Below are 72,089 nucleotides of genomic sequence, written 5' to 3' on the forward strand. Positions count from 1 at the left end.
GGTGAGGTGGGAAACCAGGAAAATCAAGAGAATGTCTGTAACTACTGAAGCTCTCTCAAGGGCTAAATGGGTGACTAAATCTCAACTGTCTTTGCTGATGTCTTCATATCTCATCAAAACCTTGTCATTTGGAATCAAGCCCTTTAGATCTGATCTTTTAAAATAGAGTCCTCTGCCTTTAAAACCTAATATTTTTTTTTAATTTTCTTTAAACTATTACTAATATACAAAAGGATAATTTTGAAATTCACCCCAGAATATCCAGCATACACCAAAAAAACTGCAATGAGGGCTACTCTCCGTGATCCAGCTTTTTTTATTTAAAGAGGATTTTAAAAGGTGCATTTCTCATAACCTATATATTGGTTTCATGGAGCATAGAACCTGGGGTTTGTTGACCTAGGACATAATAGGTGCAAAGCAGGCAAAATGATCATATTAATTTGGAATTTTCAGCTGATATCTATATTCCCACAAATACTGTTATTGTAAGTGTGATGGTAACAATCTAAAAACTTATTTTGGCAAAAAACTGTAGAAATGCGATGACTATGATATTGAGCCTGGGAAGTACCAAGGACTCAGGAGGTTTCCGAATGAGACGAGGAAGATCACTCAGAAAAACAAAGCAAGCACAAGATGCCTGTGATGCTATGCAGTACATGAGTGGTTGTTTTGATACACCTTTCTCTAGAAGAGACTGATTGTGAATGGTTGAAGCTTTACTTTCTTATTTGTTCCTTTTCTTTAACTGCTTTTCCCATATATTTATTTTTTTTAACATTCTTTTATATTTATTTATGTTCAACTTTAATTGTTTCTCTCTTGATCATTTCACTATTTTCTATGATTTTCAATGATTTTCTTTATTACAAAAAAAGCATTAAGTGGAAAACAAGAACTCAATTTCTTTTAATGCAATCTTTTAGCTAAGTGATAACATGACAGATTTTTCATTTTTGTAGAAGGCATATTCAGTAAGGATCATATTCTTCCATTCTTAGTTAAGGTTAATGTAAACCTTTTTTTACACATAATTTAATTCATGTCAGTGGAGATGTTAATGAAATTTTGCTCAGTTGCATAAAGAGCTACATCTTTTGCTGATTCTATTTCAAAAAACACTAAAAAAAAGCATTAGACCAAATACAAATTGGCATAAAGGAAGACATGCACACATACACAAAGGAAAAAAAAAAAGTAGAAATCATTGTTAAAAACAGACAGCTCCACAATCTACAAATTCTCTAAGTAAAGATCATCAATTATCTTTACTTGGCAAATGCAAGGCAATAACAGTAAAATGTGCATGAGCACCAACTGTGATGTGAAATTTAAGGCTCTAAAACTTCATTAAAATTAGACTGGTAATGATGTACCATATGCACTGGGCTGTGTTTGCCTGAAGATCTCCAACCTGTGGCTCATTTCTTCTGTCACACCACCTCTTTATAAGAATGACTCAGAGTGCGTTGTTGAAGTGCTTAGGGGCTGACAAGCAGGGTAGGTGTTTCAGAAATAATAGTTTGCTTCATTATACCCTTATGGATTATAGACATTTTCTGTTTATAGGAGAATCATAGGCTTTCATTTCTGAAGTTAACTGAAGACATGAAACAAGGCTGTTAACAAGTATTCTGACAATTTATCCTTTTTGAATAGACAAGTGATTTTTTTTTTAATAGCCTTTTCTAGAAATAACTGATAATGAATTTGGATAGTACATTTCAGAGGGATTACTGAAATATATTAACCAGGTAAGATAGAAGGGTAAATATCGTAGGTGAAGGCTGCATATTTCATTACCAGCTCTTGAGCAATTTAGTCCTCATGTGCTTATTTTATTATTCTGGTACTTTAGTCACTTATTTGTAGCTCACCTTTATAAATTATTCAGGGCCTTTTCCCTTTCAATACTTCCATATATAGCTCCCACTAATGCTATATGTGGACAGTAAAATAAGGGCTTTCATATGAACCTTCAGGTTGTTATGATTAAAGATAAAAGAAAGTCCATGCCAAAGCAACATTAAGCTAAATTCTTTATATGTTAGGAAATATTAAAAGGTGATACCTGAGAGATATGAATTAAGCTGAAATTCATTTGATACCTAGTCATATCCTATACATTAAAAATTAAAATTCCAAATGCACGTGGAAGCACTTCTAAACACTGACATTTAGCAGAGGTGTCCAAGTTTTCACAAGAGACAGTCTCATGGGGATGTCTTCAGCATCTCTGGCAGTCATAGACTGCAGACAAAAGAAAGCAGTAGCGGTTACTGGGTTCTCTGGCTGGTTCATTTGCTTTCAATATAAGAAACTTGCTGACCAGGCTAATTACCCAGAGTAGGAAAGCCTGTGTTTAACTCAATTTTCTGAACATGAAAGTGTCTTACCCCCCCCACTAGAAAAACCTGGGAAGGGTACATGCTACTGGCCTCGTAGTGCAGTGAGATAAAAAAAGTGACCTTAATTAACAGCTACTGTGCTCACTTAGGAACCATAAAGCCGTATTAGACATAGAACCATCTATAAGATCACCTTTCCTTTTCATGTAAGAAGATGATTAGTGGATACATTTTATTGTTGCAGAAGTATTTACCCATGTTTCAAGTATTTTGAATATTATAAAAAGGATTTAAACATACTTTTCACAAGTTTTTTCAAGTTGTCTGCTGTACCATATCAACAAACAAAATTTAAAATTTTAATGAAAGAATTAATTTCAGATTAAGTTTTAAAAATTTTGTGATCACATAAAAGGGACACCACAGGTAAATAATAACTCAATGTACGGTATAGTATTATTGGTGTCTGACCTTGTACTTTGAACTGACTAACTAGTGGTAAAAAATGCTTTTACTATAGGATGACAGTAAAGAATAATTTGAATATTTTCCCGTTATAATTTTTCAGACTTCTAGAAAAATCTTTACTAGAAGGGGATTATTAAAAATCAATATTTTTTCATTCTGAAATAGTTTCATTAAACCTTTGTGTAGCTTTGTACTTTGTTATACCTTTCCACATCAGTTCATAGTTTAAAGAAAATAATGAAGGAGTGCAAAACATTCATACTTTATTAAGAAGTGCATGCAAGCAATGGTGGAATGCCTTTTGCATTTGACTTTACTGGCTAGTTAAAAGTGAACAAGCTGGTCAAACTAAAGAAGTCAGTAACGACTATTTGTATTTCAGCTACATTCACAAAACTTTTAGAAAACAATGAAATTAAACAAATTCTATTCAGGAAAATCAAATTTTAATTACAGTCCATACCTGTTTTGTGATTGCTGCTATGGAGTTTAGCATTACCCAGCTGGCTAGAAATGCAGTCAAGTAGAAATCTGGGGCTCACACTGAGGAACCTCTATTCTCAGTACAGTTAGGTTGGATACTGAAAGACTGCATTTCTGTACTTGCTGTGTAAACACAGAATTATGCCAAAATGGAGTTCAGTTAAAACAGGAAGAGAAGCTGTTCCTAAAAGGTGAAGGTATATGGTGAGTGAAAAATAAATATAATACAATTCTTGATAGCTAATAATATAGTAAAAAGGTAGAAGTACACTCATAACTGAAGTATTTAATTTCTGTGCTCAGAATATCCAAGACACTAGTTTAAATAGTTGAGAAATTAATAACCATCATAATCTAGTTTTAGATTATTTGACTGCAAAAATGTAAAGTATGGTGAAATTCTAGTTCCACTAGCAGTTACCAGCTGAGCTCTAGGTGTAGGAAGAAACCACTGTAGTTGTAAATGTACTATGGATTAATATTTGCGTAGCAGAAGGTTAAATGTTCAGGTAGTTGACCTGAGTGAGACCACCTTCCTCAGTGCTGCCACTTGAGTTCCCTGGATTAAGATAATGTAAATTGATGACTGGTTAGTTTCAAGATGTAGTAATGTTTATAGACTGGTTTTATATACTTTAGAAAGCGAAGTAGGTGTCATTTGTTTTCCAGTATACTAAAGGCTGAAGAAGAGAATATTCCCTATTTGTTTGATGCTCCGTTTTTATCCGAAACAGTCTTTTTAAACTTTCTTTCTATGAAATGTAAAGTTTCATATTAAGTCATATGAAATAAAGAATAGTGCTTTTCTTTTAAATCAAGATTATCCAACTATAGCCTCACCTTTGCTCTGTTGTGTATTCCAAACTAAAGAAAAAAAAAAAAAAAGAATAAAGAATTCTTACACTTTTTTCCCTCCAGTGTTGATTCCACAATACAAGTAAGCATTTGGCACTGGGTTCTGTTGGAGAAAGGATATGGTAAAATCTGGACCTACAGTTTGGTCCAGAGTTATGAATATTTTGTTTCCTGGGCTCTTAGACTATCAGTATGAGTAAATGCAAGTCAACATTATATACAGCTGCACCTCTGGGAATATTAGTAAAAATCTTGTGTATGACATTATTTCAAATAGAAAAAAAAAAAGGTTGAAATAGTTAAAATGAGAATGAAGATACAATGTTTACATAAATACCTTCATTTAATTGCTATTCCCTTTCTTAATGACTTTAATAGGATTGCTCAGTGATAAAGAAAAAAATAATTCTAAAAATGTTATTTTCTTAATGAATTAGTAACATTGTTCAGTTGCTAACAGACAGGATCATGACACTGCTTCTATATATATGAAAAGCTCTGATACTGTACATTTTTACTGCATACTTGTAATGGCTTAAATGACAATATCTTAAATAGAAAATTACTGGAGGCAACTTTTAACAACACCTCATGGCAGGGTTTCTATTGCTTATAGTATATCCATCATTTAACAAAGTACATAGGAAATGCTCATTAATTCTTTGGCTAATTGATTGATTAACTTTCAAACATAGGATCCATTTCTGAGCAGCTACACACTATAAAAGTATTGATCCCATGACTAAAACAATTCCACTTGAAGCAAATATTCTTGAAATAGAATCACTGTATTTTTTTTTTCTTCTGACATTAATCTATGATCTCAGGCAAAAATACATTTACTTGCGTATCTGCTGTAACCAGCTGTTTAAGTTTTTGTCATGAATTTCAAATGCTGAAGAAGTTTAAGGACTGAACAGGTATGTAATCAAATAACATCATTTTGGGGCTGCAGTCATTCTGTGAAGTCTTCTGTCTTATTAATAAAAAAATGTAAGTTAATTCTTCATGAGTATATCATTAAATGCCCTGGTAGTATTTTAAGTAGTAAATTGTTGAAATTTCAGTATGTAGGCCAACATACAGTTGAGATTGGGAAGCTGCTCCACCTGAGTTGGCATGTGGTAATATCTTTCCTGGGAGAAACCCTGGCTAGCAAAGAACAGCGAGTTTTTCAACTCATCTCATATATAATTTTGACAATAAACACTACAGGTTGTCTCAAGTTGCAAAATTCACTATCTGGAACTACCTCTCATCAGTTTTGAAAAACTCATATTGCTAACTTTTTTCCTCCTTATAAATAGAAGCACAAGGTTTATATAAAATATAGTTTGTATTAGATGACCAAATTATGGCGCTCTTTAGTTTAACTTTTTTTGTTCATTCACTTCTGAAATATAAAATCAACAACAACTATCCCTGTGAATGAATGTAACATCAGAATGTAGTACAAATCATTGATCCTTATCCATTGCCTTATGGGCCATATTTTTATGTCTTGGGGGCAGGGGGCAGCACAAATCAGAATTGCTTTTATCTAGGATGTGAAAGATGACTTACACTGTGTTTCACCAATCCAGAAAGAAAAAAAAAAAAAAAAAAAGGATAGTTTGATGAGCTGAGGGAAAATATATTTTTCTAGTAGATATAACTTCATAGGCAGATCTTCAATGATAACTACTTTAGAATGTGGAGCCAAGGAATATATGTCCCCAAACAGTCAGATGTCAAGAGAAAGCAGTAGATTTGATTTCACCTCTTGTAGATAACAGGCCATCCAGTTTTACCTGGTTGTGCCTGCAGTATAAGAGCTTTTGTTGGATAAAAACTCCTCCCGCAGTCTGGTTCCTGATCCAAATGGAACACATCATGGTACAGAGGATCCTCTTTTTCCGAGTACTGTTTTTTTCAAGTATTAAATTATTCTTACTGTTCTCTCTCAATATTTAGATAGAAAATAATGTCATAAAATTCTGGCTTATTTCTAGCAGGAATTCTTTTAGGTCTGCCCCTGGACACTATTTTGGTTTTTAAACTGTATTTTCTTTGCTAGACCAAGAAACAATTAGAATCCACGAGCTTTTTTCTGCAACTGTCCTTACTCAGGATAGTCAGTTCATGTGTCATTATTTCAGGTAATGTAAGTATGTTGACTTCTCTTAAGCTTATTATGGTATGGTAAGGTATCATCTCCAGCCCCTGAAATGTTTTGCGTACTTCTTTCACAGACCCTGGGATTTCGATATTTCTTATCAAAAGTAAATATCAAGACTGGATGTTATTCTCTCATTAACATTACCAGTGTCAAAAACAGACAAAAATTTGATCTCTCAGTTCTATATCCCTGTTGTGTCTCGTTCTACCCCTTCTTGTGACAGTACTACGCTGGAAGTTAATACTTGCTTATTTGTTACAACTTCCAAACCAAAAGAAAAAAAAAAAAGACATGAAGTGGAACTGTGTCTTGGAACAACCTCATCAGCTGATCTGCATCCTCAGCATTTTCTCTGATGAATTAGAAAATAACTTTATATATTGGTCTACCTAACTTACTAAAGCTTTCCCAGTATGCCAGCTGCTATTACATGTATTTGCAGTTGTTGCTTGTATCAGAGTTGGGTGAGTCATAGGTAGCTCTGGAGCAGCACAAACGTGGCAAGAAATATGACAGCTCTCTTCAACCAGGCAAAGGTCAGCTCAGCTTACTAGATCTTTGAATGATGTCAGCACTGTACACAGTTAAACAAGAAACAGCAAAATCTTGTAATTTTACAGGCATTCATTGTTCTTTTCACCTTCTTGTAACAGCTCTGATCAGTTTAACACAGTAAAAGGAAAGAGGCTTAGAGGAGCAATTTCTTCAGAAAGCAGTGAATATTATTCTTGGGGAATAAAACCCCAAAGATAAATGTTTATATCTGCCACATTTTTGTGTTTATTTTGGCATCAATATGGCACAAAACTCCCCATTTTCTCCTTCTCTCTGAAGCAAATTTGGGCACACCTACTTTTTCTCCCAGGATCCACTGCACACTTACACACTGCACACTGCACACAGGTGCATCCAATTTGCTTTTGAAAAGACTGATGCACACTGTTATTAATAATGCTTCATTGTATCACAAGCAATCTGTAACCTGTTTATAGGATTTTCATAACATGACTTTCTGACTTTTGGTTTCTCCATGCAGTTATCCTAAAATTCACCCAAATAGCAAATCGTACTTAGGCAACTAGAAGATTCATAGGAAAAAACCACAAATAAACAAACCAACCAACCAAAAAAAACCAAGCTAAAACAACATAAAAACCCACAAAAACAAAACAAAAAAAACACCACTTAGATTTTACAGCTTAGATTTTTTTTTTTTTCTTCAGAAACATACAAATGAAAACTTTTGTAGACTAGATTTTTCAGGTACAATCTGAATGACAGTTTCAAAAATATTCTTAAAAGCTCTGTTTTTTTGTGTATCTAGGCTGTCTCTAAATGGGACTGAAATGTACTTCATAGCAATGGTAATCTGGATTTGACTGGTCATTTCAATGTGGATAAATACTAGAGATAATACAGAGAATGAGAGCAACGTGGGGCAGTAAAATTGTTCATTTATCATCAAAACAAAATTCATTATATACCATTCCATCCTTTGGATGAATTCACACATTGGATTTCATTGTACTAAATTATCTGAACATTATACAGTAAACTAACTAGCCCACATAGACACCCACAAGCAAGATTAATAATATCTGCCTTAAGCTTCCTGCCTTCCCTTTCTGAGAAAATCTAAAAAAAATCCTAACATTTCTTCACTGCTGATTTGAGAGCCTCACAGAAATAATACAGTCTGAGAGAGGGTGGAGAAGCAGGTGAAGACTAAATTGCTACATTCTCAGTTGCCAGGGTCCTCTAAAGAACAAAGTATTTTTCCATGGGCACAGATGTTTGGCCATCAAGTCTTACTGCCTCCCCTTGCCAACTCCAGCCTCCTGAGTCTTGTCCAGTCGTTACATGAACATGATGTAGGTCTTGGGAAACCAGCAGTGTGGCTCCTGCAACCAGAATGTTTTCCTGCAGTGCAGCTGTGAAGCACACAGCTAAAGGGCCTAGTGAAACCCTGATAACCAAACCCGTCGGTTTCGTATTGTATTTGCACAATTCATGTGATTGGTGAACAAAGAAGTGGGACTATTTAACACACACATTTACACAGGTGTTCATGTGGGCATTACTAAGTATGTTCTGATGAAGGAGACGTCAGACCTCTGGCTGATTACAGAACTAACAACTATAGAACAAGATAGAAGATGAACTAAAAGTCAGAATACAATTTCTGTATGACTCCTGGTTTAATCCATTTCACTTTGTATGTATCTATATATTGTTTATCTTTTAGGCAGCTCTAAGTAGTCATATTATTTACATTTTGGTCTAATTTCTATGTGCTCACCTAAGCTGATTGAATTAATTGACTTTTTTAAAGAAAACTTTACAGATGATACCTTCAACTAAAAATCTAAGATTCAGCTCCATAGCACTGTAGTAAACAGATTTAATTATTCCTGTCATTAGGGAGAAGAGGTACCAGTTTTAGAGGGGAAGAAGCAATTTGGAGAGCTCTTAGATATTGGAAATATTAAGTCAATTGTCACTGTGGCATGTCAGAGTTAATTAAGGGACATGTGAGGGCAGGAGCTGTAAATTAGAGGCAAGAATGAACTCAAATCCACAGTACAAATCTCGTAGTTGACAAAAATTAGTGTGCTCTAAGCTGTAATAGCCCATGCTGATCCCAGTACTTTTTGTTTTCTTGGAAAGAAAGGTACTGTACCTTTAATGGGAAGGTGATCCTGTTCCTGAAGAGATTTACCCATGTGCCCGCTAGTGAGTATATGAGGAGTCTATGATCCTAGGCCCCATAGACAAGATGATGATTTTAAATCACCTATTAATATATGAAAGGATTTATTTAATTCAGTTAGACACAATGCATATTCTAGGTTTACGGAAAAGGAGCTAGCTACCTAAGATGGCATGCCAAAATAAAAAATAAACCAGTTTATTTTATCTTTGTCATGGAAATAAAAATGCACAGTATGCAGTGCAATGGCTAATGTCGATGGAGGGGGGCATAGGTAGGTCCTCCAGGAAATGGTAGCTGATATCCTTTGCTCTTCCACACATGTCCAACATCAAGCCTATTCTTCGTGGATCTCCACAATGCTTTCTCTGGTCTTTTTGTTCTAATTCTAGTCTTTTTGCTTTTCCATGGTAGCAGAAGACCAACTTTTGATCCTTGTCCAAGGGAAGGTAAAATTAGTCCATCTGGCTAGGAAGTCTCTGGCCAGCCCTGCTGAAAGTTGCATGTTCTATGACAGTTCGACATAAACCCACCATGCCTCATTTTCTCATATGCTACTTTTGTGTTTTCTCATCTGACCCTATGGAAATATTTTCTTGAAATCCCATGAAAAATGAGTAAATAAAATTGGTACAGAAACTGATCATACTGTGAGTAGCCAAGCGTAATTTGCTTTTATATCATTTTATAACATAATTTTGCTTTATAACAGAGAAGAGTTTGCTGTGTTTCACCAAAGCAAGGATTCAGATTAAAAGGAGGATAGAATAGCATCTATGCTTACACTAGGCTGGATGAAATTTGAGGGTTATCAGACTTGCTTCTGGGAGATATACAGTGATAATCAGCTAACATCAAGCACAGATGCTGAAACAAAGAATCATACATTTGCAATATCAGAGATATTGTGCATCCATGGTGCACAGAAATGTACACTGAAAGCACATGAGCTCATATACACACCAAATACACTTTATGGAGAAGTATTTTACCCAGGCCTCTCTAAGGGAGAGAGAATCAGCTTATAAAGAGCACACTGGTACATACTGTGCCTTCATATTTCAGGAGTTAAGTTCCCTTTATAATGCAGTGATTTCTCACTCTCTTTTTATTCAGAAATGCTGGCTGAAAGTTGCTGCAGGCGTGAGACTTAACAGGCTGTTCATAATGACTGGCAAGTTCCAGCTGGAACACAGAAAAAGGTAATGAAACACAAACATAATAAGCCTTAAGTAAAGAAATAACTTCCCTTTATTGAGATTAGAGTGGGTGAGGTGGTTAGTCCTTTGGAAATGAAATAGTTAATGTAAAATAGAGTCTTACTATATTTTTATTTTGTTTTTCATTACAAGATAGAAAAGGCAATGAACATATCCATATGAATCTGTTATTTGGTCACTAGCAACTAAATAAAAATTTTTAACTTTAAAGGAAAAGGAATGTACATTTCTGTCAAGGGTAACTTCCATCAAAATTAGTTCTTTCAGTCTTAAGTTTGTATCTCTTCCTTAGTAAATGTAACTTCACCTTTACTCTATGATATTTTTTCATGAAAAGTCATTTCTTATATTTACAGTCCTTTGCAAACAAAAGAGCTTTCAGCTCTTATAAATCTGATGACTGCTTTTATCCTCTTCATCCAGATTTTTCTGAAGGAAGTTAATAGAGGTCATCTAGATAAATTATTACCCTGCAGAACTGGTGGACCTTTTGAACAGTAAAGAAAGCTGCAGAGAGAGAGATGTTATGGGGAATTCTAGCCAGCTATGGAACTGTCTTATCAGGAATTAACATCCTGTGTGGATCAGGTTTGAACCATTGCTTTATTGCAAACTTTGTGTAAAAAAATATGCATAGATTAACTACTCCAGGAGCTCATCATGGCACATAATTGCTGCAATATAGATAAAAGTCACACAACGTATAATTTATTTGTAGGGTTTTTTTGAATTAGTTATGGTAGTAACTAGAAACCAAAACCCCATTCTACTAAACCCTGTAAGAAGTTACGACTGAAGAACCTATTAGTATGATTCTGACCAGTCTCAAAAGAAGATATGGGCCTTAATGAGAAATATATTTAGAAAAGGATTGAAAAAAAGTTATACACAGTGTGAAAGACTATATAGTTTTTCCTTCCACATAACTAATTAATTTCAAAATATTAGTAATTCCCTATAAAACCTTTTTGTTTGTTAACAAATCGTTGTATTTTTCTAATTCTTCTGCTTCAAATGACACTTTTGTCATTATGGGACCAAACATACGCTTCTTAACTTTAAAGACCATTTACTGACTAGTTGGTATGTCCTAACCAATATAAAAAAGTCATCATCTCCATAAAATCCAATGGTGACAACCATCTTTATTCATAAACAAGATTGCAAAGCCTGAGCCTTCATGTTTTCTCCATCAGCACCTAAATGGTTCCCTCCCAGATCTTTTTTGCCTGAGTTACTTCATGCTATATTGCCTATTTGGCCTTTGGTAGGTGTGCTACATTTGAGATTGAGTTCACAGCTTTACTAGTAATCCTCTACTTGAATGATCTTAGACTATCAGCTCTTTGATAGACTCTCTATGTTCTGCAGTTGTACAATATTATAATAAAATAGAAAAGAAGAAAACTAATGGAGATACCACAAATATGTCCAGTGGAGTAAGTCAGGACAACAGAGCTTCCAGAGACATTTTACATAACATAAACGATACAATGTGCAGTTTGTCAAGATCAAAGGAGGAAAAACATCAATAGTCAAGATACCTGACAATGTACAGCATTTTATGATTCGTTTGGAAAGTACCACTTCACTTTTTAACATTTTGATTACTTCTACAAGCCAGCACACACACGAATGTGTGCTTCTTTTCTTCATGCCTGCTCTTGCTATGTACACTGTATGCCCTGTGAACAGGGAGGTGTCTGAATGCTTCAGTCTGCAGAAGTCTCTGTGTGTTTTACATTTGAACCATAGCTTTGCTACAAACTCTGTGTAAGAACAATGCATAGAGGAACTACTTGAGGAATACATAACAGATTGAGCTGAAACTACAAGAGGTATCTAGTTTCTTTTAGCCAGAAAGAAAATATCTTCCAGCTGCATATTTACAATTGAACATGCTTTCAAAATGAGAATGCAGATCACTCCTAGTTTCTTTGCCAGAATCTTACCAATTGCTTTTTCAAAAGCAAGATATTCAGATCATGCTGGTTAGGAAACAAACAAACTAACAAACAAAAAGAAAAGCAAAAATACCTTTGTTGGTTGATTGGTTGGTTGTTAAAGAAGAAAAATTGAAGCAAATATTTTCAGTAAGGTCTGAAGCAAGCCTTTATTGAACTTCTCTGAAAGTTTGCATACAGAATGTGTGAACAATTATCATACCATGTACATGAGGCAGAAAAGAGAAAGAGTAGATAACTCAAACTAAAATATTAGTCAGGTACAAGATACGTTATTAGAAAATGCTTAGACACAGTCATTTGTGAAGGCGGCACACATTAAGACACCTTTTGTATGAAGTTGAACCAAACATTATTATAGGACAGCTGTATGCAGGGAGCTAACGAAGTGGGTTAAAAATTTCCATCTTGGCTTGTGTGTTCAGTCACTAATAAAGTCCCAATCAAGCGTTCAAAGTGTTTCATGCACTGTGAATAATATTTTGTAAGAGCTAGCCCTGATGAAATCCCATTAATTTTGAAGGTACTGCTTACTAGAGCTATGTGTTATGTCCTGAATGTATATACTCTGTAAAGCAGGTTTAGGATCATTTGTCTAGTATTTTATAGAGAAAGACAGGCATCTCAAGTTATAAGGATGAGAAAGACAGTTATTTCAGTTACCTGGGAAAATAATGCATTCTCTTCTTGCCATTCCAATACAAGAAGTTGTGAAGACAGTGGTAGAATTTCAGAGGAAAAGAAATATGACTAAGGAGTTTTGTAATTTCCAGTGAGGAATCTTGTGGAACTTTTGTCTTCTACAAGTAGAGTTTTAGCTGCCCTTCTAGAGCAGAGCTTTAGTTAAAGCCAAGAATATGCAGTACTGGAAAATATAGCCATCTCATGGAACATGTTGCTGGGTAGCAATACTTGAATGTTAGGATCAGTCTGGTTGCAGTAACAATGGTCCCTGTGAGGGAAAATTTATTCTGCAGATAAAAGAACTATTATAGGGAGCCTCACCATCATTGCAAGCTTCAGATAGCTGAGCTAGCTAGGTATGATTAAACTAAATCTGTGCTTGAATGAAAAGTTGGAATATTCTTCATTCCTTGAGGGAGATATTGAAGAACATTTTCGTTGTCATTTCACAACAGGAATGACTTGCTTGGGTTGTATTTTTTGGAAAAGAAATGAAAAGCTTCAGATCTGTGGTATTGATTAATTTCCTTCCTTTGAAATACAAACTGATGAAATGGGGTAAAAGGTACCTTAATATGCTGATTTTTGCCCTTTTTTGAAGCATATAAAATAGGCAGCAAGATTCAATTTGTATTCAGATATTGATAAGTTTGGTAGCAGTGTGAGAACATAACTGTACTAATTAGAATTTCCTGTGCCTAATTACCTTCTGTTCTTCTTCTTACAGTCTTGATATGTGAAAACAAAACAAAACAACACAACACAATCTAAGTATTTCACACAGAATGATGGATAATTATATCATTATCATTCATTGTATTGATTATTTCATTTTTGTTTCTATATTCTAATTAATTTATTTTTGAACTTTGTAATTTATAGGCATTACAAACTTTCTATAAGTCTACAAAATTTGGTAAGAAAAAATAGTTTATTAAAATTAAGTTATTTATATATATATGCTCTTTAACACTATTCAGTATTGTTTTCAGAATAAATAGCATGTGTTTTAGAGCATCAAGAGATTATTTCTGTTAAACTTACATTTATAACAAAATGTATTAATTTTTTTGTCTTCAAAAACTATATCAATGGTTTCTAAGGAGAAGAGAAAAATTCATGTATATTATATCAAATTAACTTCAGTTTACCAAAAGTTCTGCAACTGATGCCCTAAAATACATCTAAAAATCTTTGTATTACTGATTTCTTGTTTCTTAGACAAATTTGCCACAGCAGTAAATTAAGCATAACAGGCTTTATGACATACTTGCTGTTTGTTTTTCATATAAATAGAAAACTGGCCAGCTTGCGGCTAGTCTGCATGGAGATGATATGAAACATTAATGTGAAGCAGCAAAAGGCATGATGATACAGTCTGTAAGTTAGTTAGGTTAATGCTATCACTTCCAACCACATGAGTGCTTTTAGTTAGAAATAGTCATATAAAAGTGCTATAATTTAATTACTCCCCTCTGTTTATGTGTGGGGAGGGTGTACAGAGAGTTTTAAACTAATTTCCGAGAACATTCTATTCCATTTAATTTCCATGCACAGGCAAATCCTAAATTCCTTAAGAAAACCAAGGCAGGTCTATTTTGTCACATTTAAAATTTTCTGTTTGCAAAAGCAACCGTCACTGGCAGAGAACAGATTAAAATTCTATCCATCACAGCTGGTTTATGACTGGAATATAAATGTGTTTCTTATGTGTGTTCCTTGCTATCCATTGAAGATGTAAAAGCTACTGTCATTTCTGGGCTGTATTATAAAGGTTCATTTTCAAACTTATAGACATCCTCTGTAAAAATATTTTTCCAGTAAATTTGCACTTACAAGTAAACAAATAAAGTAATTGCAAATGTTACATGACTAAAATATTTTTTTTATTTCTCTGTTTTATGTTTCTTATATTTAAAATGCAAAGTAAAACATAGCAGATTAAGTCTTTATTGAATTTGGAAAACTCTGACAGTGACCTCCCACCTTATGATTTAGAGAAAAGTGGCCGTCTGACAATTGTTTTCTAATGCAATCTTGTTTATGTAGTAAATTGAAAATAAACACATAATAAAAAAGGTGGATGAACATGACAACTGAAGTTGAAGTATGAATATATGCACATATTAAGGTAGGGTAAATTGTTTTACTTGTAGACATAAAAGTAGTATGTATAACAAAATGAGGAATTTATTAGTTAAATGTCTGGATATGTTGTTCATTGTTATCAATTTCTATGCAAATTCTTCCACAGAAACAAGAATAAGTAAGGTATTTGGGGATCAATCTTACTTTCACTGCATTTCATAACAAAACTAACATTAATTTCTGATGAATGCAAGATCAGACACTGGAAAGACACCAGTAAAGCATGCAACATGACCAGCCAGACAAAGTTTAGTAAGACGAAGGGGAGCCTGAATGTTTCTAAGAAGTCCAGATATGAGGGTATATATCTTACAGGTTCCAAAACTTGTAGTCTGACCCATCTTCTCTCTAAACACCTTACCAGATGGTATTACCAAAGCTTTCTTAGTATCTGCTCATGTCATGCAAACCATTCACAGAGATAGGAATGACAGGGGAGGGAGAGAGCTAGCAACAGTCCTGTGAGGGACTAGTGGACAGGGTTGGTGAGGAAAGGGCCAAAGTAGAGCTTCAGCAGGGTCATCTCAAACATTTGCATGTAAGGAAGGAAGTGCCTACTAGGCACCATTATGAAAAAAAAGCTCAGCCCTGCTGACAGAAGACATTGAAAAGGCTGAGATGCTGAATTTCTTCTCCACCTCTATCTTTTCTAGTAGGATCAGCCTTCAGAAATCCAAGGATGCAGAAGCTGCAGAGAAAATCTGGAGCAAGACATACTATTGCAAGAAAATCAGGTCAGATGATATTTAAGCAAACTTGTCATACTTGTCTATGGGCCCTCATAGGATGCACCCATAAGTGCTGAAGAAGCTGGTTGATGTCATTGTGTGGCTACTCCTGATAATCTTTGAATGAGCAAGGTGTTAGGAAGAGGTGTCTGAAAACAGGAGGAACGCAGATGTCACTCCTATCCTCAAAAAGGGCAAGAGGGAAGACAAAAGGAACCACAGCCCAGTCAGCCTCACCTCAATCCCTGCAAAGGCAACAGAGCACCAAATCTTGGAAACCATTGCTAGGTACATGAAGGACAAGAGGGTGATCAAGAGTAGTCAGAGAGGATTCGCAAAGGGGAAGCCGTGTTTGATCAGCCTGATAAGCTTCTATGATGAAATGACTGGCCTGGTAGATGAGGGAAGAACAGTGGATGTTGTCTACCTTGAATTCAGTAAGGCTTTTAACACTGTCTCCCTTAAGATCATAGAAAAGTTGTTGAAGAATGTGCTGGATGAACAGACACTGAATTGGGTTGAAAATTGGCTGAAAAGCCAGCCCCAGAGTGTGGGGGTTATGAAGTCTTACTGGCGGCCAATAACTAGTAGTCTTAGCCAGGAGCTTATACTGGGTCCAAACCTCTACTAATTATCTGGAAGCTGGGCTGATACATCAGAGGATTGTTCTGTCATCCAGAGGGATTTCTTTAGGCTGGAGAAACGGGATGACAGGAACCTCACATAGTTCAACAAAGGGAAGCGCAAAGTCCTGCAACCAGACAGAACCAATCCCATGTACCAGTTTATGTTGGGGGCAGCCCAGCTGGAAAACAGCTTTGCAGAAAAGGCCATGAAGGCCTGGGTGGACATGGAATTGAATATGAGTCAGCAATGTGCCCTTGCAGTAAAGAAGGCATCTTCGGCTGCATTAGGAGCAATGTTGCCAGCAGATCAAGGGAAGTGGTCCTGCCCCTCTACTCAACACTTGGTGTGGCCACAGTGGAGTAAAAAAAAAAAAACGAAAAACAACAACAACAACAAAAAAAACTTTTTCAAATACATAGCAGATAAAACTGATACCAGAGGCAATGTAGGCCCACTGATGAATGGGGTGGGTGCCCTGGTGGCAGAAGATACAGAGAAGGCAGAATTACTGAATGCCTTCTTTGTCTCTGTCTACTCTGCCGGAGGCTGTCCTGGGGAGCCCTGTACCCCTGAGACCCCGGATGAAGCCAGGTCAATGGAGGAGTTTGCTTTAGTCGATGAGGACTGGGTTAGGGAGCAATTAAATAGCCTGGACATCCATAAATCCATGGGTCCAGATGGGATGCATCCACGGGTGCTGAGGGAGCTGGCTGAAGTCATTGCTGGACCACTCTCCATCACCTTTGCCATGTCTTGGGAAACGGGAGAGGTACCCGAGGACTGGAGGAAAGCAAATGTCACTTCAGTCTTCAAAAAGGGCAAGAAGGAGGACCCGGGTAATTATAGACCAGTCAGCCTCACCTCTGTCCCTGGGAAAGTAATGGAACAGCTTGTCCTTGGTGCCATCTCAAGGCATATCAAGGATAAGAGGGTTATTAGGGGCAGTCAGCATGGCTTTACCAAGGGTAGGTCATGCTTGACCAACCTCATAGCCTTTTATGAGAATGTAACAAGGTAGATGGATGATGGCAGAGCAGTGGATGTGGTCTACCTTGACTTCAGTAAAGCCTTTGACACAGTCTCCCACAGCATCCTCATAGCTAAGTTGAGGAGGTGTGGTCTAGACAATAGAGTAGTGAGGTGGGTTGCAAACTGGCTTAGGGAGAGAAGCCAGAGAGTGGTAGTCAATGGTGCGGAGTCTAGTTGGAGGCCAGTATCTAGTGGAGTGCCTCAGAGGTCAGTGCTGGGGCCAATATTATTCAATATATTCATTAACGATTTAGACAAGGGAATTGAGTGTACTATCACCAAGTTTGCTGATGACACTAAGCTGGGAGGAGTGGCTGACACGCCAGAAGGCTGTGCTGCCATCCAGCGGGACCTGGACAGGCTGGAGAGTTGGGCAGGGAATAACCTAATGAAATTTAACAAGGGCAAGTGTAGAGTCCTGCATCTGGGCAGGAACAACCCCAGGTTCCAGTATAGGTTGGGAGATTACATATTAGAGAGCAGTGTAGGGGAAAGGGACCTGGGGGTCCTGGTGGACAACAGGATGACCATGAGCCAGCACTGTGCCCTTGTGGCCAGGAAGGCCAATGGCATCCTGGGGTGTATTAGAAGGGGGGTGGTTAGTAGATCGAGAGAGGTCTTCCTTCCCCTCTACTCCGCCCTGGTGAGACCACATCTGGAATATTGTGTCCAGTTCTGGGCCCCTCAGTTCCAGAAGGACAGGGAACTGCTGGAGAGGGTCCAGCGTAGGGCAACCAAGATGATTAAGGGAGTGGAGCACCTCCCTTATGAAGAAAGGCTGAGGGAGCTGGGTCTCTTTAGTTTGGAGAAGAGGAGACTAAGGGGGGACCTTATTAATGTTTATAAATATATAAAGGGTGAGTGCCATGAGGATGGAGCCAGGCTCTTCTCGGTGCCAAACAATGATAGGACAAGGGGTAATGGGATCAAGCTGGAACACAAAAGGTTCCACTTAAATTTGAGAAGAAACTTCTTCTCAGTAAGGGTGACAGAGCACTGGAACAGGCTGCCCAGGGAAGTTGTGGAGTCTCCTTCTCTGGAGACATTCAAAACCCGCCTGGACATGTTCCTGTGCGACCTCACCTAGGTGTTCCTGCTCCAGCAGGGGGATTGGACTAGATGATCTTTTGAGGTCCCTTCCAATCCCAAACATACTGTGATACTGTGATACTGTGATACTGTGATACTGTGATACATGAACATCAGGAAACCCTTTTTGACTGTGAGGGTGACTGAGTGGGTGACTGAGGACTCTTACAGATTTCCCGGAGACCTTATGGAGTCTCCATCTTTGGAGCTACTCAAAAGCTGTCTGGACATAGACTTGTGCAACTGGCTCTATGTGGCCCTGCTTGACTGACGGGGGTTGGATTACATGAGCTCCGGAGGTGCCTCCCAACATTAATTTTTCTATGATTCTGTCATGACAGTCATGAGCATCTCTGCAGAGATACAGGCACAGTCCTAATGAAGCACAGAGTAGGTGTGGCACTGGCTATTTGTTGAGAGATTTATTAAAAAATGATTAGTCGGAAAAGTCAATGAAATATTTAGAAAAAAAATTGTGTCAGCCGAATCTACAGAATAGTTACACAGTACGTTAGTCATATTAGGATATATAAAGTAAGTAAAGTATGTAAAGTGAACAAAGCACTGATGAGACAAGCAGACTACCTGAAAAGACTAGTAAATCAAAGATAAAACCAAGCTTTTAATCATCACTAAAATATGATATAAGAATTTTTTTTAAAAACATCAACACATGACTGAAAGAAATTTTGGAAAAAGAGTTGGATTGTAGAATGAAATGGTACAGAAAATAGAAGGCAAATTGAAAGGAACAGATACAAGGCAGCTACCAAGATGTGCAAACATATTAAGTAATACATGCAATACAGAAGGATTAGAATATGCCAGATAATGGAATCAAAGGAAGTGAGAAAATATTGTCTATACATATTTAGAAGAAAAACAGCATTGTGAAGAGACAGAAATGCTAGACGAATGCAGTAGGTAAGAAGTAAATAAAAAAACTCACAAGACTGAATTTTTAAATAGATATTTTACTTGTTTTTCTCTTTAAAAATGAAGAAGAAATAAGAGAATATGATGCAAGAATCAGAAACAGTGCTTAATGATAATAGCTGTAGAGACTGACACCAAAGAGTAAACAGAGTATCTGACCACATGCTGTTTGAACAGTGAATAATTCATAGAGAACAATCAGGATCTCACTGCTCTAAAAATTATTTTAGAATCCACCTCTTTCAGTAGGATATTGCCCCAGTAGCTAATTTTTGAAGTTAACAATTCTCTTGGACAGAAGAAATGTGAGAAACTGTGTAAAAGCAATGCAGTGCGTTATAAAATTACAGGAGCTGTAGGATCGAGCAGTGTAAATTACCCTGGTCTGCACTCCTTTCAGACTGAGAACTCTGAAAAATAAGCCAGGTATGTTAAATGACAGCTCTTAGCTATTCAGATAGTTTTTGAAGTTTCTTTTAGTTGCAAAATTATTGTGCTTTAATCAGGCAGGCAGCTAAACACTACACAGCAGTTTGCTCATTCTCCCTCACAACGGCATGGGGGACACAACTGGAAAAAAGAAAAAAAAGGTAAAACTTGTGGTTTGAGATAAAGACGGTTTAATAGGACAAAAATTGAAGATAAAATAATAATAATAATGATAAAAGAATATACAAAACAAGTGATGCACAATGCAATTGCTTACCACCCAATGATTGACACCTAGCCAGTCCCTAAGCAGTGGCCTCCCAGCTAATTTTCCCCCTAGATTATATATTAAGCATGACATCATATGATCTGGAATATCCCTTTGGTCAGCTGGGGTCAGCTGTCCCAATTGTGTCCCCTCCCAGCTTCTTCTGCAGTCCCAGCCTGCTCGCTGTCAGGGCATTATGAGAAGCTGGAAAGTCCTTGACTTAGTGTAAGTAACTTAGTAACAACTAAAACATCAGTGTATTATCCACAGTATTCTCATCCTAAATCCAAAACACAGCAATATACCAGCTACTAGGAAGAAAATTAACTCTATCCCAGCTGAAACAAGGACAGGTATCGAATTAATGTGACCACATGGTCCTGAAACATTTGTCCAGAACATCAACTGCCAAGAGGTTCTAAGTAACTAAACCATCAACTTTCCCATTATAATTGATCTATGAAAAAAGTTATGTGTGGCAGATACAAAGATAGAATGTGGAACTGAAGCCAAATCTATGTGACAAATTTCTATGGTGTAGTTTTTGGAAGAGTGGTATAAGAATATTTGATCGACATCTTTCAGAAAACCTTCGTGTAGCTTTTCTTATACACGCAGCCATATATATGTATGTATACACTCATTTATGCATACACACTGCTTTCACTTTCATACTAGCACATTCCTGTAAAGTTCTACTAGCAAAGTTGTCCAGCTATATATCTGCTTTCACAGAATCGCAGAATCACAGAATCGCAGAATCACAGAATCACAGAATGGTTGCGGTTGGTAGGGACCTCTGGAGATGATCTAGTCCAACCCACCTGCTAAAGACGGTTCACCTAGAGCAGATGAACAGGAGTGTGCCCAGGTGGGTCTTGAATGTCTCAGAGAAAGCAACTCCACAACCTCTCTGGGCAGCCTGTTCCAGTGCTCTGGCACCCTCAAAGTAAGGAAGTTTTTCCTCATATTCAGATGGAAACTTCGACGCTTCAGCCTGTGCTCATTGCCACTCATTCTACTGTTGGGCACCACTGAGAGGAGTCTGGTCCCATCATCTTCACATCCACCCCTGAGATATTTATAAACATTGATGTGATCCCCTCTCAGCCTTCTCTTCTCCAGGCTGAACAGACTCAGCTCTCTCAGTCTCTCCTCATAAGAAAGGTGCTCTAGGCCCCTAATCATCTTCATAGCCTGCCACTGGACTCCTTCCAGTAGTTCCCTATCCTTCTTAAACGGGGGATCCCAGAACTGGGCTTAGACTAATGCCATTGAAGCATAGAGGAGTTTAACATAATAGAACACACAGCTATATGGTCCAAAAATCATGAAAATCTTTAGAAAAAACAATCCCACTCTGTCATTCGGCAAAGTGACTTACCAAAAAACCCAAAAGGCTGAATCTGTTGATTTCACTAGTGCCTACATCTCTTATTAGAGAAGTGTTCCTTTGTATAGTAGCCTTTTTTGTAGGGGAGCCTTTATTTCAAGATCTAAACAATAGGAGGAGGAAAGGTATGGGCGTCCTTTTTGGTACATGACAGTAGATCTACACCTCTCTGGGAAAAATGTGAAATGTTAATTTACACTACACTGAACTTAAGTGTTGGTGAATAAAAACAGCAACTATGCAGTGTTTGAATAGCACAGTGGATGTTTAACATTTAATCTAATCTCATTTTTAATTATTTGTATAGATTAGTTTCTATGAGATTCATTCACCTGCCCTTATGCTAGTCATTTAAAAAATAACTTGCTGCTTGTCACTCTGCTAACTAATGAATTCTCATCTGTTCTCTATTCCTTTGAGAGTTATTTCAAAATGCAATGTTACATGAAATGTGTGTTCCTGATTAAAAAAAAATGCAGATGAGAATATAAATCCTAAAATCATGGTGTTAGTTTTTAGAATCAAGTCTTGCAAAACTTTTCCTGCCACCTATGAGTTGTCACCTGGTTTTCCCAGGTTCCTTGTTGCCCTGCCCACCTCCCCGGGCCTCTTGTCAGGTAGCCACCAACAGCTGACTCAAGCACATTTCCTCTCTGTTTGGTGCCCTCTTTGCCCCCATCAGTGAGCCATTTCTACATGCAGCTCTGAACATACTTTTTCTAGGGACAGAGCTATACATCTTGAAGAAGCTCCAGGTGTCATAGACCCAGGAGACTGCTGCTTCAGAAGACAAAGTGTCCTCAATTTGTTAGTGTCCTGCGTAGTCCTGCTTTTCTTTGAAAACAGGCTCATTGAGACTTTTAATCAGCTAATTGCTTATGGCCTGAAATGCAAATAACTGAACATGTTATTTAATAATTTTAAAATTCCAGAGTAGAAAAGAACACAGTCACTAGGATGAGAACAGTTCCAGCCATGACCAGTGAACATAAGAGGGTCCTGCTCCTTTTTAAGGCTTCACCTCTATTGGGCAAACAGTAAAGAACTGTTTGATAAACTGACTCCAGAAAAGAAGAGGCAGGTGAACACACTAAACTCTGGTGCATTCTGGGAGCAACACAAAACCTAAGATTTTAGTGGTTAATTTTTCACCATTACCATTGTTAGAAACAGGAAAAAGCTCTTAAACTGGCCATGTCTATATTATAAATTGTCAGGCCCAAGCTTAGGTGAAGCATCAGTAAATTTGATTCTCAGATGTCAAAACACAACAAAGAGAATTTTCAGTGTCCCAGGTCTGCAAAGTTTTAAAATTTTGATTTGGTCCTAAGAGACTAAAGGATTGTTCTTATTAGAAGTGTACTAAATTTAGGATGCTGAAGCTATTAACAGTTGCTTTTCAAATTATAATTCAGAATCACAGATGTTTTAGCCAGAAAGCAGACCTACTATTTTTACTAAACTCTTTCTTTTAATCATTTAATTAATTCTCACTTTTGTTGGAATCAGTCCTATCCTACTCTTTTTTATTATTTGGTTCAGTCCATATTTCAGTGTCCTGTCAGACACTTTGTGCTAATCACACAGAGGGCCGCAGCTGACCTAAAGTAATATGCATTTATTGAAGGCAGTGCAGGTATGCTACTTTGCATCAATTACAGGTCACATCCTGTGTTCAGAAGACAGTGAATATGCACTCATTCATGAAATTACCTTCGATGTATTAACATAAATGCAGCTGACTGGGATGTAAGTACCATTCTGAGTGCTCACTGAAACCGTCCATATCCACTCTGATTTCCCAGGCTTATGCGCTCTGGGTTTCATATAGGTTTAAACTGAGACTGCTGTAGTAATCAGTCCTCTTCCTGCCCTTAGACCTTCGTCTCTAATTATGTGGTCCTAAATCTTTCCTATATGTAAGCAAGGAGAAAACTAATCCAGCAATAGAACGTAAGTGTCTTTCTCCTGGCTTGCTTAGCTGAGCTCACTCATCAAAGGGTGAGATGTGTTCTGGTGTTCACAAAAATAAAGAAGATTACATTTAGGGATGGACCATATCAGAATCATATTCTTAGCTTATAATGCATCAATACATACATTTTTCTTAGTATACTATATAAAAATTAGCTCAATATAACCAGCATTACATTTATGGAAATGCATTTCATGTGATAATTTCACAGTCTTAGTGATTAAATTTGTTTGTTCATTGTTTTAATGCTTTGTATTTTCTACATGTAATCATCCTAATTTCATTGAGTATTTTACCTGTGTGATGAGCATTTTGGTGGAGACAGAAACACAGTAACAGACTACATTGGGAATACCTGCTTTCTTTAGGTTTATTTTACTTCATTTTTTCTGGATTGTCTGTTTAAATAATCCAGCCACCTTCAAAAACAAGGGAAACATGTTTCCTGTAATCAGGAAAGTACTGCTGCATTATTAAGAAAGAGACCTGAACATGTGTCCTTGATAGTACCAGAATCTGGCATCTCTTGAACTGTAGTTAGTCCCTCCACTTATGAAAGTTATTTAAATTTTTTGGTACACGCTTCTTCACACCTCCATCATATTGCATTTTCCTTGTCATCCTAGAGAATATACCCAGATATGATACGAAAAAGATCCGTAAGTAAACTAAAGGAATCCTGAAGTAGGCAGTATGGGACCAGTCAAGACTGAAGATAAATTTGGGCTAAACTTCATGCTTTTCATGGCAAATCATGCCAAATCTCAGGCAATGGGGAGTTTTGACATACAGTCATGCCCAGATCAGGTGAGGAAAGCATCTTTTACTCAGCATAAAGGATAGATAATGTTAAAAACACAGGGTCACAGCAAGTTAAGAAACAGAGAAAATAGTCTCAGAAAAAAGTATTTTAAGACAAAAACTATAGTGCTTCTGACATCAATATCTGAGTGGCCTCCCTGCCTGCTACACATGTAGTAATCAACCCGGGGTTTGGAGAGCTTTTAACTTACTTTGGTAAAACATTTCTTAGTGTGGTGAAAGTCTTGTGTTTGATAAATGTTGTTTTCATGTAAATTTTCATGGGAGGGCTACATGACATGATTTTCCTCTTTATTGTGGCCAACACCAAAGCATATCAAGACAAGAAGTGATTTTTTTTTTTTTTTTAAGAAAAAAAGTTTGACAAACTGGAATCAATGTTTCATAAAATGCTTTTAAAGACAGAAAAAAACAAGTTGCTTTTGAGAATTTGAACCTCTTTTTCTTTCTTTCTTTCTTTCTTTCTTTCTTTCTTTCTTTCTCTCTCTCTCTTTCTCTCTTTCTCTCTTTCTCTCTTTCTCTCTTTCTCTCTTTCTCTCTTTCTTTCTCTCTTTCTCTCTTTCTCTCTTTCTTTCTCTCTTTCTCTCTTTCTCTCTTTCTCTCTCTCTTTCTCTTTCTCTCTTTCTCTCTTTCTTTCTCTCTTTCTCTCTTTCTCTCTCTCTTTCTCTCTTTCTCTCTTTCTCTCTTTCTCTCTTTCTCTCTCTCTTTCTCTTTCTCTCTTTCTCTCTTTCTCTCTTTCTTTCTCTCTTTCTCTCTTTCTCTCTCTCTTTCTCTCTCTCTTTCTCTCTCTCTTTCTCTCTTTCTCTCTTTCTTTCTTTCTTTCTTTTCTTGGAGAGCGATATTTCTAGGTTTTAATTTTGGGTTTGGTATGTTTCTAATAAAGACAACTCAATTACAGTAAATCAGGTTTAATCTTTATATTTGTTCTGCATTCAGCGGTTAAAGTAATTTGAAACATCACAGACAAAGATGATATACACAAGTTCTGACCTTCTCAATGTTCTGATGTCTTAAATGGAGAAACTGTACTGCTGCAGTTACACGATATGTAAACCAAAGTCTACTGAATCCACATACATTCTACCACATACATTATACTTTTATGGATTAGGATACGTAGCTTTGGTTTCTTGGCCAAGTGTCTGAAATTATTTGAAGTAAAAGTTTTCTAAAAATACATCTTAATAAAACAAACAGAAAATAATTTAATTCATCGGATGTAAAAAACAGAAATAGAAAAAAAAGTTGATTAATTATTTCATTTCTAACATTTATTTCAGGATTTTAAAAGGTAGATTTGACAGAAAAAAATAAAGAACACAAATGGAATTACTTACTTTCACAGAAACATTCACTACTGGCTTTATGTTATGGATCATCTGGAGTTCAGATAGTTACCCTTACTGAAAATAGAGCTGAAAAAGTTGAACTTTTATCTTCCTGTCATGAGTACAATTGTATGAGCAAGTAGCTGAAAAGCAGACAATGCTCAGACCAGAAATGTCCAGAAGTCAACTGCTGATGCACTCTCATCATATAGCAAAGAATGGTTAATATAGGTGAAGACAGAAAATGAACAGAGAGCGCAAACTTCCTACATCTGTACCAGTGTAGATGTTACTGCATCATCCTGAATGTGTAAATAGCTGCTGCTTCTGACCTCACTGCTACATGCCCAACATTTATATCAGCAAGGCCTAGCAATATTTTGTTTCTTAAGACTGCCAAAGGGAAGATAAGAATGATAAAGTTTTAAACTCATCAGTCTATCTGAAAGCTGTCACCCTCCTATCTAAACCCAAAAATGTTAGTTCAGAATCTGCCAGTCAAGCAACCAATATGTTCAGAAAATGATCAGTATAAAATAAACCAAGAGTAACATGACAATCAAGAGACCAGCTTTGTTACCTGTCCTATCACATTCCACTACCCACTGTTCTCACTAGTTAGGGGTCCTTCTTCAGTACACTCCAATCTTATATTAAATGAGTTTTATTATCATGAAACCAGGGCATCCCCCCAAACAAATAAAATATATTTCATTTTGAATTTTAACTGGGAGATTAGTACTGCAGGTAGAAGGTTTTGCTGAAGAAGCTATTAGCTGATCACATGGGATTTCAATTGCCTAAGAGAATGAAGTAAAAATGAAAATTACATATGGATAAACTGATGTTTTGATAACTTTGTGTTGTACAAGGAACAGGTAGGTAGAAACATGCCAATTCAAGCACTTAAGAAAAGTAAATTATTGTTTTTTCTGTGTTTGTGACTGCCTATCTAAAGAATCTGAATGATACATACTGTCCTAAAACTTTCCACTTTTACATAACAAAGAAACAAAACGTAAATATCACCTTAATTTGAGAAGCCATAATCAAGAATTCCTCAAATGTACAGTTAAAATGAGAAAAGGAATAAACAGACAACAAAGAAATAGGTCTCACTTCCCCTAGTGCCAACTTCTCACAATTTCCTTACTCAATTTAATTCATATGTCTATATCAACAGTTCCCAAAAAGCCAAATATGAGGAATAAACCACTTGTTCACCTCATTCAATACAAAGTAAAGCTGGGATTTTCTGAGCACAACAAATTTAATACTGAATTACATAACCGAATTACATATAGCTCTTTATTAACTCTCTCTGACTTGAGCAAGCTTGAAGATCATAGTGCTAGAAAAATGGTTTAACATCTAAATCCAAGAAGGCCCCAAAGTGATCTTTGTATTTATGAGGTTGCACGCATAGGTGGGAGCATTTTGTAATTCGTATTTAACTACTTTACACTGTATACAATAATGAACAAGTGGGTAGAAATGCAGAGGACAGAGTGCTTGAGAGCCTTTCCTGCCACTGCTGAGTTAGTTGGAATGTTGGCTGATGGGTGAAGGGATAGAGTTGTGATCAAAGACAGACCAGTATCTCATGTTGAGAGGTAAACTTTGAATGGCTCTTGATAAAACCTAAATCTGAAACAGTGCACGGTCTGTTTTGTTTCCCCATTAGTCTGTTCTCCCAGGTAACCAAAGCATGGGCAATGCATTTCATGACATTTACAGTGACTTAAATTAATATGCCGTGAGTTTACTCCCCCAACTTTCCCCTGCATTGCTGTGTGTTTCTGTCTTCTCCAGGACTGCTGACAATCCAAGTATGAGGTGGGCTGTTCATGGAGATGGACTGGAAACTTGATGTACTTCTCACAAGATGTGTATCATGCTCTTAAGGTTTTTTAAGAGAATATCCTTGGAGCCTCTAGTTCATGCAAATATAATTTTTTTGCCTGCTCCAACAATTTAAACTGTAATGTCTTGTTCAAATATTTTGGTTTTCATGCATCCATTCAGCAAATAAAGTAGAAATTGGTAAATGCAAAATGACTATAGCTGTGGATGGAGAGAGAAAAGTGACTCTTAGATTGCCATAGGCTGACTGCTCAGCTAGTTTTTCTGTTAGCTGGAATGCTCCTTGCAACAGCTAGGAAGAAAGAAGAAGGTACTGTGTTTTGGATGAGTTGTTACAATCTGAAAATTAGACAGTCTGAGGTTGTCTGATGGTTCTAACTCTGTTTAACAGGAGTGGCCTCTCTGTTGGTCCTGTCATTCTTCTTTTCTTAGTGGCAGCATGACCTTTCTGCTGCAGAGCCTGGCTTCCCATGCACTCATTTTTCTGACCTTTATGGGAGCCTCGGTAGAATGACTTAGAGGCATAATCAGTGTACTTCACTCTTAAGATACATAACAAAACCCTTTTTTTTAGATCACTTCTGTGCATTTGCAGCAACAGAACAAGTAGAGCAATAAATAAAGCAAGGATCATGTCTGAGTGGAAAATCTGAACAAGCTGAAATTAAAACAACTTGAATTAAAATACCCACAATAAAGTCAAAAAGGTTATATGCAACTGTTTGACCAAGCACATTTTTCTTTCCTTATTTGGCACCAAGGCTGTTTTCCCCATGGCTGTTAACCATGCAATCCCCCATCTTCCTCACCTACTACCAAGATTTGACAAGGACTTCCTTTCACCTTGAAACACACTAATAGAAATTCAGCTGAATCCTTGCTTTTCTAGTAGGCCATACTTAGAAGCACTAAAAATCACTTTTCTTGTTCTCCAGAGACAAGTTGAACATGAGAAAAGGATTTGTCCATTTTCCTTCTCTAGCTATGGATACTTCTAATTTTATTTATTTATTGTTACAAGTGAGCTTTTACCTAAAAATAATAACAAAACTAGGCACAGGCAGTAAAGCAATGTCAATGAAAATTTTTAATGTAAAATAACCTCAACATTTCAAATGGATAGAGGAAAGAAAACCTGGTGGAGGTCTTTGTTAATGTTAGACACAGAAGCCAAGAGAGGACTGAAATGTTGTTGGAGAAAGTTAGGAAAACTTAGGGAAGATGCTCACTCTGTTTTTTAGATATTTGGCAAAAATGTCAAATTCATTCATATAGCTACATGTTTGTTGAAATTAAAATGATGGCTGTATCTCCTGAAAATAATAAGAATGCAGTAGCTAAGACCCTTTTAATTTAAATGTGCTCTGCATACAGGAATTGCTCAGAACATTAGTGGTGTTTGAAGGAGCAAATTCAGTCTTATGCTTTTATAGGTCTACTCAGAAGAGCTCAGTTTCTTTATTCCTCTGAAATAATTCTGATTTAGACACTCTACAGACTTGTTTATAAATATGTATGGATGCAGAAATATATGACCCATTCATAAAATACTTCTAAGAAGAGTCTTTTTGGAAAACTAAATAAGCTTGTAATCAAAATTTTTAAACTTTCAAGTTTTTTAAAACAGTTAGTTAAAGATCTGGATTTCTATTTCTCTTTCTCATTACTGTATTTCAAAATATGCCAAATTGGATGAAACAGTAATAATCTACATAGTGGGTAAATGAAATGTTCAGCTTAAATTCAAATAAAAGGAACAAGTGGATCAATAAAAGTGGAAAAACTCTTAAACCCACAGTACAAGAGAATATGAAAGGACATTAGTGAATAAAAAAATAAAGAGGCTTATGAAACAAAAAAAGAATAAGTACAAATATAAATAGTATTTTTTACTAGGTAGGATTTTCAAAAGCAGACTGCATTCAGGTTTTTTTGTGCTCGCACTGAGGCCAGTAAGAAGACTCCCGTGGAATTCACGGAGAACAGATCTAAGCCAACAGTGGGCACCTTCAAGATCCCACCACTAACTGGACACTGAACCTCAAATGATGAGAGAAATATTTCGTATTCCTTCAGATAGCAAATAACATTCTTGCTACTATATTCTCTGAGAACCTAGTAAGGTTAGAGTTTACTTCAAGTATATTTAATACAGAAAGCACCAATGTCCTATATGTTTAATAGCAGATTTCCTACATATTTTTATTTATAAAACTAATGACCTGCAGGGTAATTGTGAAAACATTTTTGAAACTGAAGTCAAGCAATATGGCTAGGATGAACATTAGCAGCAGGTGTCAAAATAGACAAAGTGGCAAAGATTTTGTCATTAATTGTCATGACAGTATACTAGGATGCCCAAGAGTTGGATTCCAGCCTCTCTTTGAGAATTTATTACATTGGTCAACTAGTTGGAAGACAGCTGTCAAGAACACTGCTCCTTTCACAAACAATTTTAAGGTGTCTGTGTCATTTGTAACAAGACAGAAACCTAGTGTCCTCAAAAAAGTGAAGAAGATGACATTTCCCATCTGGGTTTTGGGAAGCAAGGACCTGAACATATTTCAAATCAATACTTTTACTACATGGACACAACTCTGTTTCTCTCAGCCTCCTTACTGGAGCTGTTCTGGTTTATACAAATAATTAATTACAAATGAAGTAAGAAGAGATTCTATATGAAGCTGACTCGTCTTCAAAGTATGCTTTCACAAGACACAAGCCAATAATGAGAAAAAGCTATGAAATAATGGGAGTAACGTATCAGAGATGACGGTGTGCCTTGTGTTGACTCTTTAGTTTGGACAAGTCCAAGGACAGATTTATCAAGTGTTGGTTGACATGTATTGGCAGGCAAGAAAGCAAAACTACGTGTTGGAAGGACCTATATGTTGGGTTGCCAGCTTGGGACCTTGACAAGCTGGGAAAGGGCTGACAGGAACCTCATGCAGTTCAACAAAAGGAAGTGCAAAGTTCTGCACCTGTGGAGGAACAACACCATGCACTGTTACACGCTGGAAGCCACTGAGCTGGAAAGCAGCTTCGCAGAAAAGGCCCTGGGGGTCCTGGTGAACACCAAGTTGAATGTGAGCCAGCAATGTGCCCTTACAGAAAAGAAGGTCATCAACATCCTGGGCTTCATTAAGCAGAACACTGCCAGCAGATCCTTCCCCTCTGTTCAGCCCTGGTGAGGCATGTTTGGAGCACTGTGTCCTGTTCTGGAATCCCTAGTACAAAAGACATGAACATACTGGAGAGAGTCCAGTAAAACACCATGAAGAGCATTAATGGCTTATGACATCTCTCCTGTGAGGAGAAGCTGAAGGATCTGAGAATACTCATCCTGGAGAAGAAAATGGTCAGGGAGACCTTATCAATATGTGAAAATACTTGAAGGGAGGGTAAACAAAGAACAGAGCCAGACTATTTTAGTGATGCCCAGTGAGAGGGCAAGAGGCAACGGGGACTAACTGAAATACAGGAAATTCCATTTAAACATAAGAATTTTATTTTTCTTATGAGGATGGTTCAACATTGGCACAGGATTCCCAGGATTCCCAGTCTCCATTCATGGGGATATTTGAAACCCAGCTGGACATGGCCCTAAGCAGCCTGCTCTAGCTGACTCTGCTTTGAACAGTGGGCTGGACTAGATGATCTCCAGAGCTGCTATCCAACCTCAGTCCTTCTGTGATTCTATGTTATTGGAATACCTGTGGAAGAAAGCTTGATAAGAATATGTGAAACATATGTATTCTGATCTTCTGGCTAGAGAGTATACCTTTAAGTTCTTTAGTATGGTCACACTTCTGTTAAAAAAAACAGTAGAATATCAAATTTCCCATGAATATTATTTCCTACCATGGGATCTGAATCAGGTCCTAAAGGATTATACATATAGAAGAACTTTAGTGGAGGGAGGTATTCTAAGGATTAGGAACATCCAAAGATAAGATCAATAACAAGTGGAAAAAATATACATCTACAAAGAAAGAATACTTTACAGGAAGTAAATTAAAAGCTAAATTCTGAAGATAGACCAATCCGTTTAATTATGAAGAAAATTTGAACCTGGAGATATAGTTTACAGAATACACAATCAGCATATATAGATAATTGTTATGAGATATTATCTAATCCTGAGATTAACTGGATTAATAAAAACGAAAAACATTAATATGCACAGCTTGGGTAGATAGAATAGAGTATAATGGTAATAAATGTCCCTTGTGTTAAGAGTCAAAATTAAGAAAGAATATCAATCAGATTCTAGTAAAATACATTCCAGTTACTATGTAAGAGGTGTCAAATAGTGATGTGGTTTTTTCCTGTTTTTGAAGCACCTGATGCTGACCTTTCTGTCACTTGTCTAGGATTTTTGACAGAATAATCACAAGGCTAAAAAAAAACCTCAGATGTAGTCTGTCCTAAGGAAGCACACTGTCATTTCCATTATGCACTTTTACCAGATGACCTTGGTCCTTCTTGGATAGTTATCTGGATTCATACACCAAAGACTTAGATAACTGATCCCCTGGTCTGGAAAGCTGACTATAGTTTTGTGACTTTTTGATATATTTTAATGTCATCACTGAAAAATTAATAGATGTAAGTTACTCCAATATGGGTAATAGTTAAATTATATATCAAGCCACCATTATCGGGCAGTTTGCCATTCAAAATAAGGATGGCATATTAACTGTCTCTGAGGCAGTAACTTCTTCTGTAACTTAAATTCAATACTATAACAAGGGCAATTTTTCATCCCAAATAGTCAATGCACTGAAAATTATAAACTAATTAATTCTGAAAAATTATCACATAGAATGTAGTGGAACTAGTATACATGGGTTGACAGGACTTGTGATATATGAAAATCTACATAAGTATTACATTTAAGATGGTATAAAATGGTAAACATAAAAAATAATGCTACTTTTTTCTTTAAGATGAAAGGGTTGAATATTTTTCAAGGAATGAATAACAGAGGGAGGAAAGACAGATGTAGAAGCTGAAGAAGCATGAGAACAGATAATAGTTTATAGGAAAACATTCATAGGACATTATACCAGTAAGCATGTATTTCCAAAAGCTAAACGTAATTGGGATGCAAACTATGTAGAAAGAATGAGATGATTTTAAATACCAGATTTCAGGCCTCACCTTCCAGAAGGTATTTTCTGATATAAAGATCAGTTTGATAGTACTGTAGGTAGAGGGTAAAATAAATATTCCAACTACACATTTAGTGTAAATTAGGTAAAATACCGAGGTTTGCCAAGGTATTTAGCCTATTAAATGAATTTGCAGCCGGTAGAAACCTCAACCTCACTGTTTTTTAAAGGAATTTATCGAAAGATTCACCTAAAGCTCTCAAGAAATAGAAATATTTTCTTATATCTCTTTCAGAATTCACCAAACAACTTGTGATTCTGGCTTAGAACCATACCATAAATTACAATTGGTGATCATGATCTACCTCTGGCTTAAAAAGGACTTTTCAAATTAAGGTGTGAACCAGTTTTTGTAGGCCTCAAAATAGGGTGGAATGATGTAGCTGTTTTCATTTCTGACACTTCAGTGCAACAGCCAAGCCTGATTAACATGCTTCGACTTTCAAGCCTGTGAAAGTGATCAAATATGCTGGAAATAAACCAATCAGAAGTATTTTTATTCAGCTGTAGCTCGCATACTGAAAGGCAAAGCATCTTAACTTGTAGAAGACCATTTTTGTGTACCAAACATAATTTATCACTTTCTCTGCAATCAGCAAATCAATGAGAGAAGGATACAATGCAGAGGCAAGGAAGAGAACATGAGCTAAGAGGTTCTCCCAAGGGTCACTCTGTGGCTGTAAAAAAAAAAAAAAAAAATCTAAAGCCAAACAAAACAAACCAACAAGCCCTACAAAATTAAAAGGTAAGAAAAGTATACCAGAATGAAACCAAACAAGCAAAAATATAAAACCCCAAAACCAGCCTACTCACCACTCTCCCCCCCAAAAAAAACCCCAAACAAACAAAGCCAAACCAAAAAACCCCAAGCCAAACAAAAAAAAATCTGGTCTTTTCAGCTCTCTGTTCTATCCCGGATGGTTCAACTAAGAGGAACAGAACTGCCAGTAAAATACTTTTCACTTCATGTGACTTCACTGAAAATGCAGTACAAGTAAAGGCTGCTCTGATATTAGTTGTTGAAGTGACAAAGTGGTGGGTGCAGCTAGATAAATATTCATGTTTCTAAACTGTTCATTCACAGTTTAGATGATGTTCATTAGTAAATCAAGCCCTTGTACCACGGAAAACCTGCTTAGTTCATGTAGTTTAAACCAAATTAAGAATGAAGTGGTTTTACTGATTTATTAATGAGGTGTAATTAACTGAGAATCAGTGAACTATATATTCAGGATCAATATTAGCAATACGACAGATAAACCACAATACTATTGCAAAGGTTAATAAGCAACAAAGCCTTTTCTAAATACCTTCTATAATGGAAATAAATCTTAATCCTGCCTTTTATCCCTGAAACAGTGATACCTACACATGTACCACTTCAGAGGCCATGGTGGTGCAGGTCCCCCTCACCTAGGTATGTGGGACGCTCTGCCTATGTCTCTGCTCTGGAAGATGTGAGTGCAGTGGCTGGCCTCAATCCTCCCAGAAGTGGGTGCAAGTCTCTGAATGTCCCTGTGGTGGCTGTGGGCAAGCTGGAGGCAGTGGCTGCAGGCAGAGGCAGTGGCCCATAGGGGTGCTGTGTTGCCAGGCCCAGGCACAACCCCTGGTGCCATGGGGCCACATCTGGCAGGATGACACCAGTGTCATTGCTGCCCTCTTCTGTACTGGTAACACATCAGGCTATCAACATCGAAGCATACTGTGAAGATCAGAAGTGGAAATGAGGCAGAGCTGTTATGCATCTGTAATTTCTATGCCATTTTCATATTTGCACAAATAAATTCCAAGGCTGCAGCTACACAGAAGAATCAAATCTTGTTACCAAAATACAACATCTGTTTTTTTTCTATCTTGCTATGACTTAGGGTTCTTGAACAACAAGTATCAGTAGTTATGGCTGAACTTTACGTTCTGAAAGCAAGTAAGCAGCTAGATTTAGGTTTTTTAAATGGGTGCTTTTATGTCATTTTATAAATATTTTAACAGTTCTGAGGGAGAACTGAAATACCGCTTCTTGAACAGAAAAGAATATGACTGCAGAAATTCACAAAATATTTACAGCTGCATTGAAACCCTGAAGTTGAAGAGAAGACTACATAATACAAGTCACAACTTTGAGATTGCTGAAGAAATGGAGCAGTTATGTTGCAACTACAGAGAAATGAAAAGTATAACCCATTTAGTTATTATAAAACAGAAATTGGCAACTCCTTCCATTTGTGCAAGCTCTAGTGGAGAATCAGTAAACACACTGGTGCTCTACACTTTGTTAACAGCTGTATATATTTGTAGTGCTTCTGCAAAATCCTAAACCACCCAAATTAAAGGTAGCTTGATGCATGTGAACACCTGTGTGAAGAAAAAAAATCCATTAAAAGCAAATCATTATTTTTCAGGATGGTTTGGTTTTAATGACAAAAAGCAATTTTTGCTTCACTGCTCAGAATGTCTAAGTTCTTGCCCTCTTCACTCAGAAACCATTTGACTCTGAAAACAACAATGGAGGAATGTGACAGCGTAAAACAAACCTAGTGACACTGTTGATTCACTTCTTGCCTGATAAACTGAGTAATCACAAATACACCTGCGCATCAGGATAGAATATACCTATACCTTTTAGTATATGCATGGTTAAGCAAAGCAGCCTTATCAATTTAAACTGTAGTTCCATGTGCATGATAAGTGAGCAATCTAATAAATCTTACAATGCAAATAATCAAATGAATAAACAGCTACTGCTGGATAATTCTACACTTACACCATTTTATAGCTTGAAATATTGTGCTAGATTTTCCTCTAGTGGTAAGAATTTTTTTCCCCAATTTCATGTACATTTCATTGTATTCTCACAAAACAAACAAACAGAAACCTAACTTATAATTAATGATGTATTCTCTTTAAAAATATTTTTTGGTATTTTTTAAAACCTTGGATTGTAAATGTTTTCTTTAGACTTTTGGCATTATATTTGCAATTGCATTTCTAGTACCCTTACGTCTGCCAGCCTGTTGGAGTTCACTCTAATTTTTTGCCTCACAAAATTTAAAATGGTATTGGTATTTTTATGAATTTTATACCTACTCAAGGTATTCAAACCATTCCCATGTATATTTAGCACATAAAATTTCTTTTGTTCATCAGATAGATGTCAGGGCAAATTGCAGGGAAAGTTGGCAGATGGATCCATCTATCCACTCTATGTAATTTCCAACAGCAGAAATTTCATAGTTGACTGATGATAGCCAATTGCTTCTCATGTATTTTTGCCAAGCTGTCAGAGAAACAGAAGAAGGCATCCACAGTGCTGTTCTGCTATATTAACTAGGAGACAGTAGCAGCAGTGTGCGAGGACCCTCCTTGTCACCCCTCTAGTGAATGCAGTAAGCATTGCAAAACGTTATATACTGTAACTTTCCTTTCTGTATTTACCTGAAATTCACATCTGTTAACATCTGTTGGGCTTGCTTATAATTTTCCAGTACCTGCTTCTGGTCAATGCAGCTCTATAGCTCCAGAATATATGCCTACCTGCAGAGGAAGACAAAATCCCAGGACTCAAGGTAAGGTGATACTAAGGGAACTATTTCAGTATGAATTGTACCTAGAAGGTAATATGTTTCAGAACAACAGTTTTAGATTAATATTTTACTGGTGCTAACCTGGCTACCAAACATACAGAGACAGACAAAGAAGTTATAAATAGGTATTTTAGTTTAACATCGACTTGGAGAGTTTTTAAAACCCTGAAATCAACGTGGGAGAGATGCATGAAGAAAACAATCTGATTATGCATTGTCAGTGTGGTTTAGGAAGCAATCAAGATCACACCTGACTAGTTTGTTGAAATCCTTTTAAATTATTGCCACCATGGCAGACAAGGTGACACAGTGGGAGCTCTCTGAACTTCTAAGTAAAAGCTCTCTAGCCACTTCAGGAGAGTATTAGCAAACAATGTATATATTTTAATATGGAAGCCAGATATATAAATAAGGTGAGTGGAGAAGGTGAATAGCAGGAAAAAAATGGAAGAAACATTTGTGGATATTGTGTTAGTAGCTCACACTGGTTTTAGTACCTATTTGCCAGATAGCTTTCACTGCCACCATTTAAGTCCATGGTCTGGCCTGACTGCTCCCCAAGAGGTGGGTAGGCAGCCTTGCACCACACACCACCTCAGAGAATCAAACATCTCAGTGCCACTGACCCTTTTACCCTCCGAAGGGTTACTTATTGCAGATTCACCTCTGCAAATGGATAATAAGCTGCTTTAGAGGGTATACCTCTTGCTGTATTGGATATAAATGGCAGGGTGTTGGCAGCAGGAGCTGCAGGGCAGTCTGTGTGAGGAGTCTGCCCCATGCCAAACACAGCTGGTTCCAGTCAGACACGCTGCAGGGCACAGCTGAGCCCCTCAGCCAGGTGGATGGCACCTCTGGGAAAACTTCTTTAAGAAAGGACACTAAAATGCTGGAAGAAAAAGGATCAATGATGTCAAAGCAGGTGAGGTGCCCCATGCTGGAGCTCGCATTGGCCACAGAGGGACTGCAGACCATAGAGAACTCACACAGCGACAGGAGAGAGGAGGAAACAAGCACGAAGGATGGAGCAGTGGCAGAGAAAGGAACAATGAGAGGCAGGAAACACTTCTGTGTCATAGAATCATTTCAGCTGGAAGAGACCCTCAGGATCATCAAGTCCAACTATAACCTAACCTAACTCTAGCACTAAACCATGCCCCTAAGAACTAACAGCCTTTTAAACATCTCCAGGAATGGTGACTCAACCACTTCCCTGGGCAGCCTGTTCCAATGCCTGACAGCCCTTTCTGTGAAGGTCTTTTTTTCCTAATATCCAATCTGAACCTCCCCTGGTGCAATTTGAGGCCATTTCCTCTTATCCTATCACCTGCTACTTGGGAGAACAGACCAACACTCTCCATCATACAACCTCCTTTCAGGTAGTTGTAGTGAGCAATAAGGTCTCCCTTCAACCTCCTTTTCTCCAGGCTAAACAGTCCCAGTTTCCTCAGTCACTCCTCATAGGACTTGTGCTCCAGACCCTTCACTAGCTTTGTCCTGACTCCAACCCCCTGCCCCATGTGTCTCCTCACCAAAGGGACTGAGTGTGACAAGGTGGGAGGAGAGGCCTGCAGTGAAGGTGAATTGGGGAAGGCAGGAGGAAAGATGTTGTGTCTAGGTGTTTAAATGTTTGTTTTCTTTGTTTCTCAATACCCAAATCAGTAATTTTTTTTTTTTTTAATTAAGTCAAATTCCCCAGACTATAGTTGAGCATAGTTGAGTCTGTTTTCCTGTGATGGTAACTACTGCATGATTTCCCTGCTTTTATTTTGACCCACAGGTTTTCTCACTCTTGTTATTTCCCACCCTACAGGCATTGTACGGAGTGAGCGAGCAAGCAGCCTTGTGGGTGCTTCGCTGCCAACTGGGGCCAACCAACCACCCTCATATAACTAAAACTTTAGTTATCTGGTCACCTAGACAACTTCTATAAGGCTAGCTACAAGCAGAGAGAGTTTCATCCCATATAAGATAATGATTGGGGAAATGGCCTCAACATTTTAAGAAGGTTCTAATTTATAGCTCTTTCCTTTCCAAGGCAGTGACCTGGCTGGCTTGATACAGTTTGTTTTGTGAGAGCATAGGTTTCATAGTTTGCAACCCAGTAATGACAACTATTCTCTTGTAGCAGGGAGACTAGTCTCTCAAATCTTTGTATATTTTAATATTTAATTAATCAAGCGTAGCCCTGAAATGTGTCCAAGACTGTGGCAGTATTGAGTAAGCAGAAAAACAAACCTAGAAGTGCATGTTAAATGCATTCTTAAAATCTTGGCATCAAACTATGCATGGATTTGTAGATTATCCTCTTCAATGGGCATGAATCCCATTTTAGATACCTGCATACTTTATGCATTAGGACACAGAACTCCAGCTCACAGCAAGTGTGTGTCTTTGCTTATGGAAACTGGATTGTGGGTTATCTTATGAAATAAAACACTTAAATTCTTGACAACTACCATTGAGATATTTATAAATATTTATGTGATCCCCTCTCAGCCTTCTCTTCTCCAGGTTGTACAGACTCTCAGTCTCTCCTCATAAGAAAGGAGGTCTAGGCCTCTAATCATCTTCGTAGCCCACTGCTGGACTCCTTCCAGTAATTCCTTGTACTTACACTGAGGAGCCCAGAACTGGACACAGTACTCCAGATGTGGCCTCACTAGGGCAGAGTAGAGGGGCAGGATAACCTCCCTCGATCTGCTGGTCACACTCTTCTTAATGCACCCCAGGATACCATTGACCTTCTTCGCCACAACCAGACTCTGCACCATTGATCACAACCCTCTGAGCTCTGCCATCCAGCCAGTTAATGATCCATCTCATTGTGCATTCATCCAACCTGCACTTCCTGATCTTGCCTATGAGGATGTTGTGAGAGACAGTGTCAAAAGCCTTGCTGAAGTCAAGGTACAAAATGTCCACTACTCTTCCCTCGTCTAACCAGCCAGTCATACCATCATAGAAGGCTATCAGGTTGGTCAGACATGATTTCCTTTTAGTGAACCCATGCTGACTACTGCTGATAACCATCTTTTCCTCTGCTTGCTCGGGGATGACTTCCAGAATGAGCTTCTCCATCACTTTTACAGGGATGGAGGTGAGGCTACTGTAAGGTGAAATGAATACTTTTTCACACTCTTTGTACTGTATTGACCAGATATTCATTGATTATAAAGGGAGATTAGTCAACAAGAACTTGATTCGGGTGTCCAAACATAGGCAGCATGTGCCATTTAAGCTATCCTAGGATGTTCATTTCTCCATAGAGGTGATAGACATATTATTTTTGGGACTCACACCCATGCCTATGCTCTTCAAGAACAACAGCTAGACACTGACAGGAACAATAGGATATTCTACAGTCTCAAATGCCAGTAGATACCAATGCTTGGGAATCTTAATTGAACTCTTGGTTGACATGGAAACAAACAAATGTGTCTTTGCCAGGTACTGGATGCTATGTTACGCACCTATAACAATAGTGAAGAATGGACTTATCTCTAAAACAAACGGATGTAGAGGAAAAGGCTGCATAATCATGCAATCATGTTGTATGGTGTAGAAACATGGTGTACCAGCCATGTGATTCAGCAGGTGAATTTTCAATCAAGCCCATCCTGGTAAATCTGGTCATAATAATATATTCAGTAACACGGAGTCGCTTGCCTTTGAAAATTTGGCCTATGTCTTTTAGAGGATATATGAGCTTATTTCTTGGTCAATTTTCTTTAATTCAACTGTTATTTTAACTTTGAATATGTGCAATGGAAAGTAAGAAATAGGTATGTATGACATTAAACAAAGGCTGAAAATGTTTGTACTGTGTTTTGAGGGAGTGCTGCAAGGGAGATAACATACCAAGTGAATATTCCATCAATATTTGAAAAGCTATTGTGCTGTGCATACAGTTTTCAAGATAGCAATGAGATAAATATGCAAGGAAAGCTGTTTGTGTTTGTGATATGAAGCAGTGTTACTATAGATCCCAACCTGAGAGCATCTGAAAAAGCAGGCCCAGGGGAGTGCTGCAGGCAGCTAGCTGATGCAAGACTGTCAAAATTCAAGGACTTTCAGGACATTTTCTTAAATGAAAAAGAGACTGAAAATTGCAAATTTACTTCTTTGAAGCACTTCTGTTTCATCTGTCGTGATTACTAGGGTGTTTTGCTTTGCCTAAAGATTTCTCTGAACTTAAAATAGCACAGACTAAATTCTGCCTCTCCTCTTTAGACTTGGAGTACTTAGATATCCTTACAGTAAATGGACAACAATTTGGGAGGATATGCAGATAATAAATTCTTCTCCATATTTTAGTATTAGAAGCAGCATAGTCCAAAATTTAAAATAATGACTATTTTTTTTTTTTGGTCATTTGTTTGCAAAGAATGAAAAATATTGTTATTGGAATGTTTTCAACTGTGGTTTTTGAGTGACTGTAAGTAGCTCTTTTGGAACAGCTTGGATTACTCACTGTGCATCAAGGAAAACAAAATTCATAGGACAGAAAAGTGTGAATCTGGGTCATGTTTGCTCAGCTATGCCTCTCACATGTCTGAAGTCAAAACCCTATTTTCAGACTGAATATAAAGAAGTGAGTTGTTATCTTGAGACTGTTCTTCACTTAGTCATTAACAGAAACTGAACTGCCAGATTCATTCTCACTACTAAAATCACATCACGTCACTTACACAAGTAGGCTCTTGCTGTAAACTTGTAGCAGGGAGATGAACAGGATGCAAAGGCAAGACATCAGAAATCCAATAACGTAGCTGAGAACTACGGAATCCCTGTTTGCTAAGGGTTGTTTTCTCCTTAGCATAACTTTCTTTTGGAGGGGCTATGTAGGATTTCTCGTGTCTCCAGCTCTTCCACTTGGTCAATTCTTTTTCCCTCTTGATCTCGCCTTGTCAGCTGTCAAAACATGAGGTCCTAGCTAATTATTTTCCCCTATCTGATAATTTTCATCATTCTTACTTACCCGCTTAGCTCTCATCTTTAGCAAAGAAATGATGAAAAAATGTTTAATAGTTTCATACTCTTAAAATCATCCATTTGCAACAGCAAGTAGACCAATGGAAACACAATAGAATACTGCAGCTAATCTTAGTAAATGTTCTTGCTTTTGGAAATTTTTGTTACTTTACTTAAGGGATTTTTTTGCTTCTTTTCACCATTTTATTTTCTTAAAGATTTCTGACTCTTTTCCTTATGCATAGATCAAACTGACATTTTAAAGATCTTATTTTAAACACAGTAATTTGCATACAGAAATACAAAAAATTATCATCTCTAAGGACAGTCTATTGTCTTTGAATAAATTTACCATATGCATTCAAAATGTTCAGAATTCAGGCAAGAAACATTCTCCTGTTCTTATGTGAGGAATCTTGTATTAATCCATATTTTACCACTTTTAAGCATATGCTCTTACCCAGACATAAAATATTCAATATTCTGATAAGTTAGTACTTGCTGTATAAAATATAGTAAGTTTAACATCTTGTCCTAGATTTAAGAAATGATCTCTTTTTTGTATTCATCTTTGCATATACAAATAATTGAGCTTGAATTTCTGCATGCATAATTCATAACAGGTGCAAATATTCTTTGGTTGATTAGATAACAACTAATATTTGTGCTCATATTCACTTTAGGCACATGAATTCAGGTCAGTGATTTGTGAGCACAAAATTGCCTCAAACTGTGAAGGCAGGCAGACACATGTAAATCAAGCCTTGATTTTGCTGACTGATAGAGGGTAGATTTGTTCCTGCAAAGTGTGGAGAACTTGTAACAAATTTTGAGAATCTGCTATTGCTCTTGTGGTGGTTAGGAGTGCAGAGTGATCGACACCTTGCAAGATTGGGAACTGTGATGTCCCAGAAACATCCTTTATGAACAATCTCACTTTCAAGCTACGATTCAGAAAGTAAACTTAAAGGGCAAGTGAAGTGTCATTGTAATAAATGGACTCACTTATGTGCTTTAAATTAACGACATATTTAAGTACCTTGGTAAATCATGGCAGTTTATTAAGGGGTTTGTAATGGCGAAACAAGCCCATTAACATCAAAAAGGCACAGGACATTCAGGAAAATGTAAAAATAAAAAATAACCATTGCACACTTGCTACAGGTCATTAAAGCTTTGTATGGATCCTTCAATTCAGATGTAGAGTGGACATGGGTCATTTTATCGTAATCCTCCTTGAGATAGTGAATAAAGATCACTTTACTCCTGAAGGAAGTCACAGAATATTTTAATTTGCTTTAATTTTGTTTTATCTTTTCTAAGTATAATAGAAGCAACAGGATGCATTTAGGATGAAATAGCTATTTGTAAGAAATTTACAGTTAATTGACTGCAAAATAATTTGTATGGATCCTCTCAAGCTCTTACAGGAGGCTCAGCTGAACACACCAGCTCCTGTCACGCTGAGGTGCTGAACCAAGGTCTGAAGGTTCCAGAAGCTGCAGTTCTAGCTCAGGTTCAGCTCCCCAGCTCTAGGAAAGAAAGGAGAGACAGAAAGCCTGGTTGAAGCCAGCATCATCAGAGTTTCATAAACCCTGCTGCAGAGCCCAAACTAGGCTGAACTCCAAGAGCACTTATTTGGATAGTAACCAAACCAAAATAAAATAGAAACGAAACAACTTTCCTAAACCTGTTCTATTCCTCACCATTCTTGCAGACTTATTTTAGAATACCCTTCTAGAGACGGTTTATTTGCTCAGAAAATCAGAAGCCAGAGACTGGTAACAATAAGAGATTCTTTAGTTTGTTTATTTTTTTGTGCTGTATGTCTGAGTTCTATATATCTCAGTTATATCTATAATAACCTATTAAATATAATTATATATGCATATAAATTTTCATTATCAATTACATATACATATCAGTTATATCGATAATTAAAAGATTACTACAAGGACTGATGGAAGAAATTTTAAGTGGTAATCAGCATAGGATTAATTCCTTTGGTTGAACATTCACTAACTTGCCACACATTAAAAGAAATTTCCTTAATGGACAATAACTTTTAGTATGCCTCATATACCATAGAAGCAAATTGAGATAAAATGTGTGGATCAAGAACTTAATTGAAAATGTTGTCATTTATTGTTTTGGAAGGGTGTTGAATTAGAATAATGTCATAATGTCCCTCATACTAATGACAGGTTTTCACATGTGAACCCAGTGCCTCCTAGAGAACATAAATGAAGGTTCTACTAAGAGGGAGAGGACTGACATCCGTGCTCTTACCCTGCACAGATGTTAGGCACTCCATGTGTTGCACCGGAGCAGAGTACTGACTTGGCAGCCTTATGAGGTCGTGTTCCTTCTTTACAGGCACCTAGTCAGAGAGGAACAGTGTTACCATGCTATTGTGCAGTATAATTGAGTTTACTTTCATACTATAAGGCAGGATTCTTCATGCTTAGTTGGCATACAGCAGGTTTTTTTGTTACTGATGACTTTTTTTTTTTTTTTCTGGTGTTATTCTCAGGCATAATTATAAGTAGAGAAGAAATCTACTACTGCTATAAATAAAAAGTAAAGGTCAAATCACCACACTGCACAGAACCACATCCTATACTTCAGTAGTTATGAAAGAATATAGGCAGGCCTTCTAGGAGGCAAAGAAAGAGCAAGAAATCTGAACCACATAGTAAAGGCTACATTGGCTCTTGTCTCTCACTGATTAACCTCAGAAAATCTAGGCTTCTGTCCAGAGAAGAAGGAACCGTAGAACCTCTTTAGAAAGCATAGTGGAAGAGAGCTAATCCCTTCATTATTAATACAATCTAGCTAGAAAAAGTCTGAGTGTTACGATACTGTGTTCAGCATATTAAACTATTCATATTTTCTTAAATGGTGATCTGTGGAAGTCCTTCATTGTAATTAATATCTTTAGATCTACTTATATATCATGAGGAGCTGCAAGGAACCTCTTTGCAATGAAACTGGGGCTATTTGTGAAGGGGCTTCTAAATGTCCCTGAAAACTAAATCTTTGACTATGTCTTGTCCCAGGAATGCTGATTCTTACTGACCAGATACCCTGCCTCAAAGTCTGAGTCACCTGCCCCATTGAAACTTCTACAACTTCAGATATTTCAATCGAGTGGATGTGAAATTGGATTTTTCACCCTTGGATGCCTTTTAAGGCCTTCTTATGCCACTTGAGTTGGACAAAGGAGATTTGAATTACTTAATTCAGCTGCTGAGGAGCTCACTACAACAGAGGAGAGCTGGTGCATCTAGGTAAGACTTTCCATGCACAAGCCACATCTGGTCTCAGCTGCTTACAGGAACTTTCAAAGACAGATGGAAGTCAAAAGGAAGAAAAATGAAGTCAACACATTGTGTTAACCCTGATGTAGGAAATATTCACTGCTTGCAAAAATGAATTAGGGAAGCCCTGCAAATTTGGGATTTAATTCCTGGAAATGAAAGATTAGGATATGTGGAACTGTGGTAGAAACACCTATAGTTTCTTTTCCTTATCTCCATGAAATTAATATATGCTTTTTTTAGAGAGACCTGTGTCTATTTGGGAGTGGAAAGTGCTTTGGTACTGTTTCTATTCACTTTTAAAGTAAGATTTTTGATACAGTCTTGTAGAGAGGAATCTTCTTGTTTTAGTTTGTTGCTAGCAAAATATATGGATTATATATGTACGCAGATATTATTTCGTGCCCTTAACTGAGCATTTTTATTTGCTATGAACTTAAATATCTCATTTTGCCTTGTGGCTCAGAGTTGTAGCTAGCCAATTTCAAGACACTATAGAGCCTCTGCAGTGCAATGGAGAGAGTATATATATGAAGGGGAAAGAGAAAACTTCTGTCAAACCACAGAACTATATTATGCAATTAATATAATGCATGATGATTACAAAAATGAGTTTGAGGGGTCTTAACAATAAAATACACAACTAGGAACCTGTGATTACCACTGGGATTTTTTTAATGATCTGTTTTCATTCTGATCTCACCCTTAGCTTAATTTCTCATGTACTTTGGATACATCTAGAGGTCTTGGTTGTGTATGTGATTGGAAGGAATCAGAGTTCAGATGATTTGAAAGGAGAATCTCTAAATCTTTGTATCAAAATGCTGGAACCACCACATATTTTAACTTCTCAAACAACTGGCAGCTATTTTTTTGCCTTCAGAATAGCAAAGGCTTGGCTTTTGAAGCTGCTGACCTGGCACTTTACAATAGCATGAGTTCCCCTATTTGCTTTTTTCTATAAGCTGCCTGAATAATTTAGAACCAGTAACTTCAAGTCTTTGTGACTTGGTCTCCCTGCTTTTTTGAATTGAGTTTGATATTGACCTACTTTGTAGAAAGTGCTAGCTCATAGATAGGAATTATTAATTCTTTTTGCTGTATTCAGCAACAGAATGGTACATTATAACCAAAGCAGTAAGAAACTCTGAGGATTAAGTTAGACACCTATTTTTCCTTAATTATGTTGGCTCCTGGTGATTTCAGTGGTAAAGCACCAACTGTCAGACAGCTAAAGAACATATTAGTCGCCATGCAGTGTATCAGATGCTGAAATGTGACGATATGTGTCAGAATTTTCTCACTAAACAGCATTGTCACACAGCATATCCAGATGCATAAATTAAAGAGGGCCCAGAGAACCTAAGCTAGCAGGAGTGATACGATTAACTTAATTTGGACAGCTCATAAGTAAGACGAATATTTTTAATCATGAACATTTCTGTTGCCTATTTTACAGCAAACGAAGCATTTTCCTTTTTATACTCAGCTTTGATTCCATTGAAGACACTGTGAATTTTATCACAATCTTAACGGATCTTTAATTAATCAGTCTTAGAATCACTTACATGTCAGAAAACAAAGTCTTGATTCAAAAGCTCTTAATTTTGTAAGAAATTCATAGTCATAAATGTAAACATATTAATGCCAATGTGATTATTCCATATATAAGAGCTCCAGATGACATTATTAAGGTATCTAAAACAAGTAAAAAATGAATTCTCACTGTTTTCTGTCAAGGTTAGGTATCTCAATAGAACATCTTTCTAGAGTTCAGTCTCCTTGTTTTCATGTTTAAATGTTTATCAAAATCTGTCTCTATCTGCAGCAGTAAGACTTACAGCAATACAATTTTGTATCACAGTCCTGCCCCTTCTTTTCAGATACTCATATGAGTATGTGATCCTTTTCATAGCTATTTTCAGAAAGGAAGATGTTATTTTCATTACACACATGGATTAGCCTTGGAATTTGATCTGATGACCCTCTACAAAAGCCTTGAGAATGCCTTTGCCTGCACTATCTTCTGTAAGGATGTCAGAGTATGAATTAAATGTTCTAATTTGTTTTAATAGCTATAAAAGGCTGAATGGAAGTAGGGTTTGTACTGTTTTTATGACTAATGTGGGAAACTAGCCAAAGAGACTTCTGAAAGGTTAGAACGACTTTGGAAGTGTTGGTGCCTACTCATTGCACAGCATATTAACCTGACAGACATGTGCTTTGTAAAGTCCTTTTTTAAATGAAGGATTGACTTAGTAAAAGGCGAAAGTATTCCAAAGTTTGAGTCTAAATAATGTCACTGTTTATAATTCCTTGACCATCATTTCTAAAGTCAATGATTACATTTCTTTATAATATTTTGCAAACAGTAGCTTTATAGAGATTTTATAAGATATGCTACCAGTGTGCATAAACACTAAGCTGTGATTGAGCTAATTTTGATTTTGATTTAATTTGACATGTCGGGAGCCTTGTCTCAACATGTGTTACTGTGTTATCATTTAACCAGTGTCAGTTGAATCCAAAAACCAGTTTTATAGCTGCACTAAAATCTTGACTATGCAACAGAACTTAGACACTGGCACAATTATTTCATTTTGTTTTTAGTGACAAATTAAAACTGACAGAGGAGAAAGAAAATTAACAAACTTCGAAATGGAAGCATGTACAGTCTAATGGATTAAGCTCTAAATTCACCTGCCATCTTTCTGTTTCTGTAATAATCCTGGGGAAGAGAACGAATGAAGCAAGATGAGCATGGAAGATTTCCATAGGACTCAAGCACAATATTTAAGAATCTGCCAGTTTTCCCATTGTTAACCCATTTGAAAGGTACAGTTTAACCACAAGGATTTACCCAATTTAAAATGCATTCTACAAAGACTCACATTAGTCATAGGTTTTTAAAGGGTAATTACTTGATAAATTATGGAGCTTATTAAATAAAATTTGTGAACTTTATCAGAAGCTATAGGTTGTATTAGGTAATGTGATAAAGAATAATTTGTTTATATATCATTAATATTGCCTTTAGATTTTGTAGACTTATTAAAAATTAGGCACAGTGTGGCTATAAGTATAATGAATTTCATGATTAGTATAAACATCCTTATTCAGAAAATTGAGTGGGGACAAAATGTCACTGTAGGTCCCTCTTTTCTTGGAAAGTTTCCAACTCCAGAACAAATTCTTACTTGTCGCTGTTGTCACAGACACGTATTGCTGTCATAAGTTTGTCTTGCTTGCTCTTTTAATTTGCATGAAGTGTTTCATACTCTAGTAAAACACTTGATTTTTACTACCTATTCATTTTGGTATTTTGGACCTCTGTTTGCCTTTTATCTCTGTCTTTCACTTTCATCATACTCTAGTGGTTCCAACTTTAGAGTCAATTACCTTTACTTCAGAATCCTTTAGATAAGGAACTAGTGTTTTTTGTTTTGTTTTTTTTTTTTCTTTCTTGAGAAAATGAACAGTGATTAGAAAGGTGAATGCTAATTTCTCATTTTCTAATTTCCTTATGGTAGTGGAGTGTGTCATTCCATCATAATTCCAGTTCTCTAGACTTAAAAGAAGCATCATAAAGTAGTGCTCAGTTGTGCAGTGGTCAGGCATTCAGTCAGAGGCTTTTTCCTGACATTCTCTTAACACTGCTTTTTAAAAATTGTTCAATTCTCTTCTGGAAAATGTGCCACTTCACTAGATCAACACACTTGTGTAGGTCAGAGTTATACGATTGGCTTTCTAAACAGGTTCAGGAAAAAATAACTCCATGAGCAGTGAAAAAGCAACAAAGAGGATGAGCTCTAAAACAGAAAGGGAAAAATAAGATGTGGGCTGCTCAACAAATTTCACCTAACTACTATGTGTTGAATGCTGCTAAATTTCCACAAAATTAACAGTGCAGATTTACATATAGCTCAGTCAAATTATAGTTCTGCAAGTAAACATAAATGTGTATGTCAGCTTGAAACTTTACAGTTACATGTTAGTATTGCAGCATTACTCTATAGTGGCATCCAGCAAGTTGATTTGCTTGTCATCAGTGTTTCATATTTTAACATAGTATTTTTGATATGCCTGAAGTAAGATAACTTGCACATTTCTTTATATTCTGGTTGGCTTTTTTTTTTTTCTGTTTTGCTTTGTGGTTTTTTGTTTGTTTGTTTGTTTTGCCATAGAATCATTTCGGTTGGAAGAGACTCTTAAGATCATCAAGTCCAACTATAACCTAACCTAACTGTGACACTAAACCATGTCCCTAAGAACCTCATCTAAACACCTTTAAAACACCCCCAGGGATGGTGACTCCACCACTTCCCTGGTCAGCCTGTTCCAATGCCTGACAACCCTTTCCTTTTTGTTTTTGTTTAAGCAGTAGATTCATTGAAAAAAAAAAAATCCATTATGCCATTATATAATTCTAAAGGCAGTTATTTTTTTTTTAATTTGGTTTGCTTAGTTTTGTTTATTTTAATTCTTGATTAACCTAAGTATTTGACACAAAGTTCATTGTCTGGTAATGGTAACAACTGGTAGTTTTTCTTCTGGAATGACAGTACTCTGCTTTATAGCAAGCTGCACTTTTTAATTACATATCCGTCTGGCAATTCAAGTCATGAACGACAAAAATAAATCACACTGCTGCTTAGGCAAGACATTGTCATTTTGTTGTAATAAATATGTGTTTGTTATCATTGTACTGGAAATAAAAAAGCAGTAACTACATCAAGAGTAATGAGCAGTCAAGGTAATCTGAAATTCTTAGTATATGAGGGGTATGTGGCTGGATCAGAAGGCGCAGAAGAGCAGTAAATTCAAAGTTGTCACTACTTTACATTGGTCATGGTCCTGTGAGAAGGTTTGCAGATAATCTCAGGTTTAATATTTCCTTTGCTGGTCCAGGTGGCACATTAACAATATACCTGACACACAATTACAGACCTAGGTTCCCTCCAAAATGCTACTCCTGAAGAATAAAAATAAGTTGTCTATTAGCCTCACTATTTAAATGCTTTGCCCAGGAATTGAGACTCATATGTTCTGCTTGGCCTAGAAGTCTCAAAACCTATGTTTTTTGCATGTCAGGAGAGCACCTGAATGAGGTGGAAACTAGATTTTCCTCCAGAGATTAGGATCCTAAACCACAGGAATCTAACATACAGAAATTTAAGTTTTTGTAGACATGTTGTACATGTATTTTGCATGGATATTATTTTTAGAGACTTCTTTATCTGCATTATTATTAATAACTTAAATGCCTATTTTTCTTCATTTTATGAAAAAAAACAACAACAACAAAAAAAACCAAACCAACAAAACAAAACTCTTGTTGGTAAAACTTAACACCAAAAACACATAAAATCTTTGCAATATTTGGGAAGGTTTTAATCATATCTTCTTTGTTTCATTTTTCCTAATCTTCTTTTCAGGTATGAAATGCCTAGACGGTTAAATTTAAGGCTATAAAATCACAGATTAATTATCACAATCAGGTTAATTTCTTAAGAAAAATAAGCCTCATATTCTCCTGCTTTCTAATGTATTACAAACAGACCTTCTGTTCTTCAATGTCCTCCTCAAACTTTAGAAACATTTTTAACCATGTTTTTCAAAGCAACTTGATTTCATTTAAAAATATGTTGCATTTTTTTTAATAATATTGCTTATGTATTTTTGATGACCAGCATGACACAACATATTCCTGCTTACCTGGCATAAATCGATCTCCACCATCTTATTCTGAAAAGCAACATGAAAGCCAACATACTGCATGTTCAAAATCTGTTGTGTCCTATCTAATAGTGTGCCCAACATAGAAGTCCTACTCAGTTGTATCTTTCCAGCTTTCTTATTCAAATGGTCTTTTATTTTTTTCTTAAGTAAATAATCATCCCCATGAGATTGGTATTGACATCAGGATCAACTCTTTCCCTATACTCGTCCTGGGCAATTAGAAAATGGAAGGCAAGTGAACAGAGGAATGGTAGACACTGGTTTTAATAGATGATCTGTGCTCTCCAACTTGCATGTTGAAGTTCTGTAGCCTGGTCTCACAACAAATGAAAAAAGGTAAAAAATAATGTAATAAATTAAAGCTGGGTCTAGCAGGTGGTCTATCCAGATTAGTGTTCCAACATTTCCCTGGTGAAGATAATTAAAGAAAGAGCTTTGGGGAAAACACAAGAAAAAAAACAACACCTTCTGATGTCCTTTCCCAGCTTCCAGAATCAGAGGTATAACACGCACATGCCAGCAGCCTCATATCCAAGACAGGAAGAGGTGATTTACACACTGTTTGCTATTAAAAAGTATCTCTAAATATTATATTATTTTCAGGTCTTTGGACAAGATAAGACCATTATAACAATTTCATTTGCCTTTATGAATAATATAGGTCATAAAACGTCATCAAGTGATTCCTCTGTCATGGATTTTAAAAGATTGATCATGGTTTCAACTATAAATCCAATACACATTCCTCCTGTGTATATATAGATATTAGTGACTCGAATTGCCCATTTTTATCTTATGTCTTTGTTTAGATAAACTTCACACTCACAATGACATCTCATCTGTTTCTTTCCTTGTAAGGTCCACGAGTCAATTCTGGTATTCACCACTGGCTTTTGACTCACAGTTTTCCTTTTTCTTTACATTTCTTTCTCTTCAAACTCACCTTCCACAATTTTACTATCTTACCATCTCCGCTTATCATCTTTGTTTCAGATTCTATGCTCTATCTTCTGTCTCCTGGTCATTGCTACCCATTGTTTTCCAAGCATATATATTTTTCTTCCTTGCTGTCTCAGCAGAAACACTGTGAACATAGCTACATGAGACATGTTCTAGTTCCAGTTTCTAATGGCACAGTAGCTTGAAGTAGCTATTGAGGGGAAAAATTGTTCAGGTTTGAAAGTCTGAAATGAAGAAAGATCAGAATGTTTGGAAACATAGAGGCCAAAATTGTTCAGATTTCTCCTGAGCAAAAACTGCCATCTTTTAAATGGCTGGATTTATTTACTGGATCTTAAGTTTATAGAACTTGCAGGTCTTAATGAAGGAAAGTATTGTTTCAATTTAAATACAAAATCCCTTTGCTTTAAAATCAAACACTGAAAATTATGCCAGAAGATTCATGTTAGGGAAGTGGGTAGCTTCATGAACAACTGAAGGTTGTGGGGAAACACATCTTCCTTTCTCAACAGCAGAGAGGAATTGGGGTATTCAGTCTGATTTATTTTCACCATTAGGAAGTTTTATTTCATAATCTGAATTTCAGACATGATTCTGTGTTATTGCAATACATTTCTTGGTTTAAGCTCTCTCATTAGTATCACGCTGGAAATTATCGATATTGCAACTCCTTTAGTTAATTTACCTATGTAGTTGACTTAGTGTGAAACAATACATACTGCTGCCATTCAAAATGGCCCTCTACCAACCACTGCTATTTCTAAATATTAGAAAGTATATTTTATAAGAGGATGTGAAAAATATAGGCAAAAGCTGACTTTTGAGATTATAATATCGTATGTAAATATATGAGAAGCACTTCATGAAACTGAGTCCTTTGTAATTTTTTCCTTAACTCTGCTATTCTTGCTTTTTTAAAGTGCTGCAATATGCTTTAGTCACATCTCTGAGCTGCCCAAGTCTCCTTTGACAAGTAACTTTCCATGGATGTTTCAATTGTTTCGCTATCTATTTTAACAAAACAGCAAGAAATGTGAGAACTGACAAATTGCTTCTTTCTAGAACAGAGGGGTCATCAAATGTCTAGATAGTGGCTAACAATCTCTGTATCTTTGTCTATGAACAGATAGGAAATGTTTGAGGCAGAGCTCCTGTCACAGATTGAGTTAATGTATTTTCAAAGAAGTAGTCTTTAAATGAATAATGGATTACCTTAATGGGGTTTAGGACCTCATAATTCTTAAAAGTGCTCTGCATTTTTCCAGACACCTTACTTACATTTTTCATCTGTGATGTACTATATTTTCATAGTGAGATGGAAGTTAACATTAAGAACTTCAATAATATATTTAATTTCACTTTATGTCAAGATATTTCTGTCTTGAAATATTCCGTTTGGTTTCTTTTTCATTTTCAATGTACATTTTACTCTTTCTCAAAAGTACCACCCTTCTTATAAGAGGATTACCTGAGCATTATTGAAAATAGTTAACAATTTTCTGCCTGCACAATGGTTTCTTTATGAATTATACTATTTCTGAAAAGTAATGATTTCACTATTTACAATAATTGTTAATATTATTTAAAAAAAACCCCAAAACACAACAAACCAAGACATATTAAAAAAGTCTTATTTTTTATAGTTCCTTGAGTTCTCTCCATTAATTTAAACATTTGAAATTTATCCCAGGAATTAGACAAAAAGCAATAGTAAATGACATTTCCAACCATAGTTTCAAATTTCTATTTTCGTTCAGCAATACTCCCGTTTTTCTGTAAACACTGAAAATGCCAAATGAGCCCTAAATCCTTTTGACTACCAGTTCACTGTTTACTGTGATGCTGATTTATCACTTTGGATGCAACAGAGTTCAGACATTACTTTTATGCATACAAAAGGCCCCCATGCTTTACTAACACACAGGTTAAGTTATAAATGCCCCACCAAACTCTATGCTGCCTATATTTTCACGAGGTGTGAGAACTTTATAGAAAGGAAAATGAGGGGGAAAAAAGAAAATGCAAAAGCTCAATTCCAGGAAATTAAGAATTCCAGAGACTATTTCTTTGTGATCTTCACTTTGCCCAGTCTAATGTCCATCTTAATAAATCCCCTAGGAAGTGTTTTCCACAACAGTGGTGAAACACATTAGCTTTCGAGGGTCCATTAGAGGTATGATTAGAAGAGATCATGAGAGGCAGTTCCAATATGGACGAGTGAGGTTATACAACGTTCTTGTTGTCTCCTGGCATCCCGTCATGGGAGGCAGTTCTGATGAACTGAGGAGTGTGATTTATCTGTATTTCCTTTTTTTCTGACAGATTTGAGCATCTGGAATGTAGAGTCATAAAACTGTAGAATATCCTGAGTTGTAAGGAACCCATGAGGATCATTGAGTCCAACTCCTGAAATGTACATTTTGAAATCAATAGATTTCCAAATAGGTGCATTTGTTAGTCATGACTAAATGTTTTAAGGACAAAGGATTTCTATATGCACATACTTTTTGTGTGTACCTAAATAGACAGGTCTAAATCCTCTACCAGAAAACTGTGTTGCTGTCCTACATTTTTAACATGTATATAAGACAACAAATGACCCACTATTCTGTTCAAGAAATAAGAAATCATTCATATTAATAATAGAGTGTGCCCAAATTAAAAGCTTTCAATTATTTTAACTAAAAAAAATACACATATGTACCTATCTCATCTACATTAGCTCAGCCTAATTCTCTCATTAATTGTATTTCTTTGCCATATGTGTTTCAGTCTTACAGGATACAAGGAGGGCTGAAGTATCTCAAATCTATATCACACATAAATTATGACCTACAGAGAATATACTAATAGAGACTTCTAAGGGTCTTTCAGGTACTTTCTACAATTGGATGGTTTCCTTCAAGCAACAGAAGTAGTGTTCTGCTAAATCCCTAGGAACATTTATTTTAGGTATGAATATTTCAGGATTTTGTAAAAAAGGAAAGAAATACCGATTAACGTGGCCTACTGCAGAAATGCAAAAGCACAGGTGTTGAATCACATGAGAAGCATCTGGTGGACCAGCTGTTGCCACCATTTCAGTGCAAGCTGGTGCCCAGGAGTGTTTTCTCCTGCAGTTTTGTTTGTTCATTTGGGAAGAATGATAGGTGATTGACTGCCAAGCTGAGATGTGATTATTGTATTAAAGAGTGATTCAATTGACCTCAGGTGTACCATCTTGTTAGTGACTCTGATAATTGGACTGCTGCCAAGACATATTTATTGGGGAGTGGACAGATTTATTGCGTGGGACAAGAGGGAAAATAATGCCCGTTTGTTATAGTGTAGAATCTATATGAGTTGTTAGCCAAGATATTACAGCAGAGATGACTAAATAGTCATGATAGCCAAAAACCAATAATAATGTCTAGCCTTTGGGTTAACGTTAGTTCACTGAGTGAAAAAAGCACATAAGTAGTACTTTATTTTCAGCAAAAAGGCTGAAATGAAGTAGAATCTGATTTCTATGAACTGTTACGCATCTACAGATGCCTTGGAATACAGTTACATAGGTATTGTGGCAGTTGCACCTCCCCACTCCATCTCAAAAGCACCAGAAACTTCTAGACCTGTGCACCACTGTGGTCATCCACACTAATCTTGGTTGGCAGACAGGGCTCTTAGCCAATGAAACACCTCAGTCAAGAGAAGTTTCTAGACCACTGTCCATATATGACCACAGAACAGATTCAACTAAGGTGTAAATGGAGACCCATTAATAGGCCACATCTTGATTAAATCTTGCAGCTGGGGATTCTCCTCTTAGGTAGGGACATTGTCTAAGGAAATTCCTTGAGGTTGAGAGCCCCAATCTTGTAGGTGAGTGTGCATTTTGAATCATCATTCTAAAGTTTTGGGGATCCCCTGAGTCAGCTGTGTAGTAATTGGATTCCCCTTGATATCTTGAAGCTGTGTTTTATTAAATGTTTGTTGGAGTACAAAGTAATTTTGATTGAGAACACGACTTATCCTTGATTTATCACCGGTTAAACAATTTTGTTTCAGAGAGGAAAAATAAATTCCCCTATGAGTTTGCCATCTGCCTGGACTGATTTTTTGGATGTGTCTCCATGACATGTACATGGCTAGCATTTCAGAAAATCAAGCACTCAATGTTTTATTTCTGTTCTTAGGAAGCTGTGACAGAAAGGCATGACTGAGATACTTGGGATACCTGAAAGGTGTTCGAGAGCATCAGATTCTTTACAGAGTGATGCAGGGAGCTGTCATGGCTTTAAGTAATTATGGAGGAAATATGCCACAGATTGATAACCAGTCATAACTTTTGGTAAACCTTTACTAATAGTTTATGAACTTACTTAAGAGACAAAAAGCTTTAGGTGTTGCAATACTTGGCGTGGCATTGCCTTATTTTAGATGTTTTCTATTGTGTTGGGAAATCCAGCTCTTCTAGTATGTTTCAGAATATGTACCTTAAAATAGTATATTTTCATTGTACAATGCAAATATTTCAAAGAAATTCTTAAAAAGTGCAAGTTTTTTTTACTCTGCATCATCTCGCAGGATTGTAGTTTCTTGTTTATACTCCGCTTACATTTCACCTTTTTTCAGCTTCTACTAAGAAGTTAGTTTTGCAGGTGTAATGATAAAACCATTTTCATGGGATTATGTGCTAATTCTCAGAGGCTGTGAATAGTGGTAATGACAGGTTTCTGTATTGCTTAGATTGAAGTTTCCATTAGTATCAATAATTTCATCAATATCATGAAGACTATGGATCATGTTGCTGTAAAGATGTGTTTTGCAAACAGCTAGCCAGTGAGGTTATGAAATTCATTTTACGACAACTTACTTGAGCAACTGATGTGGTCAATATTTTACCTCTTATTAGTGATTGTTATAAACCTTTGCCACCAACAGTGAAAAATAAATGTTTAATTTAAACATGCAATTCCCTTTATTAATGGATTTTCAGTATATATTTGTAATACTCTATTTAGCTTTATGTTATTTTTGCAGATGCATTCTCCAGACTTGGCTTTTAGAGATTCTAATATATTTAATAAATTTTTCTATAAACATCACTAAAATGCAAGTATGAGAGCAAACTGTAAGGGAAGTGTTCACACTATGAATGTCATAGTCTAAACAATTTATAACAGCTGTAGATATCTAATATGTGTGGGTGAGAATATACTCAAGGATGTTCACAGTTTTGTTTCAACTTTTTCAGTAGAATTATTTCTTTCAGAATTGTTTCTGGTAGGACAAGGTTTCACATGGACTATACCCCATACAGCATTGCTTACCTATACTTCTCTTGTGCTCAGTGCATGTTGTTTCTTAGTGGTTATTACATCAGATATATTAAGATCTCATAGAAAGTGTGGTGTGGTGTGTGGATTTTGCCCCCTCTACACACCCCCCACAATGTGTCAGTGGTGAGTCTTACTCTGCAATCTGAAAGTGACTGTGCTTGCAAAAATCATACTGTGACAACACAAGCTTCATCTTTCTCCCTTGTCCATGCTGTCTGGAATGGAAACGGGAACTGGTGTATTTTGACAACTGCCAGGAAGATAGGATTGCAAATAAATGTAGGAGATGAAATCTCAGCTACCTGGAATGTATCAGGAGTTTTGTCATTGGCTTAATCATTTAGAGGTTCACCTGGGGAGTACCTGGTTTGAGGTAATTAGTCTTGTTTTCACATTATTAACTTCATGATAATGGTACTTCAAGTATAGCTATTCTGTTTGGGAAATAATGGTGAAACTAGGAACTATCCTTGGTTTATTTCCTTATTTCTTCATACATAATGGTTTAAAAAATAAACATTGATCTTTTAATCAAGTATTGCTCATGCATAGATCAAACTTCCATTCATCATATGTAGTCTCCATTGCATATCTGACCCTCAGCCCAACAAAAGGTACTTGATTATGATCCATTGACTGCACATTTGATGTCTACTGAAAGCACCTTTACACTAGTTTATGACATTTTTACCTGTTTATTATTAACTGCCAATATTATTTTGCATTTAAACAATTTCTGTCATATAAACTACCTTGCAATGCTTTTCAAAATAGATATTGAATAACTGTAATGTAGAAGTTTTTCCCAGATATTCTTGAAGATGTGAATTATCAATCAAAAGCCAAAACTACCCTTATTCCTGTAGCTATTTTCTTCTGTAGCTACTTCTCTGAACTCAGTGTAAATGTTTTCTAGCCTACACTAGCTATTTTGTCTTTCTGCAGTGGGGTATCTCCACTGTCACTAGAGATTTTAAGATGTCCGCTGTGTCTTTACTGTACATGCTATATAAGATCTGCTCTCCTTTAGCTTCATGAGACATCACCCATGTCTCTGGATAATGTATTGGCTTAAAGCAGCTCTTTATCTATGAAGGTACACTGGGACTATAATTAGTATTCTTTGCAATTTCTCAGATGCTTCAGGCTTTTTGAACAGCGGCATCTTGGTAACATTAAAAACATAAATAATGATTGTTTAGGACAGATTTGTGTCCTACAGAATTTACTAGTGTAGGTTTATATAAACCAAGCATAGAAAATGCGACAGTTTTTTAGCATAGAGCTTTAGAGTACTTCTCAGTCTTGACCTGAGAACATATCTTTCAGAGATACAGATGTGATATCTTGGTGCAACAGCAGTGGCTTGATAAGTCTTCTGCAAATAAAGTGAAGCAATATCCATTTCATTTATTGTCAAAGGCTGTGGTAGTTATTTGTCCATATCCAGTGTCCCGTGCATTGTTTTCATATTCAGGAGCTAAAATCGGAGTTATGACTATGTTCTTGATTTCACTGGGTCTGTCCTTCAGGCAGTTCAATAGATCGGCTGGAAGTTGTTTCTGAGATATTCTGGACTGGGTATGTTGTCAAGTACAATGCTTTCATTTTTTTTCTCTTTTAAATTACATTCTTTGGCTACTGTTCTTTTTAGTCTGCTTGGATGAAGCACTAGCCACATTCCCATACTTACTAAAGAAATATTTCATTTGATTTATCAGTTTTATATTTAGTCTAATATGGTAATCTGTAAGGCAATGTATCTAGTATCCTGTTTGTTATTCAGTATACAGGACAAGAGAATTCAACATCCAGTTTTACTTATCAGAACTGATATTCATATCTATAATTATTGTACAAAGTCTGTCTGCCAACTCGCTGTGAATGTCTATAGTAATAGATATTTTCTGCTTATCAATAAATTTAGCTCCTGCTTGCATATTGTCCTTAGAAACTACTAAGCTATTGAGTAGGAATAATTGTTTTCTTAAAAGTGACCAAGAGAAAAAAAAAGCTACTCTTTTCTTCTCCGGTGGAAGGAATCTGTAAAACTTGTCTACTATAAGGAATAAACTGTTACTCTTAAATAAAGTGGCTATTCTGAAAAACTGTAGGAGTCTTTTCAATCTTTGGGTAAAGGAAAGAAAATAGTTAAATATTTACAAGGATTCTTATTTCAGCTGTATCTGATAAGCTATTAGGCACTAATGTTAAACAGGTGTAACGTGGCTGTAAAAGGATATTAAAAAAAAATTATTATTGTTTAATTTATCGTGTTTTTTTTTTTTAACATTCTGTGAGTGGTGGTATTAGGAGTTTTCTAGCTATTGATAGCTTTTCAGGTGAAAGTGTTAAGGTAGGAGAGAGTTGAACTTCCCAGAGCCATCTTCTTTATTTGTCTTAGGAAAACTAATGTATCTTTTTACTTTTACTTCTAAGCCTATTCAGCCTAAAACTGTTTTAGCATAAGTATACTTTATATTCATAAAGGACATGTTTATAATTTTAAATGTTGTAGGATAATTTTTTCACTTGTTGTCTGATACTTTCCGTAGCATTTTTCATATGCACGGTATCAGACTTTGTAAACCTGTTCACTTACTGTTGTCAGGACTGTCATAGTTTAAACCCATCTAGCAATGAAACCACAATAGCTGCTTGCTCACTCCCCCACCCCCTGAGCGAGGTAGCTAGAGAACCAAAAGTGGACAGAGGAACTCATGGGCTGAGATAAATCCAGTTTAATAAGACAACAGAATAATACTAATATAATACTACTACTGCTAAATATATACATGGAATAAAATAAATGATAGTGCAATCCCTTATGAAACTCCAGTCATGCTGTACATCCAGTCCCAGAGAGGGCAGCACCCTGGTCCTGAAGAACTGATCCAGCAGGAGAGTAAAAGGGAAAAAGGCAGAAAGGTCCAAAGACCAACTGCAAACTAACACCGAACTGAACTCCTGAACGGAACTGAACCAGAATGGAACCAAACTTCCTAGCTGGGAGAGCCAACTCCCTTTATATACAGAGCATGACACTAATAGTAGGGAATATTTAGTTGAGCAATCTGGATGCAGTCTGGATGTCAGTCTTAGGTACTGTTCTGTGCCAGTCCCCCTCCTATCAATTTGCATCTGCAGCTGGAGGGCCAAAGAAGTCATTGGTTTTCCTGTCAACAGCCAAGATATCAGTGAGTTCTTACATTCTCTTCATACTGACTGAAAAAGATAGCCTACCTATTGAAAAACATTAACTGTCTCCCAGGAAGAAACAGCATTATCTCATTATCCTTATACTAAATCCAAAATAAAAGACTGTGCTAGCTACAAAGAAGAAAAAATTCTAACTGGAAAATTAACTCAATTTCATTCAAACTAGCTCAATGACATAAGCAAAAACCTCTCTCTTGTGCCATTGGCAGCCAGGAAGGGGTGTGAGAATCTGAGTGACATTTCCTGTCTTGCTTCCCTTTCCCGTTCTTCAGTTTTTCCTCTGGAATTACTTCAGAAAAATATCTTGATACAATGCAAAATAAATTTTACCAGAGGTTCATAAAACAATTCCATTTAGAAGGAACTGCTGAGGGTCATCTAGTCCCAATCCATTTCTCAGAAGATGCCTAATTAGATTATGTTGCTCAGGGCTATGTCCATTCGTCTTGGACACCACCAAGGATTGAGATTTCATCTCTTCACAACTTGTGCTCATTGCCTCTTGTTCTATGACCATCTACATTCAAGAAGAGTATGGTTTCATCTTGTATCTTCCAGTCAGTTGTCAACAGAAATAAGGCTTCCCTTGAGCCTTCTCTTGTGGCTAAACAAACCCATTCCCTCAGCTTCTCTTCATAAGTCATGTATTCCAGCCATGACTGGCTTAGTTGCCCTCCATGTGACTCACTGTGGCACGTCAATATCTTTCTTACTGTGTCCTGTGTATTGACTGTCCCCCAACCTCAAGTTTGTTGCCATCTGCAAAATTGCTGAGAGTGCCCTCCACTCTGGCTAGTTAATGAAGACATTAAAGAGTATTGGCCCCAATGTGGATCTCTAAGGGTTGCTACTAGTTACTGGCTGCCAGGTAGACTTTGCACCACTGATCATAACTCTTTAAGCCCAGCAATCAAGCCAGTGTTCCAACTCACCTTTATTAGATGTTATCCACTCAGTATCTCATCAACGTGGTGATAAGGAGCCTACAAAAGACTATCTCAAAGACCTTACTAAAGTTAAGGTATACAAAAGCCATTGCCAGTTATCATATAAGACAATCAGGTTAGACATGATTAGTTCTTGCTAAACCCATGTTAGCCATTCTTAACCATCTTCACGTTCTTGCCCTTTATGTATCTTGAAATGGCTTCTAAGATGATTCACTCTGTAACCTGATTTGACACAGTCTCCTTACAGCTAAACTGAGGGAGTGCGGTCTGGACGATCAGGTAGTGAGGTGGACTGTGAACTGGCTGAAGGAGAGAAGCCAGAGAGTCATGGTCAATGAGGCGAAGTCTAATTGGAGGCCTGTGTCTAGCGGAGTGCCTCAAGGGTCAGTACTGGGGCCTGTATTATTCAATATATTCATCAGTGATTTGGATGAGGGAATAAAGTGTACTATCAGCAAGTCTGGAGATGACACCAAGCTGGGAGGAGTGGCTGACAGAAGCCAGAAGGCTGTGCCGCCATCCAGCGAGACCTGGACAGGCTGGAGAGTTGGGCAGGGAAAAATTTAATGAAATGTAACAAGGGAAAGTGTAGAGTCTTGCATCTGGGCAGGAACAACCCCAGGTTCCAGTATAAGTTGGGGAATGACCTATTAGAGAGCAATGGAGGGGAAAGGGACTTGGGGGTCCTGGTGGACAGCAGGATGACCATGAGCCAGCACTGTGCCCTTGTGGCCAGGAAGGCCAATGGCATCCTGGGGTGTATTAGAAGCAGGGTGGTTAGTAGGTCAAGAGGGGTTTTCCTTCCCCTCTACTCTGCCCTGGTGAGACCACACCTGGAATATTGTCCCCAGTTCTGGGCCCCTCAGTTCAAGAACAGGGCAACAAAGATGATTAAGGGAGTGGAGCATCTCCCTTATGAGGAAAGGCTGAGGAAACCTGGTCTGTTTAGTTTGGAGAAGAGGAGACTGAGGGGTGACCTTATTAATGTTTATAAATATATAAAGGGTGAGTGTCATGAGGATGGAGCCAGGCTCATCTCAGTGACAGCCAATGGTAGGACAAAGGGTAATGGGTGCAAACTGTAACACAAGAGGTTCCACTTAAATTTGAGAAGAAACTTCTTCTCAGTGAGGGTAACAGAGCACTGGAACAGGCTGCCCAGGGGCGTTGTGGAGTCTCCTACTCTGGAGACATTCAAAACTCACCTGGACACCTTCCTGTGTAACCTCATCTAGGGGTTCCTGCTCCGGCAGGGGGATTGGACTAGATGATGTTTTGAGGTCCCTTCTAATCCCTAACGTTCTGTGATTCCCAGAGACTGAAATTTGGCTACTTCAGTTACCTTGATCCTGCTTATTGCCATTCTTAAAGATGAGTGTGATATTTGCATTTCTCCTGTCATTATAAACCCATGCTGTTGCTCATCTCCTCCTGCAGTTCCTCCAGCTGGTGACTCAGGGCTGTGACCAAGGCACAGGGAAGGTCCCTGTTGCCCTGGCCCTAGGAGAGACAGCAACCCTTCCTCCAGCACCAGAGGTGGACAGAGGTGTCCTATCCACCAGAAATCTCTGTGCCACAGATGTTTGCACCAGTCAGTGACAGAGAACGTGCCATATGTTGTCCTAAGACCATTCCTCCTCTATCTTAGAGCACCATCAGCAGAGGTTCTCTATGCCCTGGCTGTGCAGCTGCACTAGCTGGATCCTTCTGTTGGCCTCAAGGTATGTTACAGAGTGGTTTGAAATTCAAAACCTTTGCAATAAAAAAAAAAAGAAAAAAAAAAACAACAAACACCCCAGCTAAGAATAGAAAAGCCAGAGCACAAACTTGCCTGTATCTGAGAATTACAGAGAAGAATCCTATTTCACAAAAGAACTCTTGTGTATAGGCAGATGAGGGTATTTAATGATTGTATCTTAATTTATTCCTCTGCTCCTTTTCTCTCATAATCCAAACCTACTTGGATGAGGATGCCAGATTTTTTCCCCACAGAAAGTAATATGAGTAACTGTAGTGAGTTTTCCATAAGTCTGATAGTTCCTAAAAATATTATATTTACTGTGCATGCATAAATCAACACTTGTGAAAAAAAAATCAGATGTTTTCAGGAAGTGTCAAAATTTCTGCACTTGTACTCTGCTGTTCAGCACTGTGTACTTTCACAGTTTCCAAAAGTATGACAGCCTAGTCATAATTAGTTTCATCGTTCTGACAGAAGCATCTGGTACCCTCTGACAACTTTTAAAAAAAAAAACAAACCAAAAAACAAAGGAACTTTAAATTTTATTTTAACAAAATATACAGGTGAAAAAGGAGATATACCTATAGAAATCTGACATATATTAGCCCTATACTTGGAGATTGCATAGGCAGTACTGATTTAGGTGACGATCCCTCCTCTGAAAATCTGCAATCTGTTCTTTACATTTATTTTCCTAATAGTCATTACATATTATGTGCTTAATTTGTTACTGTCTATTCTCAGAAGAGAAAAATGCTATTTCATATCAATACTACGGTGATCAACAGCAGTTTTCAAGAATGAAAGGGGTTTTCTTATTGGAATTCGTTCATCAAGGAGATTGACAAAATGTAAAAAGTGATATTAGCAAACACCTGATAAACTAACAGGTGTCTTGTGGAAAGAATATTTCATTTTTTATTACTATATCCTAGCGTTGGACTATTAGACTGTGGTTAGGATTATGTATTTTTCTGCTTATACCTATTGTCAACAATAAGAATTCAATCTGGTTAACTCATTTTCTTTTTCTATAATCTCATGTTTTCCACTTGCTTTGTGAATTTAGGTACCTGAACAGGCAAAAAACTTGGAGACAATGTTACTTAAAAATTAGATTTCTTGGTATGATGAATGAAGCTTATCTTTTTGACCATAATGTTCATTATATCTTTTGTGTTGAATTGTCAACATGATTCTTGTCTAACGCAGGGGTGAATCTTATCCAGCACACTAGAAATAATAATGATTTTAAAATACTTATAAATAGTTACTAAATAGCTTAGTAATGTGCCAGCCAAAATAAGTTCACAGTGATTTAGCCAGAATTTTATGTCTCTATTCAAAGATGATATTTGACTGTCTTTACTAAGGGAGAGCAACCAACTCTGATCTATTTCTCTGTTTGGAGGAACTGAAAATATGACAAAGAAAGTAAAAACTTTAATTACATTTAATAGGAATATTTTGTTTTCAAGAACTTCAAGGAACAAATCATGCCTACCAAGAAAGCTCAGGCAGAACCTAAGGAATTCCCTTCAAACTCTATCATCTATATCAATTACAAACATTCACATTAGAGTCTGGACTTTCTCCTGTATGTTTTTCTCCCTAGAACACTGGCATTCACAAATAAGATCAGTGGTTGTGGTCTGTCCCTTATCTCTTTGGAAGTCCCTCCAGATTCTAGAGAAAGGTAGTTCATGAAATATGTAGTAAAAGAAAGTAAGACACCAATTCATAATAGATTCTCCACCTTACAGGAATTCAGGATGAACACCAGATTATCTCATTCTGCTTCTATACTCTCCTTACTGTTTCTCACTTGTGAATCTGTGCTCAGCTGGAAAACTTCTGAAGGTATTCAGAAGTGGTATACAGTATGTCATTGCCTCGATAAGGGTATATATGACCATTTTAAATGCTTATTGTAATCAACACTTTTTCATGGGTCTGGCAGAATGAAATATTTTTAACTGGATCTGTGCTATTCTGTAGTGGTCAGACAAATCAAATGAGATATCCTTGGATTGCTAAAATGTCACTAAATGCTTACCTGCATCCCACTCAAAAACTATTTCATTTTCCTGTGAGTGTTTTAGATTGTGCTAATCATCAGACCCCGACTTTTATTCTTATGTAGTAAATTAGCTTGTACAGATGGTAAACTAAAAATTAAGTTCTATTTTTACATAGGTATGTGTAGTCTGGCCATGGAGGTTGGAGAATTACAACTTGGTATTTTATTGCCAATTATTGATCCTACTTGTAGAATTTATAGTACTGTATCATACAAATTATATGGAAATTGATTTGTTATTGGCATAATTGCTCGTCATATAGCAGGATTAATTGGTTTTATCCTGGATTAAAAAAAAACAGTGTGTGAATATATATACATAGACACACTTTTTGTTACCACATTTGCAGAAACAATGCAAAAATTATTGACTTATAGTTAATTATATAGACTTTCATGTCAACATTAGTTGATAGAAAAACTGGTCTGCCTCAGAGTGTTAGAGTGAGACTCAGTCAATTAATTATAATACCAAAGGATGATTTGCCTGGAAGAAAACTGAAAATGCATCTGGATTTCATTTACAGTGAAGAGCACTCAATTTTGTACAGCTTAGACTTTATGGAAGTTCATCCACCTTTCCATGGCTCTTTCTACAGAAATTTTCATGTTGAGCTCAATGAACCAAACTTCTGTGCAAGGTTTTGGGTTTTGCCAGCAGTTATTGAAATATATGTTTTCTAAAACTTGTATTTTGGAACTGATACATATCTTGGATGTGATTCTGAGCCTTCTTTCTGTCTCTGGGGAAAATTTCTGTAGACAGAGCCAAGGAAAGGTGGATGAACTTCTACAGAGTCCAAGCTGTGCAAAATTGAGTCCAAGGAAGACAAAAAACCAGGATCACTCCTCAAACTCCAATTTTCTATGTCTTCCTGTACTGGTGTTGTGTGAGATAGAGTTGATTTTATTTATAGTAGCTTGTATGATGTTATGTTTTGGGTATGTGATCAAAACAGTGTTGGTAACACACCATTTTTTTTCAGTTATTGCTGAGCTGAGCTTATACAGCGTCAAGGTCTTTTCTTCTCACACTGCCCTGTCAGTGAGTAGTCTGGGAGTGCACAAGAAACTGGTAGGGGACACGGCTGGAACAGCTGACCCCCACTGACCAAGGGGATATTCCATACCATATGATGTCATGCTCAGCAATAAAAGCTGCAGGGAAGAAGGAGGAATGAGGCATATTTGGGGTTATGGCATTTATCTTCCCAAGTAACCATTACACGTGATGAAGGACAGCTTTCCTGGAGATGGCTAAACATCTGCCTGTCAATGGGAAGCAGTGAATGAATTCTTTGTTTTGCTTGCACATGCAGCTTTTGCTTTACCTATCTTTAGCTGAACTCATGAGTTTTTGTTCTTTTACCTTTCTGATTCTCTTTCTCTTCCTGCTGTGCGGGAGTGAGAGAGCAGCTGTGTGGTGCTTAGCAGCCTATCAGGGTTAAACCACGACATTTTCTTTAAAGCCAAGGGTATGAATTAGGAGAGTAAGACCACAAATCAAATGAGAAAACAAACAAACAAAAAACAATGGAAAACAATGCCTCTGAAATCCTAAGGAGACAAAGATTGAAAATTATCCAGTCTCATAAAGTAAATTCCAATGATTGATGTGAGCCATCTGCTGTCATAGCTGGGAAAAAAAAAAAGAAACGCAGCATGGCAAACAGTTCTGCCTGTCCAGCTGGCTAGTTAGTAGGCATGTTTTACAGATTACACTGAATCACCCTCCATTGACATTGAAATATAGACTTCTACAACATGAGAAAACAGCTAAATTTAGATATCTAAATCTGGAGGAGAGTCTTTCAATTAGAATGTTGTGCTCTCTTTAAAAACCTCATCAATCGAACATTCAAAGCAAGAAGGTTGCACGAGGATGTTGCATAAGTGCAATCATAGAGCCACAGCCATAGGCTTCCACAGGCACGTATTTGGAGTATGAATGTGCAGAAACTACTTAAGAACATTAAATACCTTTGTAGTGAGTTACATTTTTACAGAACAGAAGACAGAGGTGAATTATGAAACACATCAGTGATACACTTATGAAAAAGACTAGAACAGGGGTGTCACACTCATTTTCACCGGGAGCCACATCAGCCTTGCAGTTGGCCTTCAAAGGACCGAATGTAATTTTAGGACTGCAACTACTGCTACATTTATAAAGTCCTAAAATTACATTCAGGCCTTTGAAGGCAACCACGAGGCTGATGTGGCGGCTAATGAAAATGAATTTAACAACCCTGGGGTAGAACATAGGAAACAACAAATTGACTTGGGCTTTTAAAATGAAAATAAACCTTACTGAAAGATAAAATCATTAAAATGAAGGTGTGCTTCTTCATTGGTAGTAGATATTAGACATCATCCAGCTCTAAGAATTCTGAGAGAGAGTTTTTCCAGCATAATAGAGTACAAAAGGGAAGAACAAAATTAGAGTTCATAAGTATAAAGTGCCCTACAATATGAAAAAGTGCCTATCAGGTTTAGACCTAAAGGACGCAATAAATGGGAGTATAGTTCTCTATCTACAGCTAGACTAAATGTGTGTAACATTTTAGACAACTGTACTTCTTTATCAAACTCACTACAGATTTTCTGCAGGACTAACACAATACAAACTGTTTTCTGATTTGACACCTAGGGAAATGTTAATATACAAAAGAATTTTAAATGTTGACTTGCTGTTATCAAAATTCAACCTGAACTTGGAAATCTAGTATTATATAATTTATTATGAAAACTGCAATAAAGAAAAAAGAAAAGGGCCTGTATTTTTCCATTTGTATTTCTGGCTAATAGCCCCAAAAGTGATAATTTATACTTTGAGTGGGACAAAATACCGACTAGCTTTCAATTAGAATATAAAAACGTATCAAGAGGAATAGATAGTTTTAAAGTTTTAAATAGATGGTAAATGATAGAAGAATAAATTATCTGAGTAATATTCATCTGTTGCTGAGAGTCTGTCAGAAAATTCCATTAAGCTGGAACAGAGACTGCAGAGCAACAACAGCAGCTTGCCTAAAGCCCTGATTCTGCATTTTAATGGGACTTCAGACATACACTGCAGAATGGCTATTACTGCATGGTATGGAGAAATTTAGCACTGCTTAAAAGAGTATTTTGTCTAGAATTACTACCATTCAAAATAAAACTAAGTAGGAATTCCTGATGATAAACTAGAAATGCATACTCAGACATTGCAAATTTTCATTGGCCATTTTTCCCTATTTTTAAATTTTTCCTAATGCTGGTAATAACTTCATGTGTCATTATATGTTCGAGGTGCTAACCAAAAAATCTAACTGTGTGTTTTTATGGGCAGTAGTTTTTATTCCGTTATCTGTATGAAATGACAAAAAAAGGCAAAGCATTTAATAGCAGTATACTTCACTTTTTTCTTTTAGCTCTTGATTCTCATTTCTTGGCTTACAAAAGAGGCAGGAGGATATTAATCCTTTGCGGTATGGCTGGCTGAGAATCCTGGTGTTTCATGGATGGTTTTAGGGTGGCAGCAGCAGCAGTGGTAGGTTGGTAGTCTGCTACTCCCACCTATGGCAAAGGGGATGTGCTGGTTTGACTGAAAATGGGTTAATTTTCTTCATGCAGTTAAAAACCTTTCTTTTCCATAGCTAGTGCGCTCATGATTTGGACATAGTTTGAGAACAAGGAGATAGCACCAGCACAGAGCTAAAGTTTTTAATTGCTCTGGTCTAAGAGCCAAGGACACTCTGAGCTCTCTGCCCACAGGTGTGAGGCATTGAGAAAGGGGGGCATGGATGGTGCAGAGCTTGACTGACATCCAGACTGGTCAATAAGAGTATTCCATCCCGTTAGCATCCTGCTTCAGTTATAAGGCAAGTTAGGTCTTTCACTCACTCTCTTGGGCGCTTTCTCTTGTGCGTGTTGTGTGTGTGTTGTATTCCTTTTTCTTTGCTCTTTTTTTTGTTGGAGCCAGGGGAGTTTTGGTCTGGACATTTACCTTTTGCCATTTCGTAGAGGTCTCTGAGCCTTTTTGCATTTTTCCTCTCCTCTCTCTCTGAGATCAGCTGTGGGACCAGGTGCTGTTTCCTCAGACTGGCTGCTCAGGGTGCTTGTGAGGAATTGCCTTGAGTATCTTTTATTTCTATTTTATATGTTTATTTACTAGTAGTGTATTAGTATTTTGTGATTTTATTAAACTGTGTTTATCTCAATCCAAGTTTCTCCCTTTCCTTTTGATTCTCTCCCCTATTGGAGGAGGTGGAGGAGGGTGTGAGAGAGCAGCTATCATAGTTGTATTGCTAGCTTGGGTTAAACCATGACAGTGGAGTCGGGCAAGCCCAGCATCTTTGGTTTGGCTCATTGTATGAGACTGAATGTAGCAGTTGTTAGTAAGTGTTGGGCTTTACTAGTGGCAGGGGTTAAAACCATAAACATTCAAAACCAAGCAGAGCAGGTATAAAAAAAATTCAGTAAAAGAGTTATTCAGCAGAAAAACACTAATTTGATGCATTCATTTTACATTGGTTAGTCACTGAGTAAAATACACAATTGACTTGGGCACAAAGGCTTAGTGGTGTGTGATCCATTGAATCACAAGGCTTCAGTCACGCTCCATGGACTCTTTTTTTCACAGGAACACAGCTTCGAAAAAAGAGGTTAAAGAGCCACGTGATTTCTCTTCTCCGTTTTTCAGTGAAACCAGCCTACAGCACCTTATATGGTTCACTTGCGGCAGTTGTGGTTGCAGGGCGCTGCTTGTGTTTTATATACAAACAAAAACCTGGGTTTTCCTGTCCTGCCGTGAGTACTTTAATTACACTCTGACTTGTCACCTTCCATTTTCTCCTAGCAGTATTTGAAAGAAAATAGAAGCTGTAAATGTCTTTTGTTAATCCCTATTTGTGTGAATCAAATGAGGCTGAAAACATGTATTTTGTTGAGGTTCTAAACTGAATTGAGACATGAGGGAGGACCCCAGCAGAGCTGAAGACGTTCTCTCCTGGTACTCAGGTGCCACTGCAGTTCTGCAATAGCTCAGCAGGGATTTTCAGAGCCCTTGATTTGAACAGAAGGTCTTAAAAATTGCTCTGATCCTTTTATAGCTGTGTAAGTTGTATTTGGGTACGTCCGTGTTTTTATACATATGTCACAGGAACTATCACGTTTTGGACATACTGGCTAGTGTTCTATTTTTTGAAAATTTGGTTTGTAAGCTGAAGTTTAGAAGGAAGATGCAATTTAGATAAGGAAGAAAACAGATATTTTTCCATAATTTTTGCAATTTGCTTTTAAGGAATAAAGGAAGAACACAACCCTAGCAAAATGATGTATAGGAATGAGATTTCATGATTAAAACAAGTATCAAAGAATTATTATTTTCATTTCTGGTCAAAGAATATTCCATGTGCTATTATCAATTTTTCATTCTCTCATTTAATTTACAGGGTACATATGCATGAATTTGTGGTGGTGTGGCTTTGTCTTTTATTTTATTTTATTTTTATTTTTTTTTTTTTTTAATCTGTTAGATCTGTTTTTAATAAAAAGAAAGCAAAATGCTTTCAATCTGCAGGGGTGATCCATAGTATTACTGAAAACAATCAAACTATTATTGTGAGCATTTAGACCAGATTTTAGGAAAGAGAGCTCCATCCACATTAAATACAACTGTATAATACTTAAAAATGAAGTCAAGATGTTGAAAGTGGGTCAATAGCTCAGCATTGCTAATGTTTAAAAAATTTAGCTGTATGTGATGTAGGACGTATCTAAACAGCAAATATTAATATTTAAGAATGTGTTCCTTTACCTTGCAATTAATTAAGACTGGAGCTTTTTTGAAATATTTATCCCAGCTACAGGTACTGAGCACATCACAGTCTGGATGTGTGAATAGGTTTTAATACCGTGGTTTCTTTTGGTTATAATTTGAATGGAATGTCAGTGAATGCACTCATTGAATGGATTCCTGTGTTCATTCTGTATGACTGTATCTGAGGAATTATCCAGGCCTCTGTGCAGATTTTGCACTATTTTCTAACTCAAACATGGTTAATTTTGTTCAGTTGTGTAAAAGGAGTGATTAAAGACTGGGATGTGCGAGGATAAAAAAAAAAACAAAAACAAAAAACCAAAACAAAACAAACAAACAAACAAACAAACAAAAACCAAAACAAAACAAAAAAAAAAAACCCAGACAGAAAATGTGTTGCAGAAACCCTCACAAAATTTAATTGAACCATTATTATCCAATGCTCCAAGGAAAAATCATCTACTGACTTAAAATATGAACAGTTTCTTCAGTCAGTAGTTGGTTGCATACAACTTCCACATGAAAAACAGATGGAAGTTAAAGGTCTTGCTGAATTTCTAAATGCTATTGCAGGGGAAAAAAAAAATAGAAATAAACCTCCCTCTTAGAAACCTTTTTTTTTTTTTTTTAAAGATCTGACTAAGATTTGCAGAATTTTCAGTTGGCTGGTGATAAACCAAGTCATCTTGGACTGGTACTTTGTTGTTGCTTAAAACCAGGAAAGACTTACCACTTCTGCTTGAGATTTCTCTGAGTTTTTTTAGTTTTTTAGCACCCAGTGCTCACAGAGAAACTCAACACACGGAAACCCACGTATTTGGCCTGAAAAAATCTTTGTCTTTACTGGCAAAGTAAACAAGCTACTCATTTCTGCAGTGTGATGGTTATTAATATGACTTCTTTGGAAGAGATAAGTTTGCTATGAAAAAGCAAGATAAGGCTTCTTACAGAAGTTTCTAAGATGATCACACATGCCAAGTGAACAATGACATTTTATTTTTCAAATTTATAAGAAGCAAACAAGTTTACCCTGAACATTATTGGTAAATACTGGGGTAGAGAAGCAGAAAACATCCTTACAAGATTTATGTCTTAACAGATTTTCAGATATAGATTAATTGCAGAGCATTTATCTGAGTTATTTAAAACAGACAAAAAGAGACAAGAAAAATCTGCATCGGTAGCATAATGTATTACGTGGTTTAACCAGGGTTATTTGAGTTGGTAATCATTGTGATATGAGTCTTTCTGTGAATACTTTATTTTGGATGGTGCTTTCTTGATTCCAGGGTACAGTAAACATGACTACTTCCATTCTGATAAATTACTTAAGTAATATAGATCATGATATGCTGCAGTTATTAAATAATTGTTGTTATTATTGGTAAAGATTTACTACATTTAAAATTTAATAGGTGACCTCCAGTGTCTCTGTGAAAAGTCAGTATCTTAACAATTCATGAACATCACAATGACTATGTGTGTTTTCACAGTTCTACTGGTCAGAGTATGTTATCTCAACATTCTATGCAATATATCTACTGCTTGAAGACCTCATGTAGTTAGAGAAAAAAAATGTCTTCTCACCGAATCACAGAATCACAGAATGTTAGGGATTGGAAGGGACCTCAAAAGATCACCTAGTCCAATCCCTCTGCCGGAGCAGGAACACCTAGATGAGGTTCTAAAGAGAACT

This window comes from Streptopelia decaocto, assembly GCF_964273445.1.
Source record: "Streptopelia decaocto genome assembly, chromosome: 2".
Classification (NCBI taxonomy): domain Eukaryota; kingdom Metazoa; phylum Chordata; class Aves; order Columbiformes; family Columbidae; genus Streptopelia; species Streptopelia decaocto.